We start from the raw sequence: 72,089 nt of genomic DNA, 5'->3' as shown, positions 1-72,089 counted from the left end.
TATAGTATATGAATGTTATAGAATAGTATTGTTTTATAAGAAATGATCAACAAGGGGCAGCTAGGTGGTATAGTGGTTAGAGCACCAGCCCTAAAGTCAGGAGGACCTGAGTTCAAATCTGGCCTCAGACACTTAACACCTCCTAGCTGTGTGACCCTGGGCAAGTCACTTAACCCCAATTGCCTCAGCAAAAAAAAAGAAAGAAAGAAAGAGAGAAAGAAAGAAATTATTAGCAAGATGATTTCAGAAAGGCTTAGAGAGACTTAGATGAATTGATATTAAATGGAATAGAACCAAAAGAATATTATACACAGCAACAAGAAGATTATACGATGATTAATTCTGATGGATATGGCTCTTTTCAACAGCGAGGTGATTTAGACCAATTCTAATAGATTTGTGATAGAGAGAGCCATCTGCACCCAGAGAGAAAGGACTGTGGGAACTGAGTGGGAATCACAAAATAGTATTTTTACATTTTTTGGTTGTTTGCTTGAATTTAGTTTTCTTTCTCATTTTTTTCCTTTTTGATCTGATTTTTTCTTGTGCAGCATGATAATTGTAGAATTATGTATAGAAGAATGACACATGTTTAACATATATTGGATTACTTTCCTCTAGGGGGAAGGATAGGATGAGAGGAAAGGAGGGAGAAAAAAATTTTGGAACACAAGGTTTTGCAAGGGTCAATGTTGAAAAATATGTATATGTTTTGAAAACAAAAAGCTTTATTTAAAAAAAATTCCTTCCATTACTAAGCAATATAATGCTTGATATTCATCATCTTGCCTCAGTACATCTTCAGCATTACAGAAATTATCTACTCCTTCAAATAATGGAAGCAATTTCACTTAATCAGTAGGGAAATTAGAAGGGGCACTGAGCATGAGTAAGTAGAGTTTTTTCCATTCCCTCCAACCAAAAAGCTCAGGTCTTATTTTCCAGGTCCAATTGATCTATTATACAAATAACTAGCATATAGTTTTCAACCCTCAGTTTCACATTAACTCCTCCAAATTCTAATCCAGAATATTCAAAAATTCAAAAGTGAATGATTTCAAAACTATTTCACCAGGGCAAGGTAATTTTATACTTAGGAATCAAGGTTTTTTTTTCCCCCCCAGGGCTGATGACCCTGCAAGCAAAATAGTTTCAAAGAAGTTGTCAAGTTTATAAATTAGAGGAAGGGATTCCAGAGCAGGGGCTAAATCTGCTTCCTTCTTTCTACCTTTAAAGTTGTTGTGGGCTATATTCTTAGATCACCAATACCCCTTAATAATTATCAATTTTAGGTTTCAGTACTATGACAATAACACTAAATAAATTCAATAATTTCACAATTTTCATAAGTGGTAGCCAGATAGTATTAAAATGCAAATATAACATAATGTATCACAAAAATGGATAGAAATCTCATGTAATTCACAGTCAAATTTCTAATTTTAACATACACCAATTGGAAAAGTTATTTTAAAATAAACTAATATGTTAGTTTGTGAGATTCCCTAAATTCTAATTAGATGTTCCATTTAAACTCAATTACCTTTAGCTGTTTTCCAGTTCACACAAATCTTTTCTCTCTTTTTGTGAGCCAAGAAGAAACCAAGTGTCTGTTTTTACCTCAAGATATAGGCCTTTTCACTTTGAAATTTTTACCAACATAGCCCCACAAATCTGACTCCTGTTAATTTCAATATAAAGTTCTTATTGCTTTTTTAATCTTGTCTTTTATAATCTGCTTTTATAATCAACCTGTCTTATCACTTAAATCAAATAAAATACAGATTTAAATTTCTAGTAGTAATACTGAAGGAGGAGGGAAACTGTTCCCTTTACTGAAACTGTGTTCCCTTTAAGATTATCATTCTGAAACTGTATTCCCTTTTGATCTGATCCCTTTTGGAGTCTCAGCCCCTCCTGGGGAAGGCATATCCCCCCAGATAAGTTATCTTTCAGATAGAACCTTGGATCCAATCAGAAATCTGGTCAAAAGGTACCCTTTTGAAGTGTTATTAATTTCAATAGGAGATCTGGGCTACTGATAAGCATCTAGGCCTGGGAACCTTGGCTTCATGAAGCCTCAAGACTCTTTTAAAGAGTAGTTTCTAAACTTACTCTTTGCAGAGGCCCAAGCAGCTTGCTAGGAGCCAGCCTACTGAGAAAGCATTCTCTTCTCAGTGCCAGATTCCATTTCCCTAATAGGACTTTGCCACTATAGAAGTCAATCTCTTAGCAAACTGGTTTCTATCCAACAATAAACTTTCATTTTTGCCATTAATATTTTGGGATAAGTGAATTCTTTCATTTTGAACCTGCAGACTGACCAAAAGGGGATTTTAAAAACTCTCTTATTGCCACTAACCTCATTACCACCAGGAATCGAGGGTATATAAACTTCATCAATACTTCAATAATAATGCACACATATTTCTAAAATCTTATTTCCAAATACATGTATTGAAAGTAATTCTAATCATATACAATTGAAATTTAAGTACAGAAATTTAGATTATATTTTTGGTAGAAAACCCTTTTTCCCTCTTAAAACTCCACTCTTCTAGATTTCCCAAAATCTTTGAAATGAAAGTATACTATTTAGCTTCCTATTTTCTCCAAGAGCAAATATAAAATACTCTATTTGGCAATCAAACTCCTTCAAAACTTAGCTCCTTTCAACCTTCTAGTCTGACATGTATTCTTCACCTTAGTAACACGCCTCATGGATATTCCAGAAAACAAGGTACTTCATTTTTTGGCTCTGGGCATTCTCTCTGACTTTCTAGCTTCCTTTAAATTCTTACCAAAATCCCACCTTCTATGGGAAGCCTTTCCCATCTGCTCTTAATTTCAGTGCCTTCCCTCTGCGAATTATCTCCTACTTGTCCAAAATAAAATTTATTTAGTATATATTTATTTGCATGTTGTGTCCCCACATTAGACCATAAATTTCTTGAGGACAGTGACTGTTAGTGCTTAGCATATCTGGTACATTATTAGAATTCTTACAAGGTGTCAAGTCAGTGGAATTGATAGAGACAATGGTTGTTTAGCAGGGTGCTTAACAGTTCTCTAGGTGTACTTAGTACTTATTAGAGTTCCACAAGATTCACACCTTTAAGAGAGCATATATAAGGAGGAGCCCACTAATACACAAGCCCACTCTTGGAGGCAGAGTCAGATTCATTCCATTTTCCACCTTTGTGCTGGCTGGAGGCTGAAGCTGGAAAGCCAAAGGACTAGTGGTAAGAGCTCTCAGAACCAAGGAGAAAGATAGGTCTCTATTAAAGCTAACCGGGCCCCAGGAAGGAGACAAGACTGGAAAGGAAACAATAAAGGATTGGACTTTAACACCTGGCTGAATTTGAGGTGATTATTATACTGAACTAAAACTAAGGTTGCCTCTAGAAGGCCCCCAAGAAACCTACTCCCAGAGAACTTTACATTTTAGAGAAGAGAATACTACAGTACATAGTAGATGCTTTAATAAATATTTATTTATTGATGGATTCATAGGAAGAAGGGGTGAAAGGTTACACAGAAGGAAGTGCTTAGATGAATCTTAAAGGATTCTAAAAGGTAAGAGCTGAAAAAGGTATGCATTTTAGTCATGAAAAAAAAATCAGATGCAAAGATATCATGCAAGAGATATCTTTTGTGGTAAGGATTAGGGGGAAAAAATTGGTCCCACTGCTAAGTGTGTAAAAGAGAATAATATATAATAAGGGCTGGGAAAGTTAGTTGGGGCCAAAATTGTGAAGGGTTTAAAAAACCACAAAGATAAGGTTATAGCTGATCCCAGACACAGTAGGGAACCATGGTTTATTGAGTGACATGATCAGATCTGAACTTAAGGAAAATCACTTTGGTAACTAAATAGAAGTTGGATTGGAAAGGGGAGAGACCTGAACAAGGGACTCAATTAGAATACTTTTGGAATAGAAAAGATGAAAAGTGCTAAAAGTATGGATTAAGGTGGTGACTGTAAAAGAGGAGACAAGGAGGCTTGTGGTAGAGAAGATACTCCTTCCTCTTTGGGTTGGATAATCTTCTCATATATTCCATAGGTAAGAAATGGTACATGCCTTTTATTTCTTTCTAACTATATTCCTCTCCTTCTTCCCTTTGTTTTCTTCTTTTAAAAAACTCAAAGCAACCAATCTTTTCCTATTCCAGGCTATTTTTGTCTTTCATAACATCAAAACAAAACGAAAAACCCTTTTACTAAAGTATAAGGAATTAATCATTCTTTAATCTCTTCCAGATGCTCAAATGTAAAAAAACAAAACAAATAAAAATCTTTCTTGTTTTCTGTTGAAATTTGTGCTTGCATTTCAGAGGCATTGAATACTGCCCCTGGAATCAGGAAGACCTGAATTCAAATCAGACCTCAATTGTTTAATAACTGTGTGACACACTTGTACAAGTCACTTAATTGCTTCCTGCCTCTCAGTTTCATCAACCATAAAACAGAGATAATAACAGAACCTACCTTTCGAGGTTATTGTGATAAGATAATATCTATAAATATTATAATGTTTATATTATATAAATATATATTATAATTATAGCTACATGTATATGTCATATATATACAAATGAATATTAAAATATTTATAAATTCCTTAGCACAATGCCTATAAAATCTGGATATTATGCAAGCACCATGCCAGGAAACTCACTCATTTCCATTTGAATTATCTTAGGGAGACTCTGAACATCACCTGATAGGATAAGATATCAGCCAATGAAGTCCTTTCTCAAACTAAACTGCCAAACGTTTCAACTCTACTGCAGAGAACACAATTCCACTGGGCTTGCCATTATTAGAATGTCAAACATACGCTTACCAAATAGACTATTTTGTGGAGAACTCACATAGGACAAGCACTAATGTGATGGTCAGAAAAAGTGATACAAGGATACTCTGAAGGGCTTTCTCAAGAACTTTAGAATTGATTGCATGACATGGAAAACATCAGCACAGGACCACCCAAGATGGCATTCTCTTATCAAAAATGGTGCTGTGTTCTATGAGCAAAACAGAATTGAAGTAGCTCCAAAAAAACAAGTGAGATGCACAAAGTTAGAGAATTCACCTCAAAAATTCATAAGGATGGTTTGTATCTGACCCGTGGAAGAGAATTCTGAGCTCCTATTGGTTTAATCATCCATAGTTGGACACAATGTACTTTGACACTAACATAGTAGTGCCATTTTGATTTTCTTTGAGAATGAAGGGCAACAACCAAGCAAGCAAGCAAGCACTTAATAAATGCTTATTCCTTTCCCCATTATTTTCCTTTCCTTCTCATATTTTTCCTTTACTTCCAAGTTTTTAATCAACTCTGGCCTTTTTAAAAAAATGTTTGAAAGATCTCTATCTAATAAAAGATTTTTGCCTTTTAAGATTATATTCAGACTTGCACAAGTTAAATTGTTTTGTTTGTTTGCTTGCTTCTGAAAACCTTTCAGAATATCATATTCTAAGTTTTTTCCTCCCTTTTTCAAAGTTGCAACAAAGACTTGTCTGAACCTGACTGTGGTTCCTTAGTTCTTGATTTCTATCTTTCAGGTTGCTTGCAAAAGTTTTTCTTTGACCTGAAAGCTCTGAATATTTATTGTGATAGCCAACATCCCTGGGTGTCTTTAATTTAGGGTTTCAAAAGTGAACAGGGATTTTCATTTTGTCCTCTGGTTATAAGAGATCTGGATAGTTTTCTCTTATGATTTCTTGAAATAGGATATTTAGCATTTTTTTCATGGTTTTCATAGAATCTGATGATTATTCTGTCCTTTTTCCTCGATCTATTTTCCCCTTTTTCCAAATATTTTACTTTTCTTCAATTACATATAAAAAACAATTTTAACATTCATTTTTAATATAATTTTGGGTTCCATATTCTCTTCCTTTCTCATTCCTCTTCTCAATAAGAAGGCAAGCAATTTGATTTAAGTTACATATGTATAGTTATACAAAACATATTTCCATATGGAAAATAGACAAAAAAATCTCCAAGAAAAATTTAAAAAGTAAAAAATAAAACCAATATGTAGTAGCATAGGCTGGTTCAGTACCTGGAAAAATATCAGCATCACTGATAATATCAATTAGAAAACCAACAGAAATCATATAAAAATAATGGCTTTTTATTTTGAAAATACACTCAAAGATAGTTTTTAACATTCACCCTTGCAAAGCCTTATGTTCAAATTTTGTTTCCTTTCTTCCCTCACCAATCTCCCCTAGACAACAAATAATCCAATTTATGGATTGTATATATGTAAACATGTGCAATTCTTCTATACATATTTCCACATTTGTAATGCTGTACAAAAAAATCAAATCAAAAAGGAAAACAGAGAAAGAAAAAAAGCAAGTAAACAATAACAAAATAGGTGAAAATACTATGTCGTGATTCATATTCAGTCTCCATAGTTCTCTTTCTGGATACAGATGGCTCTCTTCATCACAAGAATTGGCCTGAATCACCTCATTGTTGAAAAGAGCCAAGTCCATCACAGCTGATCATCACATAATCTTCTTTGTTGCTGTGTACAATGTTATTTTGGTTCTATTCAATTTACTTAACTTCAGTTCATGTAAGTCTCTCCAGGCCTTTTTGAAATCATCCTGCTGATCGTTTCTTATAGAACAATAATATTCTATAACATTCATATATCATAACTGATGGACTGATGGACATCTCAGTTGCTAGTTCCTCGCCACTACAAAAAGAGCTGCTAAACATTTTTGCACATGTGGGTCCTTTTCTTTTTTTTTTAATGATCTCTTTGGGATACAGATTCAGTAAAGACACTGTTGGATCAAAGGATATGCATAGTTTGATAGCCCTTTGGGCATCAGAAAAATCTTTTGACAAAATATAATACACATTCTACCCATTCCTATTAAAAACATTAGAAAGTAAAGGAATAGAGTTTTTCTTAGAATGATAATTAGAATTATTTTAAAAGCATCAGCAAGCATTATCAATAATGGGGATAAACTAGATGCCTTTCTTAAACCATACCAGATCTCAAAATGAATTATAAAGTGGTAACTATCAAAACAATCTCATCAATCTCAGGGGTGAAGCAAGAATTCCCATTATGACCACTATTATTGCCCTAAAATTGCACTAAAACTTTTAGCTATAAGAAATTGAAGGAATTAAAAAAGACAATGAGAAAACCTACCACTTTGCTGATTATATAATGGCATATTTGGAGAATTTGGAGAATAAAAAACCTAATTGAAATAATTAACAACTTTAGGAAAATTGTAGGGTAAAAGCACACAAATCATCATTATCTCTATATATTACTAACAAAGGCAAACAGTAAGAGAAATTCCTTTTAAAACAACTATAAATAATATAAATACTTCAGAGTCTAGCTGTCAAGACAAAATCAGCAACTACATAAACATAATTACAAAACACTTCTCACACAAATGAAATCAAATCTGAAAAACTGGAAAAATATTCATTGCTCATGGATAGAACAAGCCAATATAATAAAAATGGCAATTCTAACTAAATTAATCTATTTCCTCAGTCATACTTTTCAAAGTATCAAAAAATTATAGAGTTAAAAAAATAAAACAAAATTTGTCTTAAAGAATAAAAGATCAAGAATATCAAGGTAATAAATAAATAAAAAAAAAGTTAAGGAAGGTGACCTCACCATAGCAGATCTCAAAATGAATTATAAAGTAGTAACCATCAAAACAATCTCATACTGAAATAGATTAGGTACATAATATATTGTAGTAAATGATCATAGTAATTTGGTATTTGATAAACCCAAAGATTCAAGCTTTTGGAACAAAAATTCATTATTTGAGAAAAACTGCTGAGAAAACTGGAAAAAAAATAGGGCCACTTACAATATATACCAAGAAAACATGAAAATGTGTACATGATTTAGACATAAAAGGGAAATACCTTAAGTAATTTAGGAGAGCATGGAATAATTTACCTGTCATATCTATGAATAAAGGAAGAATTTATAATCAAATAAGAGATAGGGGGCATTATAAAATGTAAAATAGATAATTTTGATTATATTAAATTGAAAAGCTTTTGCAGGGGACTTCCGGTTAAGATGGCGGAGAGGAGGCTCACAGTTGCATAAGCTCCGCGCTTTCTCTCACTATCCACTTCATTACAAGCCTCTGAATCAATGCTTGACTGAAAAAAACCCACAAATAGTTACCAAGAGAAGCCATCCTTGAGATCCGCCAAGAAAGGTCTGTCTTTACTGGAGGGCTGGGGCGGTTTTAGATCGGGCACAGGCTGAGGCAGCGGCAGTGAGAGCACGGGAGCAGACTGGAGAGGGGTGGAGAGTGATCGTAGCCGTTTCTGCGGGGAGAGCTTCGCTACAGGTTTGGATAATTTCCTCCGCAGCAAGTCAACAGCCCAGCAGAAAAGCTAAAAACACCGGGGCTGAAGAATACAACTGCAAACAGCTGAAGTCTCTCAGGACCTGGCCCCCCCCCCCTTCCCCCCCCTCAGTGACTCAGCACGCTTTGGATCTCAGAGCGCAGGCGCAGCACAGTCCTGCTAGTGCCTCACTGCTGCCACCTGCAGTCTGTAGAGGAAGCTCGATAACACACCCAGCCCCTCCCCAAAGAAAGACTCCAGTTTTTTTCTGTTTTTCTTTGGTAGTTTATCTCTGATTAATAGACAGAATGAGCAAGAAGCTGAAGAGGACTTTAACCCTTGACAGCTTCTATACAGATAGAGAGCAGACTCTAAATCCTGAGGAGACTAAAAACAGGCAGTCCCCAGGTGATTCCCCAAAGGAGGAGATCGGCTGTTCCTCAGCACAGATGAACCTCATAGAAGTGATTAAAAAGGCTCTCACAAGGGAGCTAGAAGAAAAATGGGAAAAGAGTCTGGAGAAAGTTAAAGAGAGAGTGGATAAAGAAGTAAAATCCTTGAAAAATAGGATTAGTGAACTGGAAACAGAAAACAGCTCTCTAAAAAACAAAATTGGCGAAATGGAAAAAAATTCCACAGAACAAAAGAACTCAATTGGACAATTAGAGAAAGATTTTAAAAAAGTGAGTGAAGAGAATACTTCACTGAAAATCAGAATTGAACAAGTGGAATTGAATGACTCGAGGAGACAAGAAGAATCAGTCAAGCAAATCCAAAAAAATCAAACAATGGAGAAAAATGTGAAATACCTTCTGGGGAAGACAACAGACCTGGAAAACAGATCCAGGAGAGACAATCTGAGAATCATTGGACTCCCAGAAAAACATGATGAAAAAAAAAGCCTGGACACTGTCTTCCAGGAAATTATCAAAGAGAACTGCCCAGAAGTCATAGGAACAGAGGAAAAAATAAACATTGAAAGGATTCATCGATCACCCACTGAAAGGGATCCTAAAATCAAAACACCAAGGAATATAGTGGCCAAATGCCAGAACCCTCAGATGAAAGAAAAAATATTGCAAGCGGCTAGAAAAACCCAATTCAAGTATCAAGGAGCCACAATAAGGATCACCCAGGATCTGGCAGCATCCACATTAAAAGATCGAAGGGCCTGGAATATGATATTCCGAAAAGCTAAGGAACTTGGTATGCAACCAAAAATAACTTACCCAGCGAGAATGAGCATCTTTTTCCAGGGAAGAAGATGGACATTCAACGAAGTAAGCGAATTTCATCTATTTCTGATGAAAAAACCAGAACTTAACAAAAAGTTTGATCTACAAATATAGAACTCAAGAGAAATCTAAAAAGGTAAAGATTAATCTTGGGAACTATATTTTGACTATATAGATGTATAAAGAATACATGTATACCTTGTTCTAGAAATTGATGTGGAAAGGACATTGTACCAGAAAAAGGGTAAAGTGGGGGTAGTACATCTCATGAAGAGGCATAGGAAACCTATTATATCTGAGAGAAAGAATGGAGGGGGATGAATATAGTGGGTATCTTACTGCCTTCAGAATTGGCTTTAAGTGAAAAATCTTAAGACATATTCAATCTATGGTGAAACTTCTCCCATCTCATTGAAAAGTGAGAAGGGAAAAGTGGAAAGGGAAGGAATAAGCTAAGGGGAAGGGAATACGGGAACTGGGAGGGAAGGGGTAAGATAGGGGGAGGAACTCTAAGGAGGGGGGAGGGATACTAAAAAGGGAGGGCTGTGAGAAGCAAGGGTGCTCACAAGCTTAATACTTGGAAGGGGGGGAAAGGGGAAAGAAGGGAGGAAAGCATAAACCGGGGTTAACAAGATGGCAAGTAATACAGAATTGGTCATTCTAACCATAAACGTGAACGGGGTAAACTCCCCCATAAAGAGGAAGCGGTTAGCAGAATGGATTAAAAGCCAGAATCCTACAATATGTTGTTTACAGGAAACACACCTGAAGCGGGGAGATACATGCAGGTTAAAGGTAAAAGGTTGGAGCAAAATCTACTATGCTTCAGGTGAAGTCAAAAAAGCAGGGGTAGCCATCCTGATCTCAGATCAAGCTAAAGCAAAAATTGACCTAATTAAAAGAGATAAGGAAGGACACTATATCTTGCTAAAGGGTAGCATGGATAATGAAGCACTATCTATATTAAACATATATGCACCAAGTGGGGTAGCATCTAAATTCTTAAAAGAGAAACTAAGAGAGCTGCAAGAAGAAATAGACAGTAAAACTATAATAGTGGGAGATCTTAACCTTGCACTCTCAGAATTAGATAAATCAAACCAGAAAATAAATAAGAAAGAAGTCAAAGAGGTAAACAGAATACTAGAAAAGCTAGATATGATAGATCTCTGGAGAAAATGTAATGGAGACAGAAAGGAATACACTTTCTTTTCAGCAGTTCATGGAACCTATACAAAAATTGACCATATATTAGGACATAAAAACCTCAAACTCAAATGTAGTAAGGCAGAAATAGTAAATGCATCCTTTTCAGACCACGATGCAATGAAAATTACATTCAACAAAAAAGCAGGGGGAAGTAGACCAAAAAATAATTGGAAACTAAATAATCTCATACTAAAGAATGATTGGGTAAAACAGCAAATCATAGACATAATTAATAACTTCACCCAAGAAAACGATAATAATGAGACATCATACCAAAATGTATGGGATGCAGCCAAAGCGGTAATAAGGGGAAATTTCATATCTCTAGAGGCCTATTTGTATAAAATAGAGAAAGAGAAGGTCAATGAATTGGGTTTGCAATTAAAAATGCTAGAAAAGGAACAAATTAAAAACCCCCAGTCAAACACTAAACTTGAAATTCAAAAGTAAAAGGTGAGATCAATAAAATTGAAAGTAAAAAAACTATTGAATTGATTAATAAAACTAAGAGTTGGTTCTATGAAAAAACCAACAAAATAGACAAACCCTTAGTAAATCTGATTAAAAAAAGGAAAGAGGAAAATCAAATTGTTAGTCTTAAAAATGAAAAGGGAGAACTCACCACTAACGAAGAGGAAATTAGAGCAATAATTAGGAGTTACTTTGCCCAACTTTATGCCAATAAATTCGACAACTTAAATGAAATAGAAAAATACCTCCAAAAATATAGCTTGCCCAAACTAACAGAGGAAGAAGTAAATATCCTAAACAGTCCCATCTCAGAAAAAGAAATAGAACAAACTATCAATCAACTCCCTAAGAAAAAATCCCCAGGACCAGATGGATTTACATGTGAATTCTACCAAACATTTAAAGAACAATTAACTCCAATGTTATATAAACTATTTGAAAAAATAGGGATTGAAGGAGTCCTACCAAACTCCTTTTATGACACAGATATGGTACTGATACCTAAACCAGGTAGGCTGAAAACAGAGAAAGAAAATTATAGACCAATCTCCCTAATGAATATTGATGCTAAAATCTTAAATAAAATATTAGCAAAAAGATTACAGAAAATTGTCACCAGGATAATACACTATGACCAAGTAGGATTTATACCAGGAATGCAGGGCTGGTTCAATATTAGGAAAACTATTAACATAATTGACTATATCAATAACCAAACAAACAAAAACCACATGATCATCTCAATAGATGCAGAAAAAGCATTTGATAAAATCCAACATCCATTCCTAATAAAAACACTTGAGAGCATAGGAATAAATGGACTTTTCCTTAAAATAGTCAGGAGCATATATTTAAAACCATCAGTAAGCATCATATGCAATGGGGAAAAACTGGAACCTTTCCCAGTAAGATCTGGAGTGAAGCAAGGTTGCCCACTATCACCATTATTATTTAATATCGTATTAGAAACACTAGCCTCGGCAATAAGAGTCGAGAAAGATATAAAAGGAATTAGAGTAGGCAATGAGGAAACCAAACTATCACTCTTTGCAGATGATATGATGGTATACCTAGAGAACCCCAGAGATTCTACCAAAAAGCTATTGGAAATAATTCATAATTTTAGCAAAGTAGCTGGCTACAAAATAAATCCCCATAAATCCTCAGCATTTTTATACATCACCAACAAAACCCAACAGCAAGAGATACAAAGAGAAATTCCATTCAGAATAACTGTTGATACCATAAAATATTTGGGAATCTATCTACCAAAGGAAAGTCAGGAATTATATGAGCAAAATTATAAAAAAGTCTCCACACAAATAAAGTCAGACTTAAATAATTGGAAAAATATTAAGTGCTCTTGGATCGGCCGAGCGAACATAATAAAGATGACAATACTCCCTAAACTAATCTATTTATTTAGTGCTATACCAATCAGACTTCCAAGAAAATATTTTATTGATCTAGAAAAAATAACAACAAAATTCATATGGAACAATAAAAAGTCGAGAATCTCAAGGGAATTAATGAAAAAAAAATCAAATGAAGGTGGCCTAGCTGTACCTGATCTAAAATTATATTATAAAGCAGCAGTCACCAAAACCATTTGGTATTGGCTAAGAAATAGATTAGTGGATCAGTGGAAAAGGCTAGGTCACAAGACAGAATAGTCAACTATAGCAATCTAGTGTTTGACAAACCCAAAGCCCCTAACTTCTGGGAAAAGAATTCATTATTTGATAAAAACTGCTGGGATAATTGGAAATTAGTATGGCAGAAATTAGGCATGGACCCACACCTAACACCATATACCAAGATAAGATCAAAATGGGTCTATGACCTAGGCATAAAGAACGAGACTATAAATAAATTAGAGGAACATAGAATAGTTTATCTCTCAGACTTGTGGAGGAGAAAGAAATTTGTGACCAAAGATGAACTAGAGACCATTACTGATCACAGAATAGAAAATTTCGATTACATCAAATTAAAAAGCCTTTGTACAAATAAAACTAATGCAAACAAGATTAGAAGGAAGCGACAAACTGGGAAAACATTTTCACAGTTAAAGGTTCTGATAAAGGCCTCATTTCCAAAATATATAGAGAACTGACTCAAATTTATAAGAAATCAAGCCATTCTCCAATTGATAAATGGTCAAAGGATATGAACAGACAATTTTCAGAGGATGAATTGAAACTATTACCACTCATATGAAAGAGTGTTCCAAATCATATTGATCAGAGAAATGCAAATTAAGACAACTCTGAGATACCACTACACACCTGTCAGATTGGCTAAGATGACAGGAAAAAATAATGATGAATGTTGGAGGGGATGCGGGAAAACTGGGACACTAATGCATTGTTGGTGGAGTTGTGAACGAATCCAACCATTCTGGAGAGCAATCTGGAATTATGCCCAAAAAATTATCAAAATGTGCATATCCTTTGATCCAGCAGTGTTTCTATTGGGCTTATATCCCAAAGAAATACTAAAGAAGGGAAAGGGACCTGTATGTGCCAAAATGTTTGTAGCAGCCCTGTTTGTAGTGGCTAGAAACTGGAAAATGAATGGATGCCCATCAATTGGAGAATGGCTGGGTAAATTGTGGTATATGAATGTTATGGAATATTATTGTTCTGTAAGAAATGACCAGCAGGATGAATACAGAGAGGCTTGGAGAGACCTACATGAACTGATGCTAAGTGAAATGAGCAGAACCAGGAGATCATTATACACTTCGACAACGATATTGTATGAGGACATATTTTGATGGAAGTGGATTTCTTTGACAAAGAGACCTGAGTTTCAATTGATAAATGACGGACAAAAGCAGCTACACCCAAAGAAAGAACACTGGGAAACGAATGTGAACTATCTGCATTTTTGTTTCTCTTCCCGGATTATTTATACCTTCTGAATCCAATTCTCCCTATGCAACAAGAGAACTGTTCGGTTCTGCAAACATATATTGTATCTAGGATATACTGCAACATATCCAACATATAAAGGACTGCTTGCCATCTAGGGGAGGGGGTGGAGGGAGGGAGGGGAAAAAAAATCGGAACAGAAATGAGTGTAAATATAATGTAATTATTAAATAAAAAAAATTTAAAAAAAAAAAAAAAAAAAAAAAAAAAGAAGGCTATTGTAAGAAGACCTTAAATAGGGTGATGAGTAAATGAATACAGGGGATGCAAGCGCTGTTGTAAAGTCAGAGATGGCAAGACTGTCATGGATTTAGAAAAAGTAGAAAGCCAGTAAACTAAACTAAGATTACAAAACTGAGGTACTGGAAAAATAATGGTGCCTTCAACATAAATAGGAATCTCGCAAGAAGAGAACATTTTGAGTTTGAGATTCCTTCAGGATTTACCTTTTGAAAGTAAGTTTTTAAACTGAAGCTCAAAGAGACTAGAGCTGAATATATCGATCAACTGAGTTTTCTGCGTAGAAATGATAATGAACCAAGTGAATTAATGATGAGATCACACACACAAAAAGGAGTAAAGAAGACTGTGCTTAAAGCCTTGGGGAATATACACATTGAAGGACTAAAATATGAGCCAAGAGTGCAGCAATTAGGTTAAGGAGGATAAAGACTAAGAAAGATTATCAGATTTGTCCATTTAAGAGATTACTTGTAATTGTGGAGAGAGCAATTACAGTTGAGTAATGGGATTAAAAGTAAATTTACAAAAGTTTGAGAAATGAATGAAGAGAGGAAGTAGAGGCAACTAGTACAAATGGCTTTTTTTGAGATATTGGGTGGAGAAAGAGAAGAAAGATATAAAAGATTACATGTTGAGGGGAGAATAATTGTTTTCAAGTAAAAATTTAAGAATGGAGGGGATGGAGGGAGCTAGATAGATAGAATACCAGCTCTGGAGTCAGGAGGACCTGAATTCAAATCTCAGCTCAGATACTTGACACCAACTACGGGACTCTGACCAAGTCAAAAAAAAAAAAAAAAAAAAAAAGAAAAGCTTTTGCACGAAGATGGTGGAGAGGAAATACACTGCTGTGTAACCTCCGTGTTTTTCTCTCACTATCCATTTCATTTCATGCCTCTGAATTAATGCTCGACTGAAAAAAAACATACAATTACTTACCAAGAGAAACCATCCTTGAGACTCGTCAAGAAAGGTCTGTTTTTGCGCGAGGGCGGGGACGGTATTTAAATCGGAAGCAGTCTGCGGGCAGCAGTTGCAGCGAGAGCACAGATAGCAGCTCAGAGCCGAGTAGAGCGGAGAGGGGGTGGGGCGTGATCGCAGCCGTCTCTGCGGGGAGAGCTTTGCTACAGGATTAGATACTTTGCTCCGGCAGCAAGTCAGCAGCCCAGCAGAGAAGCTAAAAACACCGAGGGTGAAGAATACAACCCCAAACAGCTGGAGTCTCTCGGGACCTGGCCACCCCTCCCCCACAGTGTCTCAGAGCGCAGGCACCATAGCACAGTAGGACCCGTGCCTCACGAATACCCTGCCCCTCCCCCAAAGAAAGCAGCCTCCATTCAAGGGTTTTTTTTCTTCTGTTTCTTTGATAGTTTGTCTTTGATTATTAGACAGAATGAGCAAGAAGCTGAAAAAGAATTTAACCCTTGACAGCTTCTATACAGATAAAGAGCAGACTCCAAATCCTGAGGAGACTAAAAACAAACAGTCCCCAAGTGAATCCCCAAAGGAGATCATATGTTCCTCAGCACAGATGAATCTCATGGAGGAAATTAAAAAGGCTCTCACAAGGGAGCTAGAAGAAAAATGGGAAAAGGAGAGGGAGGCTTGGCAAAAGAGCCTGGAGAAGTCAGTTAAAGAGAGAGTGGATAAAGAAACCAAATCCTTGAAAAATAGGATTGGTGAACTGGAAAACAAAATTGGCAAAATGGAAAAAAATTCCACAGAACAAAAGAACTCAATTGGACAATTAGAAAAAGATCTTAAAAAAGTGAGTGAAGAAAATACCTCACTGAAAATCAGGGTCGAACAATTGGAATTGAATGACTCGAGGAGACAAGAAGAATCAGTCAAGCAAACCCAAAAAAATCAAACAATGGAAAAGAATATGAAATACCTTCTGGGGAAGACAACAGACCTGGAAAACAGATCCAGGAGAGACAACCTGAGAATCATTGGACTTCCAGAAAAGTATGATGAAAAAAAGAGCCTGGACACTATTTTCCAGGAAATTATCAAAGAGAACTGCCCAGAAGTCATAGAAACAGAAGGTAAAATAGACATTGAAAGAATTCATCGATCCCCTACTGAAAGGGATCCTAAAATCAAAACACCAAGGAATATAGTGGCCAAATGCCAGAACCCTCAGGCGAAGGAAAAAATACTGCAAGCAGCTAGAAAAACCCAATTCAAGTATCAAGGAGCCACAATAAGGATCACCCAGGATCTGGCAGCATCCACATTAAAGGATCGAAGGGCCTGGAATATGATATTCCGAAAGGCTAAGGAATTTGGTATGCAACCAAAAATAACTTACCCAGCGAGATTGAGCATCTTTTTCCAGGGAAGTAGATGGACATTCAACAAAATAAGCGAATTTCATCTATTTCTGATGAAAAAGCCAGAACTTAACAAAAAATTTGATCTACAAGCACAGAACTCAAGAGAAATCTAAAAAGGTAAAGATTAATCTTGGGAACTATATTTTGGCTATAAAGATGTATAAAGAATACATGTATACCTTGTTCTAGAAACTAGATGTGGAAAGGACATTGTACCAGAAAAAAAGGAAAGTGGGGGTACTACATTTCATGAAGAGGCAAAGAAAACCTAGTATATCTGAGAGAAAGAATGGAGAGGGATGAATATAGTGAGTATTTTACTGCTTTCAGAATTGGCATTAAGAGAAGAATTTTAGACATATTCAATCTATGGTGAAACTTCTCCCACCTCATTGAAAAGTGAGAAGGGAAAAGTGAAAAAGGAAGGAATAAACTAAGTGGAAGGGAATACGGTAACTGGGAGGGAAAGGGGTAAGTTAGGGGGGGGAACTCTAAGGGGGAAGGGAGGGATACTAAAAAAGGGAGGGCTGTGAGAAGCAAGTGGTGCTCACAAGCTTAATACTGGGAAGGGGGGTAAGGGAGTAAGAAGGGAGAAAAGCATAAACCGGGGTTAACAAGATGGCAAGTAATACAGAATTGGTCATTTTAACCATAAATGTGAACGGGGTAAACTCCTCTATAAAGAGGAAGCGGTTATCAGAATGGATTAAAAGCCAGAATCCTACAATATGTTGTTTACAGGAAACACACCTGAAGCGGGGTGATACATGCAGGTTAAAGGTAAAAGGTTGGAGCAAAACCTACTATGCTTCAGGTGAAGCCAAAAAAGCAGGGGTAGCCATCCTGATCTCAGATCAAGCTAAAGCAAAAATTGATCTAATCAAAAGAGATAAGGAAGGGCACTATATCTTGCTAAAGGGTAGAATGAATAATGAAGAAGTATCCATATTAAACATATATGCACCAAGTAGTGTAGCATCTAAATTCTTAAAAGAGAAATTAAGAGAGCTGCAAGAAGAAATAGACAGTAAAACTATAATAGTGGGAGATCTCAACCTTGCACTCTCAGAATTAGATAAATCAAACCACAAAATAAATAAGAAAGAAGTCAAAGAGATAAATAGAATACTAGAAAAATTAGATATGATAGATCTCTGGAGAAAATGTAATGGGGACAGAAAGGAGTACACCTTCTTTTCAGCAGTTCATGGAACTTATACAAAAATTGACCATATATTAGGACATAAAAACCTCAAACTCAAATGCAGTAAGGCAGAAATAGTGAATGCATCCTTTTCAGACCATGATGCATTGAAAATTACATTCAATAAAAAGCCACAGGAAAGTAGACCAAAAAATAATTGGAAACTAAATAATCTCATACTAAAGAATGATTGGGTGAAACAGCAAATTATAGACATAATTAATAACTTCATCCAAAAAAACGATAATAATGAGACATCATACCAAAATGTATGGGATGCAGCCAAAGCGGTAATAAGGGGAAATCTCATATCTCTAGAGGCCTATTTGTATAAAATAGAGAAAGAGAAGGTCAATGAATTGGGCTTGCAACTAAAAATGCTAGAAAAGGAACAAATTAAAAACCCCCAATCAAACACTAAACTTGAAATTCAAAAAATAAAAGGAGAGATCAATAAAATTGAAAGTAAAAAAACTATTGAATTAATTAATAAAACTAAGAGTTGGTTCTATGAAAAAACCAACAAAATAGACAAACCCTTAGTAAATCTGATTAAAAAAAGGAAAGAGGAAAATCAAATTGTTAGTCTTAAAAATGAAAAGGGAGAACTCACCACTAACGAAGAGGAAATTAGAGCAATAATTAGGAGTTACTTTGCCCAACTTTATGCCAATAAATTCGACAACTTAAATGAAATAGAAGAATACCTTCAAAAATATAACTTGCCTAAACTAACAGAGGAAGAAGTAAATATCCTAAACACTCCTATCTCAGAAAAAGAAATAGAACAAACTATCAATCAACTCCCTAAGAAAAAAACCCCAGGACCAGATGGATTTACATCTGAATTCTATCAAACATTTAAAGATCAATTAACTCCAATGCTAAATAAACTATTTGAAGAAGTAGGGATTGAAGGAGTCCTACCAAACTCCTTTTATGACACAGATATGGTACTGATACCTAAACTAGGTAGGCTGAAAAGAGAGAAAGAAAATTATAGACCAATCTCCCTAATGAATATTGATGCTAAAATCTTAAATAAAATATTAGCAAAAAGATTACAGAAAATCATCCCCAGGATAATACACTATGACCAAGTAGGATTTATACCAGGAATGCAGGGCTGGTTCAATATTAGGAAAACTATTAACATAATTGACTATATCAACAACCAAACAAACAAAAACCATATGATCATCTCAATAGATGCAGAAAAAACATTTGATAAAATCCAACAGCCATTCCTAATAAAAACACTGGAGAGCATAGGAATAAATGGACTTTTCCTTAAAATAATCAGGAGCATATATTTAAAACCATCAGTAAGCATCATATGCAATGGGGAAAAACTGGAACCTTTCCCAGTAAGATCTGGAGTGAAGCAAGGTTGCCCACTATCACCATTATTATTTAATATCGTATTAGAAACACTAGCCTCAGCAATAAGAGTCGAGAAAGAGATTAAAGGAATTAGAGTAGGCAATGAGGAAACCAAACTATCACTCTTTGCAGATGATATGATGGTATACCTAGAAAACCCCAGAGATTCTACTAAAAAGCTATTAGAAATAATTCATAATTTTAGCAAAGTAGCAGGATACAAAATAAATCCCCATAAATCCTCAGCATTCTTATACACCACCAACAAAATCCAAGAGCAAGAGATACAAAGAGAAATTCCATTCAAAATAACTGTTGATAGCATAAAATATTTGGGAATCTACCTACCAAAGGAAAGTCAGGAATTATATGAGCAAAATTACAAAAAAGTTTTCACACAAATAAAGTCAGACTTAAATAATTGGAAAAATATTAAGTGCTCTTGGATAGGCCGAGCGAATATAATAAAGATGACAATACTCCCTAAACTAATCTATTTATTTAGTGCTATACCAATCAGACTTCCAAGAAAATATTTTAATGATTTAGAAAAAATAACAACAAAATTCATATGGAACAATAAAAAGTCGAGAATCTCAAGGGAATTAATGACAAAAAAATCAAATGAAGGTGGTCTAGCTGTACCTGATCTAAAACTATATTATAAAGCAGCAGTCACCAAAACCATTTGGTATTGGCTTAGAAATAGATTAGTTGATCAGTGGAAAAGGTTAGGTTCACAAGACAGAATAGTCAACTATAGCAATCTAGTGTTTGACAAACCCAAAGATTCTAAATTTTGGGATAAGATTTCATTATTTGATAAAAACTGCTGGGATAACTGGAAATTAGTATGGCAGAAATTAGGCAAGGACCCACACTTAACACCACATACCAAGATAAGATCAAAATGGGTCCATGATCTAGGCATAAAGAATGAGATTATAAATAAATTAGAGGAACATAGGATAGTTTATCTCTCAGACTTGTGGAGGAGAAAGAAATTTGTGACCAAAGATGAACTAGAGACCATTACCGATCACAAAATAGAAAATTTTGATTATATCAAATTAAAAAGCCTTTGTACAAACAGAATGAATGCAAACAAGATTAGTAGGGAAGCAACAAACTGGGAAAACATCTTTACAATTAAAGGTTCTGATAAAGGCCTCATTTCCAAAATATATAGAGAACTGACTCAAATTTATAAAAAATCAAGCCATTCTCCAATTGATAAATGGTCAAAGGATATGAACAGACAATTTTCAGATGAAGAAATTGAAACTATTACCACTCACATGAAAGAGTGTTCCAAATCACTATTGATCAGAGAAATGCAAATTAAGACAACTCTGAGATATCACTACACACCTGTCAGATTGGCTAAGATGACAGGAAAAAATAATGATGAATGTTGGAGGGGATGCGGGAAAACGGGGACACTGATGCATTGTTGGTAGAGTTGTGAACGAATCCAGCCATTCTGGAGAGCAATCTGGAATTATGCCCAAAAAGTTATCAAACTGTGCATACCCTTTGATCCAGCAGTGTTTCTATTGGGCTTATACCCCAAAGAGATACTAAAAAAGGGAAAGGGACCTGTATGTGCCAAAATGTTTGTAGCAGCCCTGTTTGTAGTGGCTAGAAACTGGAAAATGAATGGATGCCCATCAATTGGAGAATGGCTGGGTAAATTGTGGTATATGAATGTTATGGAATATTATTGCTCTGTAAGGAATGACCAGCAGGATGAATACAGAGAGGCTTGGAGAGACCTACATGGACTGATGCTAAGTGAGATGAGCAGAACCGGGAGATCATTATACACTTCGACAACGATATTGTATGAGGATGTATTCTGATGGAAGTGGATTTCTCTGACAAAGAGACTTAACTGAGTTTCATTGGATAAATGATGGACAGAAACAGCTACACCCAAAGAAGGAATACTGGGAAATGAATGTGAACTATTTGATTTTTGATTTTCTTCCCGAGTTATTTTTACCTTCTGAATCCAATTCTCCCTGTGCAGCGGGAGAACTGTTCGGTTCTGCAAATATGTATTGTATCTAGGATATACTGCAACATATTTAACATATATAGGACTGCTTGCCATCTTGGGGGGGGGAGGAGGAAGGGAGGGGAAAAAACGAAACATAAGTGATTGCAAGGGATAATGCTGTGTAAAAATTATCCTGGCATGGATTCTGTCAATACAAAGTTATTATTAAATAAAATTTTAAAAAAAGAGATAAAATAAAAAAAAGAAAAAAAAAGAAAAGCTTTTGCACAAACAAAATCAATGCAACCAAAATTAGGAGGAACACAGAAAATTAGAAGTAGGGAGTTGGTAATTTACAGAAAATATCCTTGAAAAAAGCCTTATTTCTCAACTATAAAAAGAACTGAGTCAAATTTATAAGGATACAGGTCATTCTGCAATTGATAAATGGTCAAAGGATATAAATAAGGCAGTTTTTAGAAAGAAATCAAAGCTATCTGTAATCATATAAGAATGCTCTAAATCATTATCGATTAGAGAAATGCAAATTAAGACAATTCTGAGATTCCTATCACACCTATGAGATGGTTAATATGACAGAAAAGGAAAATGATAAATGTTGGGAGAGATGTGGAAAACTGGGATACTAATGTGTTGTTGGTGAAGTTGTAAATTGACTCAGTGTTCTATATAGCAATTTGGAACTATGCCCAAAGCATAGCAGCTCTTTTTGTGGTGGCTAAGAAATGGAAATTGAAGGGAAGTCCATTAAATGGGGAAAGGATGAAGAAATGTGATACATGATTGCAATGGAATGTTATTGTGCTATAAGAACTGATCAGCAGTATGATTTCAGAAAATTCTGGAATCACAGTTATTAATATAGAATGAAGTGAGCAGAACCAGGAGAAATAGCAAATATTGTGCAATATTAGCAATATTGTGCAATGAACCATTACAAATGACTTAATTGTTCCCAGCAATTCAAAGATCCAAGAGAATCCCAAAGGACTCATCTGCCTTTGTAACTCAAAAATGAAGAAAAAAACAATGAATGTTAAAAATTGTTTTTATATGTAATTGAGGAAAAAATAAAATATTTTAAAAAATACTGTTTCTCCCTCCCAATGACTCACCTTCAATAGAACAATGAAAAAAACTCCTAATAATAAAGCTTTAATAAAAGTGTTCAAGGTCTAAAACAGATCCCTAGTATATTCTTCTAGTGATCTGCTATCCAAACAGTTTTTAATTCATCAAATTGTATTGTATTCCAGTCTACATCTCTTTATTTTTTCAACAAGAATTGTATGTGATACTGAAGGGAGAAGGAAATTATTCCCTTTACTGAAGCTGTGTTTTAAGATTATTACTCTGAAATTATATTCTCTTTTGATCTGTGATCACTTTTAGAGTCTCAGCCCCTCCTGGGGGAGGCATATCCCCCGCCCAGATAAATTATCTTTCAGGGATGCCAGAGCCTTTGATTCAATTAGAAATCCTGGTCAAAAGGCACCCCTTTGAAGTGTGTTAATTCCAATAGGAGATCTGGGCTGGATATTGATAAGCATCTAAACCCGGAAACATGAGTCCTGAAGCCTCAAAACTCTTTTTAAAGGGCAGTTCCTGGACTCATTCCTTGCAGAGGCCTAAGTAGTTTGCTAGGATCCTGCCCACTGAGAAGTCATTCTCTTCTCAGTGCCAGATTCCATTTTCCTAATAGGACTTTGCCACTATAGGAGTCAGTCTCTAAGCAAACTAATTTCTATCCAACAATAAACTTTCATTTTTGCCAATTAATGTTTCGGGATTAAGTGAATTTTTTCACTTTGAACCTGTGGACCCATCAAAAGAGGATTCTAACAACTCTTTTTATTGTCACTAACCTCATCACCACTGGGAATTGAGGGATACAAACCTCATCATTTTGGTTCACTGATGACCAGGAAATCCCCAAAAAACCTTTTTTTTTTTTTTTTTTGGTCTATGCTATTGTGGACACTCAAACACCCAAGTGAATTTGAGTCATCAGAGCCCAGGTTCGGGCAGTATTTTCTCAGGGAGAATACCTGCATTCTCCGACAAAAGGCCCCCTTTTGTCACTCTCTATCTCTAGAAATGTTTAGAGACAGATGAGGAGCTATAGAATTGGGGAAAGCTAAGATATTTTTCTGGCAAAAATGAGACAAAACATCCCTGCTTCTAAAAAAAAAATGACCTTCATCCAGCCCCTCTAGAGACAAAGGAGCCTTCCTTTGCATCTCAATGCACTCCTAAATCCCTTTGCCTCTCACCTGAACTAAATCCTGGAATGTAAAGGGCTGAAACTCTTGAGTTGATACACTGAGGTTGGACAACTGAGCACTTAAGGCTAACTACTGATTGGACAATACTCTATTAACATATGCTTGGAAAATGGTCCTTCCCACTATTCTGTGTTGGTACAATCTTTTGCTGTATACAGAGAATTGTGGGAAGGATTAGGGGGTGGAGTAAGACAAGCCAGAGTCACTTTGGGGATAGAAGAGGGAAAAAGGAGGTTGTGGGAATCCTGCGTCCATCCAATTCACTTCTACCCCTAAAGACCAAGAATAAAGACCAAGGACTTTTGCTTATCTTGACTCCAGCTGATTCTAAGGTATCCAGGGTACTAACTCAGTCTTCACACTGGAACTTCCAGCTTTTTGCAAGATTCTGATTTTACGCTCTGCCCTAGGGGAGAAGAACCTAAGACACTCCATGTGGAAGTGCCTCTTTCAAAGCTGAACCCCAGATTGAGGAGAAATCTGGCCATTACTCTGGGGACTCCACCCAACTTTTTTAGGGGTCCAAGGCCAGCACCCTCCTTGATCTGTCCTGGGGAGATAAACGAAGGAACCTGACGAAGCCTATTTTGAGCCCTGAAGTTTCTCTCACTCCACTGTTACATGCAGCTATTGAAGGCTTTAATGACAGGACTCAAGCTTTAGCCAAAGAGAGAGGTCATGAAATTAAAGCAAAGACATGTCTCTACTCTGGCTGTTACCCCTGGGAACTACGGAGGTCCGGGCTTTCCTGAATTTGAGCAGGAAGTGCATTGGAGAGATTGCCTGTCCTTTGGCAGGAGTTTGGGTATTGGTCCAGCTTCCCCTCCCTCCTGGTCTAACACGACATCAACAGCAGAACCCTCTCTATTCCTGGAAGTGGGTAAGAACATTGCATTTCTTTCTCCTTTACTCTCACTCTGCAACTCTGATTTCTCTTCCTCCTCCTCAGATAGAGTGGGGATTACAGAGGAACCCAAGACCTGTCCACGACCTCTCCTCTGCCTTGCTGCTTGGTAACTGTCATTTAAATGCTCCTATCCTGTTCCCTTATTGGGATATGATTTAATGGGGGCTCAATCTCATCTTCTCAAACCTCCAGAAAATTTTTTCATCCACAAACCTTTAATTACACAGTTAAGAGATCTTGACAAGTTTACCTGCCGGCTAGACAAGCAGGGACACGCTCATCCCAGACCCCTTGTCCATCTGTTAAAGGAGCCGGAGCTGCTAGCTCTTTCAGAAAGCATGCTTATCCCGTACATTTTAAAACCAAACTCAGTTTCCCTGATTTGGTCATCCTGCCTTAGAGCAATGACTGTTACAGCCCTTTTTAATTGAAGAAGCCTCAAAACTAATTTTGGGACAGCCATTAGAGGTTTTAACTCTCTACCAGGTCCAGAGCATTTTAAAAGCCAAAGGATATCAGTGGCTTGGTGGGAGACCTAATAGATATCAGGGTCTCCTACCTGACCTGACTTTCTGGTGCATCACACCCTTAATCCTGCTACCCTGTTTCCCTGATTTCACCTAATGAGGAGAAATTAGCTTTCTTGAAAATGGGGATACAAAAGCAAGTTATTCTGTGGTGACTCTCACTGGCAGAGGCTAAACCATTGCCTCCTGGAACTTCTGCTCTAACCAGAGCTTTGGAATTGAGGAAGGGAATGAGAGTGAATACTTTTACTGACTCCAAATATGCTTTTCATATTTTGCATGCTCACAGGGCTGTCTGGGAAAAAAGGGGATTCCAAACTGCTTTAATTTTTTTTTTTGCTAACACTTCTGAAAGCCTCAGGGGACTTGCTAAGCTCTTTGCAGAGAGACAAATAGTCCTGCTTTTACTTCTCAGTTATTTCATAATTTTCCTGTGAATACTCTGGAGAAAGGAGGGTGGAATGGACCTGTGTCCTATCCCTTACTTTCTCCCTCCTACCTAACTTTCTCACTCTAAAGATGAGAACTTTTTGCTCCTAGCATTTTCTCTCCTATTTTTCTTGATTGGCATTCTATGCCCCTGCCAGTAATTACTTCCTTAATTACTTTCTGCTAAGGAGCTCTGTGGGCAGTGGGGTGGGCTATCAGCATTCTTAAGGCATCCCGCAGATGGGACCTGATGCATTTTTTGTAAAAGGTCCCATTCCTAAATGTCACCATCTCAACCCTGGATGACACCACACTATTAATCTACTCCTGAGATCTGTTTCTTCTAGGCTTTAGGCTGTAAATTTCAACTGTCCTCCAGCCTGCAGATTGGGACAGACTGGGACAATACCCCTTAGATGCCCTACTGCTGTCTTCACATCTCCTCTCCTGGCTTGAATCCCTCCAGTGTCTCTACGACCTTGTCAGCTTGAAGTAGTTACAAGAAGTTTGAGATCTTCACTCTTTTCCCCAAATGAATTTGGGTCTTGAAGAGGAGGGAAACTGTTCCCTTAAAAATTAAATTGTGTCTCCTTTTTGATGTAAATGAGATCCCAGGATCTCTCCAAGGAGTCTAGAGAGAGGGCCCATCCTCCCAGAATGAGAGAAGCAATATTATTCATGGGCAAATCAATTCCCCTTGATCTTTTTGAAATTCTAAATTCTCATTCAATTGAAAAATCTTGATCTGATCAGGTTAGGCTGTCCCAACCCCCCACCAAGAGCTACCCATATAACAGATTTCCTTAAACTCACTCCTTGTAGAGGCTCAAACAGTTTTCTAGGACTCTGCCCTCTGAGAAGGCATGCTCTTCTCAGTGCCAGACTCCATTTTCCTAATAGGACTTTGCCATTATAGAAGTCAGTCTCTTAGCAAAGTGGTTTCTATCCAACTATAAACTTTCATTTGTACCAATTAATATTTCGGGATTAAGTGAATTATTTCACTTTGAACCTGTAGGCCAACCAAAAAGGGATTCTAACAACTTTCTTTTTGCCACTAACGTCGTTACCACCAGGAATCAAGGGGATACAAACCTCATCAATACTTTATCAAAAGCTTTGCTAAAATTTAGTGAAATTAAATTTACTACATTCCTCTCATTTACTTAACTAATTGTCAAAAAAAAAAAGGAAATGAGGTTAGTTTGGTATGATGAATCTAAGCTCTCAATAATCACTTCTTTTTCTGTATGTTTGCTAGTCATATCTTTAATGAGTGAGTCACTTTAGAATTTTGCCAAGAATTGAAGTCAATTCTGTTCTCTTCAGTGTTGCCTTCTCCCATCTTCCTTCCTTCTTTTCTTTTTCTTTCTTCCTTCCTTCCTTCCTTCCTTCCTTCCTTCCTTCCTTCCTTCCTTCCTTCCTTCCTTCCTTCCTTCCTTCCTTCCTTCCTTCCTTCCTTCCTTCCTTCCTTCCTTCCTTCCTTCCTTTCTTTCTTTCTTTTTCTTTCTTTCTTTCTTTCTTTCTTTCTTTCTTTCTTTCTTTCTTTCTCTCATTTTCCATGATGGTTCATATATAACTCACAGTGGCTCAATAATCAAATTGCCAGTTCTATCAAAACTTTCAAAACTATTGTAGTTTCTCTGGATCGGGTGACCCAAATTCATCAAGGATATTTAGGTGCTTTCTTACTATCTCTTTAATAATCTTTAATAGCTGCTGTTTCCAAAGTAAAAGTTTATTCTTCTTGGCAGAGAAGAGAGAAACAAAGCAAGAATTAATTAGCTCTGGTTTCTCATTGCTGTCAAGTGTCATCATTTCAGCCATACCAAGTGAAGAATATTCCTTCTGTTTTGAAAACCTAGTGGGAGAAGAGTATCAAGGAGAAGAAAGTGATCAACAATATCTCATGCTATACAGAAGACAAAAATAATGAGATCTGAGAAAACACCATTAAATCTGGCAATTAAATCATTGGTAATTGTGAGGAGAACAGTTTTAGTTAAATGATGATAGAAAGGGAACAAGCATTTATTAAATTCCTACAGTCCCAATATTATTTTAGTTCATCCTCACAGCAACCCTGAAAGATAAATGCTATTATATCTTTATTATATAGCTGAGGACACTGAAGCTGAGCTCTTAGTTTCTAAGGGTTCTAAATTAATTGATTCATCCAAGATTACATAGCTATAAGTATCTGAAGCCAAATTTAAACTCAGGCCTTTTTGACTCCAGACCTAGAATTCTACCTACTGCATCATCTAGCTCTCTCGATAAGATCAGAAGCCAGATTTCAGAGAGTCAAAAAGAGAATGAGAGGAAAGAAAGAGAAGTCATTGATTAGAGCTGGTTTTATCAGGTTTAGCCATAAAATAGAGTAGAGATAAAGAATAATAGATAAAGAGATGAACAGATCGTGTAGTATTTTTTTGAGGCTGGAGGAAATGTGGGAGTGTTTCTAGGCAGCAGGTAAGTAACCAGGAGGCAGGGAGAGTTTGAAAATTAGAGAAAGAGTGGGGATGATAGAAAGTAATCTGCCAAAGAAGATGGGGGGCATGGAATTACTTGTGTGTGTAGAGGATTTTGCCTTTGCAGGGCAAAGTGTCAACTCTTCTTCTGAAACAGGGGTGATGAAAGGGATAAAGGGTCTTACAATCTTTCTCTGTTACCTGAATTTGCTCTTATCTTCTGAATATTTATTTGTAAAATATTTTTTTTGTTTATTTGTAAAACCTAAGTTTCGAGGAGGATACTGGGAAGATGGCAAGTAGATTGATAAATTTCAAGCTTTCCAGATTTCCCCCATAGAAAAATTTCTGCCTCAAGGAGAAATAGACTGGTGAAAAATCAAGAAGACTTAGGGAAGAACAGGGGTCCTCCTGACATAACCCAAATGTTGTGCCACAGTTCTCTTTTAATGTCCTGAACCAGTTTCCCTAATTGTCTTATTTGGTTACTCTGCCTCAGATTATAACCATTCCCTCTTAATGTTTGATGGGATAAAGGTCTTTATTCATTTTAGACATCATTAGAATATCAGGAATCTCTCCAGTATCTCCCATTATGTCATCCTAGGTTACTCCCCCCATTAGGTCATCCCCATCCAGGTACCTCCCCCATTATGTCATTGTTTTTGTTACCCTATAAAAGAATCTTGTATCTGACATTCACTGCTGGATTCTTTGGGATGATAGTCTCATTCAGCCCTGGGACCAAACTATAGATCCATTTGGTCCCAGTAAATCTCTCCATTTAATAAATTATTAAATACTCTCTAATCTCTATCTTGCTCAGTTTCTCTGGCATTACATTTTGGAGCTCCCCAGTGAGATGTTAGAAAATGAGCAGGATTAGAGATAAGAGACTTTCTATTCTCTGCCTTGGGATTCAGGATGGCTGTGGATCTGAATTCTTGAAGAGAGGCTGAGGCCCCCCTGGATTTTTTTTTTCCAGAGCCTCTAGGAAAGAGAGCAGTTTCCAGCCACAACAGCTTAATGGTAGACACCCCCATTTTGGCCACAGGAGAGGAAGCCTGTCTGGGTACCTGTTGGGGTACCATCTGGTTGTCTTAAGACCTGTTCTGTTCTGTCTGTATGCTAGCAATCTGGATTCCCAGAATAATGAAATGCTGACGGACATAAATTCTGGGAGTGGGGTCTTCTGGATGCAGGGGACCCTACCTAGGTGTCTAAGACACATCTGGTTCTGTGTGCCATTTGGCACAACTCTCGGCATTCCAAAGTATAAATCTGGGTGTCTTTTTTAAAGACACTATCTGGCTAAAAAAAAAAAAAAAAAAAAAAACACCTCCATTTGGATTATGGGAGGGAAGACTCTGGAGCCTACAACTTCCCTCAGGACTATTCTTTCCAGATATTGGGTTCTTGGCTAAAAGGAGCAAACTGTAAATATAAGGTTATGGTAAATATCTGTTTAGGATTTATCCAAAACTTTGATTAATGGGATTTGTTACTGAAGGTAAAAGTTCTTGGGTTTGTAGTTAATGTCACTGCATTTTTTCCTCCTTCTGTAATCAGAGCAATGGTCAATAAGAAACTGTTAATGCAATTCAATTATATCATACCTTGCTGTTTTCAATCTGGTTACCTGTAATCATTATACCCTAAATACTTGAGAAAATAAATATTTAGTCTGGTCATCTATCAGTTATTAGATATTGTATCTGGATATTCAAGTGTTTTTTAAGATTTATAACTAAGGAGAGGCCACATCTTGTAGCAGTCCTTGTGGACCAGTCTTTCTATCTCAGACTGTTCTAACTTTTCTTTGTTAGATTTGTTTTTGTTTCTAGATTTGGTCAAATTACAGTTATATTGATTTGCTTCTGGGACCTAGATCCAAACTTTGATTGTCAGCACACCAAACTACACCTATCCCCATCCCTGGACTGAGCATCTCCGCCCATCTTCAGCAGGAAGCAGTTTTTGAGAAAACCATCACTCCTGCTCCTGATGTAATTTGGACTGATATGGGGGAGTGGGAAAGTGGCTGAATTGTTAGAATTTTAACTGCATTACTGTATGTTTAAGACTTGGAATGGAAATTGTTAAACTTGTGTAACTATTGCTGTTATGTTTGAGAGATTTTTAATCTGTTATGTATATGTATATGTATGATTTATATGTGGGATGGTTATTTGATAATTCCTTTCCATGAGAAAAAAAGGGAGGAAGAAATAGGAAATTGGAGAAACTGGTGTATTTTCTTAGGCACTCCTGCCCCATCCCCTGTCTTACTAGTTCAGATTTAATTGGAAGTCCTTTAAACAGTCCTTTTCATTTTTTACTCCTTGCTTAAATTTACTGGACTATGATTTGCTGGTTATGCTTTAAACTTTGAAAACCCTTATTCTGTTGAATTGTCTTGGCAGACTCAGTTTTTGGGATTGTTTTTTAGAAACAATCAGAAATCAGATACCTGTCTTGGGACTGGCAGTCTCTCTGATCTGTTTCTCCACTCCTGTTACCCCAGGTCCTTAATTAGTATTTCAGCATACTTAAAAGGACCTTGCAGTTTGGTATAGGGCCTCTAAAAGTTTGGGGTTGCCTGCCTTGGTCTAACTGCAATCTGCTCAGAAATCTCATCCTTTCTGCAGCCCTGTCTGTTCCTCTGGGTAGGGACAGGTGGAGCTACTCCAAGCCTCACCCTTCTCCCCTGGAGTGCCCTCTGAATGGGCAGCACAACTCTCTTGAGCCCTGTTGCTCTGTAAGTGAGGCTGAGTCATAAATGACCACAGACCTAACTCACAGTGAACTGTCCATATTCTCTCCAACTGCAGAGGACCTGACATTCAATAAGGAGCTTTGTGTATTGCTGATTAACTCTGGGGTTATCAGGGAGAGACTTGTCCTTGCCATAAGTCCTCGCATTGTTCTAGCTTTATTTGGATTTTTATTTAGTCTATTTACTTCATATAGGGTTGGTTAAAATTATGGTGCTAAGACCTTCTATAGAAAGGTAATTCAAAGATTTGAATAGTTAGAAGACAGGGAGTGTGGAATGTTGTGCCATAATTCCCTTTTAATGTCCTGACCCAGTTTCCTTAATTGTACTATTTAGTTACTCTGCCTCAGGATTCCCTCTTAATGTTTGATAGGATAAAGGTCTTATATCTTAGTCCTCAGGCTATACTTATTCCCTCGTAAAGTTTGATGGGATAAAGGTCTTTATTCATTTTAGACATCATTAAAATATCAGGAGCTTCTCCAGTACCTCCCATTATGTCATCGTTCTTGTTACCCTATAAAAGAATCTTGTATCTGACATTCACTGCTGGATTCTTTGGGATGATAGTCTCATTTAGCCCTAGGACCAAACCATGGATCCATTTGGTCCCAGTAAATCTCTCCATTTAATAAATTATTAAATACTTTCTAATCTCTATCTTGCTCAGTTTCTCTGGCATTACACAAGAAGATCTGTAGAAAGACGGTGGACTGAGGATTAGCTAGAGTGGAGTGCAAACACTTTCAGGCTAACTCCACAGAAACATCAAATGGAGAGCCCTGGGGCTAGATGGGTATAGCTGGAACCTCAGCAAGGAAACACAGAAACTTCCACCTCCCAGACAGCATGTGGAGTTGAAGTGGGAGCCCAAGAAGACTGAGTGAACCTTGGCTGATTAGCAACACCACGCCCAGTTGTGCTGCTGAGATGTGGCCCTGGGGGAGAAGGAGCCAGCACATCTGATAGTGTAGAAGCAGTGGGGCATATATGATGCTGGCTGAGGCACTTGCAGGAGAGGGGAGCTTTTTGGTTTGGGAATCCTGGTCAGAGGGGAGAGCTGAAGGGAAGATAGAAACACTCTCATTCCATGATTAGAGATGCTTACATTAATACCACTTATTAAAAAAAAAAATGAGCTGGCAAAGAAGAAAGATTCCAACTAAAGAAATTTTCCATGAGAATAGGAAAGACTGGGGTTTATCTTCAGAGGAGGAAGTAAAAAAAGCTTTTACCCCAAAGAGTAATGTGAAATGGCTCCCTGCTCAGAGAGAATTTATAGAACTCAAAAAATAATTTAAAAATCAAATGAGAGACATTGAGGAAAAACTACAAAAAAAAATCTAAGAAAAACAAGATTTATAAAAAAAAAGTTAACTAGAAAAGAAAATAAAAGTCAAAGATGAAAATAACTCTGAAAATTAGAACTGGGCAAGGGGAAGTCAGTGAAGCTATGAGACAAAAAAAAAATAACAAAACAAAGAATGAAAAACTAGGACAGAATGTGAAACATCTTATAAGAAAAATGACAGATCTGGATAACAGATCAAAAAGAGAAAATATAAGAATAATTAGACTACCTGAAAGTTGTGACCAAAGGGAAAAACATTGACAAAATAGTGTAAGAAATAATTCAAGAAAATTGTCCTAGAGTGATAGAACATGTTAGAAATAGAAAAAAAAAAATCCACCAATCACCATCTCAAAGAGATCATTTGTGGAAAACATACAGGAATATTATTGTCAAATTTTGAAACCTCTAGATCAAAAAGAAAAATCTGCAAGAAATAAGAAAAAACAAACAATTCAAATATGCTGGAGCTACAATTAGACTTGTACAAAACTTAGCAACAGCCACAGTTTCAGGACTGCAGATCTTGAAATCATATCTACCAACAATCAATAGAACTAGGCTTGTGGCCAAAAATATCACATCCAGAAAAATTATCTATAATATTGAATGAAAAAAATGGACATTCAACAAACTTGTGGATTTTCAGAATTTTCTATAAACCAAACCTGAACTTAATAGAAAATTTAACATATAAGAGACAATATCAAAGATGAATTTGAAGGAACTCAACATGGACAAATTGTTTATTTTATTTTTTTTAACATGGGAAATGTATATCATATGTTTAAGATTGATGTCAACAATAGGATAGCTCAAAAGAAAGATTGGGGCAGAGTTAAGGTATAACTAATAATTTTATTACACAAATGAGGTGCAGAGGAAGCATAGCCATAGAGGCATTAGATGGGGAAGGAGGTCTTGTAGTTATGAAAACCTACTCACATTGGAAATAGGTTAAACAGGCAATACTACACATATAACTTGAAGGGTAACTCACCCTCCAAAATCTATAAAGAAAGAGGGATGGGTGGATGGGGAAGCAAAGGGTGAGGGGAGAAGACAAGGGAGGGATCCATAGGTTGGAGTAGGGTTAAGTAATAGCAAGGCAAGTTAAGGAGTAGAATTAAAGCAAAGAGTCAATAGGGATAGGAAAGATATGTGTGCATGTATGTAGGGGAAAGCAGTATGTATGTACATATGTATATGTATATATGTACATGTGTATAAATAAATATATCCTTTTTAAGAATGACCTACTTGGGGCTGAGTTGGGGGGATGTAAGAGGAGAAAAAGAATACATTTAAATAGGTGCATAGCAGAGAACAAAAGAACAATTTACAAATAAGTAAAGAAAAGATGGGCACTCATGAATATAATTTCTTTTAATTATACATATGTATGTATATGTATATATACATACTTTCTTGAACTGGTAATTTGTTGTAATACATTTTGAATCTTGTAGTTACATGAAATATTCTCTTTTATCTTATTTTATTTTGTATTGTATTCCTTTTCTGTTTTTCTTTTTTCTTATTCTATTTTTTTTTTTAAATACAATAACTTTTGAGGGCAGCTAAGTGGCCCAGTGGAAAGAGTACCAACCTTGAAGTCAGGAGGACCTGAGTTCAAATCTGGCCTTAGACATTTAATACTTTGTAGCTGTGTGACCCTGGGCAAATTACTTAACCCCAATTGCCTCAGCAAAATAATAATAATAACAAAATACAATAAGTTAAAAATTTTTTAAAAAACCCACACACCAAAGTTTCTAGGTAGTTCCCTATACATCCATATCAATTTCTTCCAATAAATCCCTAAAGTTCTTTCACAACAACTTCCCTTTGCATCTTCAAAATTTCATTCTTGACCATTTCCCATTTCTCCAGAATTCAGAAATTATTTTCTCTGGATATAACATCCCATTCTTCATTTTTTTTTTCTGTGTTTCACTCCTCCTAAACGAATTTATTATTTGTCCTCATCATAACTCTTCAAACATATCACCCTGATTTCTATTTGGCACATATAATATGAGAGAATGTTAGAAAGACTCTTTTAGTTGAATATGTGCCCAGGATATTCATGCATAAGTACAACAGAATAAGCATAAATTAAGATAATGAAGGCCAAGAGGTTCAACAGTGAACTAATTGGGCCAAAGAAGTTCTTTTTGAAGTGGTCTGATCTCCATTGTCCTCCCAAAGAAGTATAACCCCTTAAACTTAAAAGGGATTACTAGGAATGATTTTAGAATCATTATCTAGAAAGCTATAGAACTTCTGGATATTAATGCCTACCACAGGACTATAAGAGGCATTAAAGATTATGGATCATAAGGGAAGGGAAGGCAGCAAAAAGACATCAGTAGATAGAATCTGCAGTCTTCTGTGGTCCTGGATGGGAGGGTTATTAAACAAGTCAACATAAATTGATTATGAATTTACAAAAAAAAAAAAGATTTTGCTGTAGACTAAGCACTGCATTAAAATTCTGCGGATATAATTAAAAGCAAAAACATGGTCTCTGCCATCTATTTTAATTAAATATTATTATTAACTAATTATAATTATCAGTCCCTGAAGAAATTCTATCAAGCTCTTGATAAGGTAAGCAGTGACAGAAATGCCTTTCACTGGCTTAAAATTATTTAAACCATCTGTAATTGTATTTCTGGATAGCATAGAAACATTGGACTAAAAGGGGAACATTGTGGGAATATGTTTTGGTATTATTTTGATGTAGTGTAACTCTTAAGGAGGCTGTAGCAATAACTCTTAATGCTCTCCTGGCCTTAACCCTAAGACCATTTGGCCTTAGGACTGCTATAGTTCCACAAGCAATGCTGGCTGTCAAATAATAATCTGTTGTCTAGTAATGACAAAGTTTCTGAGACACCTCTAAGATCACTTCTCAATTCTACCTCTAAGCTATAAAATTAGCATATCAATGATGTGAAGCACCTATCTTTTTCTTATAAATTTATCTTCTTGTTACTGGTTCTTTGATAAATTCTTTGGGAATTTAGCCCACATTAACTGGTGTTACAATTATAATAAACTTTTCCCACTTGACTTGGAGATGGATCTGAGCCTGCAAATTCTTTTGAGATACTTTACAATACCAGTCTGGAGCTCCAACCTTTTCCTTGAATCCCAATATTTGGTGGCACTCTATAGAGAGTCTGGTCTCCCCTGCCTTCACTCCATCCTTGTCAAGGTAAGTGTCCCCCCTCCCCATTCTTTTCTTCCTCTATTCTATAGCTGAGACATCCCAAGCACCTAGGAAGGCTTGTCTGGGTCATCAGGATTCATGCTCAAGAAACTTTTCTTGCAGGGATGCCTGATGTTAGGAATTCTTGCAATTCTCAACATAGTTCCCTCTTGACTAAGGAACCTTTTCACCCTCCCTGGGATGCTGGAGGAGGCAAAGAGCTCTAGGAATAAAAATTTTATGACTTTTGGCAAAGATGGGACACTTCTCTTCCATGTCATTTTTGTCTAGTGTCTGTGTCTCTGTGCAGAATGTCTGTGTCATATTTGTTCTATGAGCTAGATTTTGTTACTTGGAAAGATTTAAAATGCAGCCAGCAAGAAAAAATTTCTATGCTGTAGTAAGAACACTAAGACAATGCTGAAAAGAGAAAGCACCCCAGAAGATTTTAAGGGACCCTCTCCACAATTCCAATCATTCAGTACACCCCACTTTCCAGAGTCCTGAGTGTAGTTGTGGTTATTGCTAACAAAATAGATATAACCCATGTCCCTCTGGTTAGCCTGTCTTAGATAAGATTAAGAAAATAGAATGCTGAGGAACTATAGGGAAACTCAAATTCTATCCCACCTGTTGAAAAGACAGAAGCAATAATAGCAGCGGGGACTCTACACCTTGTCCAAGCACCTCCAACCCCACTTGTGGGGATCAGATCCCATGATAAGTATTCCCTGAGCCCTAGCACCTGAAACTCCCATCAAAGTGAGATCCGGCACCAGTCACCCCAGCCTTCAACTGGTTCTGTCCAGCAATTGCCTAGAAAGAATCCAGGTGCCCCTGTCAATACCAAGCATGGCAGTGTGAGGTAAGAAAGCCAGCCAGCCTCTGCATTTGATAAACTCATCATTCTCTGTTTTAATTGCAGAATTCAATTGCAGTAATTTATGGCAAATTATTTTATCTCTTCCCAGTTTTCTCACTTATAAAGAGATGTAATAATGGTTGTTGTTAAGATCACGATTACAAAAGTGCTTAGCATAAAGCAAATGCTATATGAAGGTTAATTGTTTTATTGGATATAATTGTTTTATATTTGATAACTTTATGTGGGTTTTTAGTTGTGACCAACATACAACACTAATGTTAAGATAAATGATGTGTGTGTGTGTGTGTGTGTGTGTGTGTGTGTGTGTGCATAGTGGAGAGTCTCTTTCTCTTTCTTCCCCCTTCCCTCCTTCCTTGACTACAGCAGAGATACATGGATGGAGGGTTGAGAGAAAGAAAAAGAAAATATACTCAGTTTGGTGAAATTTGTTCTACTTTAAAAACTCTGGCAACAAACAGCATGCTTTTGGATTATCAGGAGTCAGACTTCTGGGAGCCCTATCAGTAAAACTGTCACTTAATCCTTTCCTGGCTCAGAAAAGAAAAATGATTTACAAAAATTGGAAAATAACCAAGTGATAATTTGACTGGAACATGTAATGAGAATTTAGGGAATCTCATAAACTAATGTTGTCAATTTACAAATAACTTTTTAAAGTAGTGTGTGTGTGTGTGTTAAAATTGGAAACTTGATTGTAAATTACATTAGACTCCTTTTCATTTTTTACAATATATTCTGTTCTATCTCAATTTTAAGAATTGTCTTGTTTTCTCCCTAAAACAAAAGAGAAACTTTTTTAAGGGAACGAGAGAGGAATCTGGAATCTTCCATTAGAACTTCCAAAGATGTAACAGCTTGGGGACAGAATAAACGTTCACAACTAAAAGAAGATAGAAAGTTTATTTATTTCATCAGCCTTGCTTTTTTTTTTTTTTAATAATCCTTTGTAAATGTAATTTAGGGAATTGAGTACTTCTACCTTTTCTAGGAAATTACAGCTAAGACTATTTGGCTATCACTTATGAAAATTCTAAGATTGTTAACTAAGTTATTTGGAGTTATTATCATCATGTTAAACCTAAAATTGTAATTACTGTGTGTGGAACAAGAGGGATAAGGTGAAAGCTTATTAGTTTGTCTTCAAGTATGAAGGTATGAAGCAGCCTTTTCCCCTTCACAGAGTCGGGAGGGATATCAAACAGCACAGCCTATGGAAACCAATAGTGGGGTGTGCAACAGCAAGCTCAGCCCCTTCTCTGGGGTCTCTGTCAACTCTCCTTAATTTGTAAGCTTGCCAGTTTTCTTTAAACCCACAATGTAGGCAAGTCATCAACCCTGAAAAAATGAGCTTGTTTGGGATGTATAGTTCCCAGACAAGAAATGTGTTTACTAAGAAATCTATAAGCTTTTTAATTACGTGTACAAATTATTCTAAAGATTGGTCCTTGCACCAGAGAAGTTTAAACTCAAGAAGAAAAAACATGTTAAAGATGTTAAACAAAATGTCCTGTGTGTGTGAGTCCTGGTAAACTTTTATTGCTCACTGCAATTTCATGAAAGTAAAAATAATGTATCTAGCCCTAAGCTTTGACTAGTAGAATTTAATATTAGGGATAAATCTCTTAGTGCTGTAATTGATATTCTTTTTGAGTTTTGAATTTGGGTATGATTGTCTGATAGATCATTGTCAATAACCTATCATTCGAGAGAAATGCCATAAGTTATTTAGTAGGATGTCATCCTATATATATTTATTTGGGCAAGAGCTGAGAGGACAATCTTGACCTCTGCTTTTCTTTGTTTCCCATCTGATTATTCCTGAGTCTAGTTAGGAGGTAAAATTACTACCACATAATTGTTTGTCAACTGTGATACTTTATCCTGTTGTATATGTGCTCTCAGATTGAACCTCAGATTGAATCAGATTTTGATGCTATTATAATCATGTCCCTGCTTTTTTCTCTTATAGCAAAATTCTATAATCAGAGCAAATGGTCAGTAGTAACCATGAGCACAATACAAGTATGTAAGATATTGCTGAGTATTAAATGAGTATTTGGCCTAGTCATCTGCCTGTTACTAAATATATATCTGTATGAAATTGAGTCTCTAAATTGTTACACTGTTTATGGGACCTAACTCTTATGCAATTAATTATTGGAACAAAATTTGAAACATCTTCAGTATTGTTTAGAGAAGAGAATTTTAGTGCAATCAGGATGTAACTTAATGAGATATTTTGTGTTATATCAATGAAAAAATTGATTTTATTCAAGTTTGTTCCTAGTGTGGAAATAACATCTGTTTGTACTATCTGTCCTGTGGTACTGACTTAGTTTTTACCCAAGTCTTTTATCCTAGGAACAGAAAGCTTCTACTTGAAAGGATGCTGTTACTCATGTTTCCATGTCAACTACTATTCAACCTTTTCATAAGCTTTGTCTCTTCTAAGCTCCAAGCCATGAACTTTTAAATATTTGTTCACCTGAATACCACTGGTTACCTAATTCTGAGACTCAGCACCCCCTGGATGCTGCTGCTGCCATCTTCAAATCACTGGTCTCCCTCCCCAGTCTGGAATCAGCCAGGCAGGGTCAGCTCTGCACTCTTTCTGGGCTGAAGCAGCTCCAGGAGATGTGACCTTCATTCCTTTGACCCAAATGAATTTAACTTGGAGGCAAATTGAATTTGTGAATTCTTTTCCCATCTCTGTGATACTGACCTGGGGAAGGTAACATTATTGGGGTGTCTTCCACCTCAACATTTTGAATCTAACCCTGCTTGGCTGAGACATGTTGTTTAGAGATCAGCTTCATCTAACACTTAAAGATTCTGGTCCTGTCCTGAGACCAGGCTATGCTAAACAGAAACCCAATCAGATCCAAAGATTAATGCAAGGAATATAAGGAATTTTCTCCATTATATATCTCAATCAATCCACAAGTCTCAACTGGAAACTGCCTCCATGCATTTCAATCAGCTATTACGTTCTTATACCTTTGTTTGACACCTATATAATGTGTCTTTTACAGACACTGAGAAGGAATAGAACACTCACTTTTTAGGCTCTCCTCCTCCTCTGGAGGGTTAATTAACTTATTAAAACTTAATAATCTTTACTTTGTGAGTACTTTATTTTAAAAAGTAATGAACTTATTTATTAACTATTTTAGTTATGATTTTGTTTTCAGTTCACACTGTCTACAGAATACAAATATTGTCAGTGTTCCACGAATTTTAGCCTTCTAGGGCAAAGTCTCACTAGAATCTGCCTTATTAAGGTTTTAATCTAAAATCCCTTCTAACGTTAAATCCTATGATGCACGGTTTTTGTCCAAAGAGAATTAATACTTCTTTCTGCTGGGTGATTAAAAGGGAGAATGTGGTTGAATAAAATGAATTTAAAAAGTATCTAAATGCTGGGAAAACAAAAGGAAAAAAGGTAGTCTGTTCTCAGGAAATCCACATTCTAATTAAAGGATACAACACATATAGAAAGATTCAGCTGTACAGTGGATGGAGAGGCCCAGGAGTTCTTAGGGTACATGATGGTACTTGCCCTGAAGATTAGAGAATCTGGAGGAGATCCACCCCCACCCAGAAGAGAAGAATGGACTCAAAGGTGTGTAAAGTCAGGATTCTAAGAAGTAGGAAGGAGGGAGGGCAACTTTCTAGTAGGAGGGGAAAAGGGGCAAAGAAATATGGGCAGAAAGAATGGGACTGGAGTTTGGGTGATCTTGGCACTAACTTTGACACAATATCTTCAAGCATTAGTGACAACAAACAGTCCAGAACACTATGGATTTAATATATCAAGTGTTGCATCAGGAGGAATTAGGTCTACTCTATCTAGCTCTGATGAGGTTTGGTGAAGGGCAGAGAATTGTGGAAACCCTTCTGGTTGGCGCAGGTCCAATGTGTAAGGGATGTAGAAGACCCTTACCCAAAATAACTACTCCTATTACTCAGTAGAAAGCAGAAAGATTATTTATTAAAACCTCCGGAGGATGAGCCATCCCATCACCATATAAGAATGAGAAAGCTCACGGTAGGAGGGCTAAAGAAATAGTAAAGATACACAGCTTTTATATAAGAAATTACATCACAAGTAAGAGACCATTGAGAAGGGGAGGAGGAGGCATCTAATTGGTTGTTGCTATTTGGAGAGATTGGAATGGAAGGTTTCTGTTTTCCTGAAATCACTTGATTTCTAGGAAACAGAAAATCAACCCTTCAGGCTTAATCAAGCAGATAGTGGTCAAGCTAATAGACTAAATATCGATAAATGTCATCACCTCAGGTTAAGTAAATATGTTTATAGCTGGCCAAGGCTCAAGTAAATATGGACCTGCACATATTATACAGGTCATAGGGGAAACACAGAAATAATGAAAATAAAATACAGAAAAAGAATTCATACATTGCTATAAGTTCTTTACCTTATCTCTCTATTCCACACAAATGTGAAAGAATTTACTAACCCAAAAAGTTAGACTGGCAAAAAGAAGTTTATTGGCACTGGGAAGTCAGCTTTTTGCTAGGAGCTACTTTCCTCAGTGGCAAGATCCTGACAGAGAAATAAAGGTTTAGCAAAGAAATTCTGGCAGAGAGAGAGAGAGATAAAGAGGGGGGTTAACACTGAGAAGAGGGTGTCCTCTCAGCAGGCAGGGTCCCGGCAGGCAGTTATACCAAGGAGAGAGAGAGCTCCTTGACAAGGCATGGTCCTGCTTTTGGGCCTCAGCAAAGAAATGAGCCCCCAAATTGCCCTTTAAATAGGAAATATGAAACTGAAGTTTCAGTTGAATGAAATTTCTTCAATGTTGTCATTGCTCCCAGCCCTAGATTTCTGATTGAATGAGACCACTTACTGGGACTGGCCCAGAGCCAATTTTCAGCTCAACAGAGGTCCATAGAAATATCAAATCTAGATCTCCAGCTAAATGAGACCACTTAAGTTTGAGCTAAGTAGAGAGTGGTCCTGGGCCAATCTTAATGGAACCACTTAACTGCCCTGAAGGGTGGATCCCTGTCAGAATTTTAGGGCTCACCCCAAAGGTCAAGAAGGACAATTTCAAGGAGGATAGTTTTAGGGTTCTCCCATCAGCTCCATGTTTAGAAGAAAAGCAATAGCCCACCCAAAGCTTCTAACAAACTTTATTGTCATTCATGAGGGGAGGAGGAGAATAGTTGCTAAGAGGGATAGTCTCCATGTGTGATCTCCATGCTTTCAGTGGGTAATACACAGTGGGGCAAAGAGATATCTATGGTCTGGTCAAAACTCTAGGAATCTTCAGGACTCAAATTTATATAGAATTTAGACAAAGATCCAGTATGATACCTGTTATGGGCCAGAACTTGAAACAAGGTGCTAAGTCACTGGAATAAATTTCCTGCTAGAAAAAATATTCAAAAAGACAAAGACAAATTCATAGCCTAGATGTTTTTCTAATCTTAAGAAGAGAAGAAAAAAAAATCTTAAAGAGCAAAAATGTTAAATCTTAGAGCAAAAAAATATATATATATGAAAAGCTAGGGGAAAGAAACCTAATATTTCTCATAACTGAAGTATTAGATAAGAGTATACAAACAAGGAGGAAGAGATAGAGAGGACAAACATATAATCATTATTTTTATCTGAACTAGACAATGGAGGATTAAACATACCTACATGAGTTTGAATTAGAAATACAATAATTCAACAGGGAAGAGAAGACAAAGTTTAAAGGGGAATGGTAATGTAGATAGAACAGTCACAACCAAGACATATTTCAACTCTGAAGGATGAATCAAAAATAGAGTATTAAAAGGAGAGAAAGAAAGTATAAAAACTAGTGACTGATGTATGGGCCAAATAAAGAGAGAATGGACAGAGGAAAAGGATCACACTGAAGCAGGTTGTGATCACTTTAAGAAACTGTATTTCCTATTGATCTGTGATCCTTTTCAGATTCTCAGCTCCTCCTGGGAAAGACATATCCCCCTAGATAAGTTATCTTTCCAGGATGCCAGGGCCTTTGATTCAATTAGAAATTAGAAAAAAAAAAGCATCCCTTTGAAGTGTTGTTAATTCCAATAGGAGATCTGGGCTGTTCCAGCCCCCACTAAGACCCAACATAATAGCTTCCTTCATCGAAGGTTTTTTGCAGATGGATCTAGATAGCTCACTCAGCTATCAGAACTGCATTCTCTGTGAAACACTCCATTTTCCCATAGATCTGCCACTATAGAAGTCAGAGAATGAGAATAAAAAAGTATAAAAGGATATGATAGAGGTAAATACATAATTAATAATTGTAACTAAGAATGTGAATGGTATGAACATGTAATGTAATGTAACAAAACAGTTTAGAAAGCAGAGTCTAGCAATATATTGCACACCTGAAATATAATGTTTATACGACAATCTGGTATTTTCATTGGGGATGGCAAATTCATCTCTCCCCTTTACTGGAAGTGTAAGGGAGAAAAGAATATGTTAAGGGAGAGTAGCCAGAAAGGGAAGAGTATCATCATTTCCTCAGCTCTGATCCACCCTCTCTGATCCTCAGTCTCTGATCCGCAATCACTGATCACTTTTAAGACAAAATGCAATCACCAAGAACTAATCAGAAGTTGCTATATCAACTCAGCCGAGGCAGGCCCCTCAGCAAAGACCCAGAGAGCATTCGTTCCAATTATATGGCCAGGTCCGGCAAATAAAGGGTTCTCTTGATTACCCCAATAACATTTGTACATCCCTGAAAGTTCTTGGCATATATCATATAATTGAACCTTACAACAATACTGTGAGGGAGATGCTCTTGGTATTGTTGCCTCCATTTTTCAGAAGAGGAAACTGAAACTCAGAAAAGCTGTGACTTGCTATGGCCACAAAGCTACTAAATGTGTCCCTCTAATCCCAGCTCCAGCACTCTATCCTATAAACCATGTGATAGGACTTTTATTTGCATACCTTTAGGGAAAGAGCAGAGCCTCGGATTTTAGAACTAAGACAGACTGGCAAAGAAGAGTTTTAATGTAACCAATTATAATAACCTCAAATCTTCACTAGCTATCTGTTTCAAAAAGGGAGATATTACTGTTATGAGCATAACAATATAAAAATCAGTCCTCTTGAGTCTTATATTTTAGAGAGAGATTAAAAACAAACTGCTCTTTTGTTCTAGTGGAATCAACAGTTCTCTTTTTAAACTTAGGTATATTCAGAATCAGTCACCATAGAGACAGTAAACAAAGGAGAATTCACTTTTGATTCTCCTTGTCAAGGGGAAAGTGGTACCACAAGTTCACCACAGTGAATTTTTACTCCATGGTCCCCTCTTAGGAAAGAAATTAAAACCATAGCAAATCCCTTAGGTACCATCATAGACACTAAAAGTGGTGCACTTTAGTGCTGTTGCTAACTTTAGTCCCGGATCTCAGGGTCTGGGAAACTTGATTAAAATTGTTACTATGCTTACAACATCCCCACAATCATGGTCTACTCCCAGTTGGCGAATTGAGCCAACATTTTCAACTAGAGTACTCATCGGAAACTGGGGAGAAGAGAGAAGAAAGGTAAGGAGCTAAGTGAAGGTGGGAGACAAAGGTAGGCAGGGTGGTCTTAAGGGGGAGAAAAGGATCATGAGATGAAAAGGTCCTATATATAGTCTGTGAGAAATTCAGGGAATGATTTCTGTGGCCTTAACAAAATACAAAGTGAAAGACATGCTATTCTTGGGGTCAATATATACTTAGGAACTCTGGTATCTGATATAGTTTCCACTGAACTGAATAAAAGTCCTAAGGGCAGGAGAGTCTTACATAGGTTAAAGGCAAAAAAGTTACTTAAGTTGAATAGACTGAGGAAGACTCAGGGACAATGAGGGGAGTGGGCAGAAGGCTGAAACAAGGACTGAACTTTTAAGTGCTTGCTGCATGTTAGTGAGATGGCATAAAGGAGTCTGCCTCAAAACCAGGAAGACTTGTCCTTGGTCCTTCCTCTGGTCTATATTGACTATATAACCCAAAACAGGTCCCCAGTGAAATCACAGGTCCAGTCCCTATTTTTATGTGTAGGATCCTTAATACCAGAAATAAGAGTTTGTGCCTTCACTTGCTATAGAGTGGAGAGCTCATGGGATCAGAATTGTAGGCCTAGAAAGGATCTCAGAGACCACTTAATCCAACTACCCAATTTACAATTGGGGAAACTGAGGCACAAAGAAGTTCATGGGTTTTCTTAAGATCACAAAAGTAATCAGCATCAGAATTCATGTCCTCTGGCTCTAAAGCCAGCATACTTTATACTGCACTATCACCGAAGAGAGTAAGATATATTACATATAGTCTACATAGATGTGAAGGCTATATGGGAGAAGAGATAGACTGGATCAAGGATTAGAAGGATATCACAAAAGTTTGATAAATAGGGAAAAGGGAACTAAATGAGAATAATTGTAATGGAAGTTGAAAAGTGAGGACAAATGTGGGAGGTTGGAAGGCAAAATGATAAGATTTGCCAACTGATGAGTGGAATGAGGGAAAGGGAGTCAAAACTAATTTCAATATCATGAAACTGACGCCCTGGATCATGGAGGTGTTGTTGGTTTCAACAGATGGCAGATAAGTTACAGAGAGGCAAATGTTCTGTGAAAAAAGATAAGAAATAAAATTACGAAAGGTGAAAGAGCTCATTTGAATTAATGCCAAAGTTCTGATAATCTAGATTGCTTTTTACTACAGAGTCACCTGCAGATTACTATGGAATAACTGAGTGTTATGTGAGTTTCACAAGAACCAGGACAAAGGGAAACAGTTGATAGGAAAATGAATATGACCCTTCAAAAGGATGATCAGCAAGTCTTAACAATGGTCAAAGATGCCCCTAGGAAGCCTAAGGTTGGTGCAGGAGAAGAATAAACAAAGTAAAAAGAAAGTTTTCTTTTTTAAAGTAAGAGGACAGAGGAGAAGAAGGAAAAAAAAAACAGATGATGAACCAAACATGTTAGCAACATCTGCTTTGTTTTATATGTCCTTGGACCTCCTGATTTATACCAGTTTAGAACACTGAGGAGCAGGATAAAACCTGGATTCTGGACATGCCACAGAATACTTCTTGTCACAGTAACTTTAGGTGTTGTTTGCTAGAAGGAAGGGAGTACAGATTTTTCAGAGGAAGGACATCACAGATTCTAATGTTCTGGTCTCTTTCAGTTCATCAAAACTTCAAAATCGTTTTTTGAGAGCACCTTCCAAAAGGACTTTGTCTGGTACCCAGAACACAAAGCAGATAGTATAACAAAATGGTATTCTATGAGAAGAAGAGAGGTAAGAAGAATAGCAATTTCACCATTTTCCAGAATTTGGGGCAGTCAAGGGATATAAAATCCAAGCCTAGATCCCTAATGTAGACCAGCAAATATCCACTTCCAAACAATAACTCTTTACATATATTAAGACAAACTAGTATGTTCCCCTAAATCTAGTCTTCTAAATATTATCCATTTCTCTCAAGCAAACCTCATAATGTACTTCTTTTTATAAATATTTCATGAAAAAGAATAAAATGTAAATTTATAGTATATATTTATATTATATATAAATTATGTTATATATTATGTAATATATAAACATATAAGCCCCTTATAAATATTCAAGGACTATATAAAGTCATTTTTTTCTCAATATCATATGTTTAATTTTGTTGTTGTTTAGTCATCCAACTCTTTGTGATCCCCTTTAGAGTTTTCATGGCAGAGACAGTAAAATAGTTTGCTATCTTCTTTTCCTGCCCATTTTACAGGTGAGGGAGCTAAGGCAGAGTGAAATGACTTGCCCAGGGTCACATAGCTAGTAAGGGTCTGAGGCTGGATTTGAGATCATATAAGTGAATCTTCCTGACTTCAAATCTAGCACTTTATTCACTGAGACACTTTGCTATCCTAGTATTATTTCAAAAAGGATGTTAAGCTAACATCATATAAAGTTTTATATTTCACTTATCATTGGGAAAACCCTAAAATGTTAATATTGTACTATGGCAGATAGTAGGAGCCATTTATTAGAATAAAAGAATTCAGACTGATAAGGGATCTGAAAAATATACTTAATCATAAAATAATATAACAATATAATTTAGAGTTGGATGAAATTCAAATGTTCATCCAGTCTAATTCCCTACTCCATAGAAGGTCTCTTCTACATTTATGTGGCAGATGTTATCATAAAAAAAAGTCACTTAAGTTTAAGTCAGAAAACTTGAGTTTGAATTCTGGCTCTACCATTTACTTACTTATGAGTGATCTTACTTATTAAGTCACCTAAGTGTCTGTTTCCTTGAGTGTAAAATAGGGAATGAAAGAATCCAATTCAACATTTATAGGGTACCAAATATGTTCAAGACCCTACCCAAAAAGCAGGAGATATGAAAATAAAATGCTGAACTCTGGGAATTTATAAGCAGTAAGAGGAGATATTACATATTTACAAATAACTATAATACAAATAAGAATGAGTGGAAAGAAGATGCTTATGTGCGGTCTCTGAAAAATTAAGGAGTGGGAGATCATTTCCAAAATGTTAGGACCTGGGACTCAACCAGGTTCTTAAAGGAAAAGATATATTCAGATGTTTGAAGGGCCCTTATAAAGAAAAGGGATCATATTATTCCATGTAGCTTCAGTAATAGAAGCATGAAATCCCAAGACACAGATCTGGGCTTAACATAATGAAGAACTTTCTCACCATTAAAGCTGTTCAAGAATGGAATGGACTATTTGGGAAATAATGAGTCCCTTAATGTTTAATAGTTTAAGTAGAGACCAGACTTTTTCACAGGGAGATCACTGAAAGGATTCCTCTCTTGAGCAAGAAGATGGGATAGATGTACTCAAAACTGCCTTTCATCTTAAAATGCTGTGATTTGATGACTTGCCCAAAGTCAAATAGCTACTAGGTAGCAACACTAGAAAATAATTTCTCAATAATGTAGATGAGGATATTGAGGCAGTATTTTATGTTATTCCAAGAGAACTGAAATCAAAAAAAGACCTGCATTCAAATGTTGCTTCAGTCGCTTATTAGTTGTGAATTATGTGACCATAGGCAAGCCATTTAACCACTCTGAACTTCAATGTGCCCATTTGTAAAATGAAAATAATATCTTTAGTACTTACCGCCACAGAATTTTATCAACTTTTGTAATCCTTGACAAGAGCACATGAATGTAGTTATTAATTTTACAACCAACATATAATTCCCTTTTTAGTCTTTCAGAAACAACTCTATATGTGGATTATCATTTGAGGAGTTATCTGCACCATGTTTACCATCCCAGGACAGTGTTCTCCTGCCATCCTGAACTTTCAGGATGGTGAAACTTCACACTGTTAAAATACAAACATACTCCATAAGATGCTTACTTGACAAATGTTGTTTTGCTATAATATCATCAATATATTGTAGTAATTCACACTTTTATAGCACTTTAAGGTTTATAAAACATTGGTCACCACTACCCCCAAATGAGAAAGCTGAAACTCAGAAACTGAAGTGATTGTCTCACAGGCATAGAGTTTCTAAGCAGTGGAATCAGGATTGAAACCCACAGTAGCTCATTCAAGAACAGTTCTCTTTCAATTATACCAGAGCCCTTCTCAATAAAGTACACATTAATAATAGGAAATCTCTCTGATATCACTCAGGCTGACAAAGGATTCAGATGGCTAATCAATGGTCATATAAACTCACGACTATAAACAAGTAGCAGTAATAACTCTTGAGCTTCAAAGTCTGCCTACCATCAAAACATGGTTTACTGCAAACATAAACTTCATTACTAGCTTAAACAAGATATCTCATCTCTCAGTTTCAATTTTTTCCTCTGGGAAATGGGTATAATTTCACAGGGTTTTGAGATAGTGCTCTGTAAGATTTAAAGTGGATAAACCTAAATTTTTCAATATAATGTAATAAAGAGGACATTGAATTTGGAAGGTCAGGATCTAGGATTGCCCAGTTCAGCTGCTCCAATCACAGGATCACAGCTGGAAGGAACCTTGGGGCATTTTGTCCAACACCCATACTAAAGCAACAGGAAGTTAAGTATTTTAATCCAATGTCACACAGATGATACACATCAAAGGTAGGCTTTAGCCGTAGGGCCTCTAACTCCAAAGTTGATGCTCTTTTTTCTCTATCAAGTGACTTGGGTAAAGGTTTCCTTTAGACCTGCAGACAGAATTTTCACCCAGAAAAATTTTAAAAAACTAAAAATTAATCATTTAAAAGATAATGAGAATGTATATGAAAGCAACTCATAAATTATATCAAGTGCTATCATTATTAAAAAAAATAAGTTAGCATTTAAGACCATGAGACTGTGTGTTCCAGGAAAGTACCTTTTAGCTGTGTCTTATTTAATTGGGTCCATTTGATGGTTCAGCATCCAGTAAATTTTGTTCTCAGATGAGCAGTCTTCACAAGTCATTCATTAACTAGCAATAAGCATTTATTAAGCATCTTTCTGGGTAGAGTCTGTTGAGGATACAAATAAAAAAATGAAATCAACTTTGCCCTATTCTACAGAATATAAGAAGTATATAGGGGAAAACATGTACATATATGAATAAGTATAAAATAAATCAAAGAAATGGACAAGAGAAGGACTTGCAGTTAGGAGCAAATGAGAGACCTCATGTAAAAGACATTGCTAGAGCTAAGCTCTGGAGGAGGTGAGAAATTCCCAAGATTCAAGGGTGAGGAGGGAGTGCCTTCCATGCATGGGGTAAATCCCATGTCTGTCAAAAAGCAAAGTTGAGAGATGAGATGTTATACATAGTGTCCAGATAAGAAAAGGAAGATTGAGAAGCTGGTGGGTCAGGCCATCAAACACTTAATGACCATAAGTCACAACCAAGAACTCCCTTTCTCTCATTTTAGGTAGCCTGATCCAAGGTCATCAAGGCCCAGTGGTCACACCTGTTTGTGGTAATTTTCTTCTTTTAGAATAATAGTTCTCTCTGGGTGAAGGTGTAGGTTTCTCAAGGAGGTTTTCTGGAGGCAGCCTTAGTATCAGTTCAGATCAATAATTACCCCAAATGCAGCCAGCTGGTAAAAATAAAATGTTTATTTCTCCTTCCAAGTCTTGTCTCTTTCCTTGGGCCCGGATGGCTAGATTCTTACAGGCCTATCTCTCTGCTTGGTTCCAAGAGCTCCCTCCGAATGTCTCCAAATCCAAAGGTTTGTCCTTCAGCTTCTGCCTCTGCTTTCTTCAGCCTCCAGCCAGCTCCACTTTTCATGTAATTCTGGTGAAATCTGTCCGAGAACCTCTGTCTGTTTCTTTTATATGAGAGAGAGGAATTGTGGGATACACGAGAGAGGGATTATGGGTTTTCTCCCATAGGGCTCTCTGGCCCTAAGAGCTTTAAGGGAGGTATGAATTCACAAAGTTACAGTTTACTTTGTGACTCTCACATACTTGTGAACTCCAGTGAGTAAAAGTATAAACACAAGCATTCTACTTAGTACCTTGTTTCAGGTTCTGGCCCAAAACATCTTCTTGTAAGATCAGATCAATAATCTATCAACTCTAATGAGTTAGCACTTTATAAAGATTCCAACATCTGTTGACTCTTCTTTCAGTACTCTAATATATTTCTCCTCTTTTCTAAAAAATACCCAAATGGGTTAGGATACAGGGATCTTTGCCTCAGTCCTCTTGCCAAAACAAAATTCTCACCCATTTACTGGATGACTTCAAAAAGATCATACCTGAAAATGAGACAGATGAGGTAAGCCTTCTAGGATTTTTCTTGCCCTAAAATCCTACAAAGACATATAATTTCACAATTTTGGTAGATAAGTCAACGAAGAGGAAGTAACTGTTAAAGAAAAACAAACTTCAAAAGGGTGACAGAAAAATAGGGACAGGAAAAAGAAACAGACGATGCTTTTGATATTATAAAATTAGTTTCATCTTAATATTTAGAACTGGCAGGTATCTTAGTGAGGATTATGTCTAACTCCCTCAGATTAGAGATGAGGAAACTAAGACCTTGAGAGCAGTGAAGTCACTTACTCATAGTCTAAGGCAAGCATAAGGTTTAAATGTATGTCGTTTAACTCTCAAACTAGAATTTCACTCCATGTCAGCTGAATTGTCATCAGAAGTGGAGTCACCCATCTGAGCATGGTATTCCATTGCCTACATCACTTGTCTCCAGCCCAGTGTCTAGTCTTCTCTGAGAACAGCAGTATCATTTTCCATTCTTGATGTTTTCTCACACTTGGGTCCTTTATAATGTAGGATCAACTTCAATCTCCCGCTATAACATAATCTCCTGCTGAATGTCCAAACTTCAAAACAAAGAGGAGTGAAACAAGATTTCCCATCTCACTATAGTCTTCAGTCTCTTCTATTTTTTATGCTTGTCTCTTCTTTGTCTCTTGATCTTCCAATGGCTCTGGGAAGAAGAGGGGTGCCTTTTACTCATTGATGAGCATCCTCATACCTGGCAGACATTTTCAGCTTTTAGCAATTGTTGAAATTTGCCCCTGACACACCCTCTCTGAACAATGGCAGAAGTGGGTCACCTGATATCATTATCATCATCACCGCTATTATCTATAGCTAGCATTTACAAAGCACTTACTATCGATCAGGCACTGAGCTAAGTGCTTTTTTACAAGTATTATCTCACTAATATAGAAATATGTTCGGAAGAATTGCACATGTTTAGCCTATACTGGATTGCTTGCTGTATAGGAGAGGGAAGGAAAAAAATTTGGAACACAAGATTTTGCAGAAGTGAATGTTGAAAGCTACCTTTGCATATATTAGGGAAAATAAGTTTTAAAAATAATTATTTTTTAAAAAGGAAAAATATTATCTCAGTTGATCTTATAACAACTCTTGGAGGTAGGTGCTATTTTCCTCATTTTACAGTTGAGGAACTGAGGCAAACAGAAGTGAAATGATTTGCTCAAAGTCAGAGAGCTAATGTCTGAGGTTAGATTTGAACCCAGGGTTTCCTGATTCCCAGCCCATCAGTAGAATGGTGTATAGGAAGTATGCACTGCCCCCACATCTCACAAGTTTCCCATTTCACACCTTGAATCATCTCCCAACTTGACTCTATCTTACTCCACACACCCTTATATATTTCACTTTATGTCTGGATCACCCATTTCCAAGGGGGTATGCACTTGCATATTACTTTTCAAATGTCTTCTCCTTTTAATCTATCAAAACAATCTATGGATCCCCCATATGAATGCCTCAAAAAGCATAAACCCAAGTCACCATTTTTTACTTACTCCACTCCTTTAGAAACACATATACTTAATATGTTAGAAGGGAAAATGTTTCTAAAATTGAAAAGCTTTCAAAGAACACCTATTAACATAACATAGAACATCAGAATTCAATGAACTACAATTGGAGAAACACTGCAATACTCATTCCAAAACTAATTGACTATTATTTCAATTATATATTCAAAATAAGTTGAAGGAAAAACTATTAAAAACAGCAAAGCAACTATTCTCTTGAAACCCACTTGAATGCAATTAAAATATATTCAAAATATTCTCTTGTAACTCATACCTTCTTTATTAAGGATCTTCTGTGTGCAGTACACTCTGCTGAGTACTGAGAGAGATATAAAACTTGAGATAAGCCTTTGTCCTTAGTATCATGGAGTTAACTTGGATTTTTTTCTGTAAACATCTCATGTATGTTTTCTTCCAGTCTTTCCCAACCTCATTCCTAGTGCTATCCCTTTGTTAATCATTCTCTATTCATCTTCCATTTAGCTTGTTTGTACCTATTTGTCTCATTAGATTATGAACCCTTTGAGAACAAGGGCTATCTTTTGCCTCTTTTTTTTGTATCGCCTGTTTTTAGCACAGTCCCTGACTTATGGTAGCCATTTAATAAATATTGACTCACTCGGTGAGAGGCATTGGCTTAAAATGAGAGAAAAGAAGAAAGGAGACAATGATAATTAACATCTTAAAGAAGGTAAAGCTGCCCAGTAATTTTGTTTCTACTTTTATCCAAGAAGGATGCCCCTTGAATTAGAATTTTGAAAGAACAAAAAGTTGAAACCCAATCTAAATAAGATATTGGCAGAGAACACTGAAGTGCCCTTGATAAATTCAAGTCATCTGGTCCAGATAATTCCTGCTAGTGTAATGAACACACTCTTGGAATGTGCTTGCTGAGTCTCTAATAGTAATGTAAAAAAGAAAGATTGTAGTGAATAAATGAAAGAGGTAAGATTAGAGAAGGACAAATGTTCTCATCTTCAAATAAAGAGAAGAGGAGGTCTTCAGCCTATATAGTTCAGGGAGTGTGAATGTGATTCCCCCAAAAATTCTAGAATGTATTATTAAAGAGATGCTTAGTGAATTTAGGAAAAGCAGCGATGACAAAGAATCAGCCTGGTTCTGGCAAGACCAAGTCATGTTAATCTAACTCAAAGAGCAAAGAGCTTCACTTTTCTCCCATATAAAGATCAGTCAAGGGAAATGCTGACAAAGAAAAAACTCACAAGTCCTTTGAGTTGTTTTCAATTGCCCAACTGATTTTCATACAGAAAAAACAATAAACATGTTCTGTTTGTCCCCAGAGGGCACAAAGAAGAGGAAAAACAAGAAGCAGCAAGGAGGTGAATTTAGGCTGGATATATTTTTTAAAATGTACCAACAATTAGAGCCATCCCAAAGTGGAATGGGTTGCCATAGGGGGTGATAAGCTGCCCCTCACTGCAAAACCTTCAGGAGGCTGGATGATTTGACATGAATGTTGTAGTATTCTGACTAGATATGGGTCAAGACAAAATAATGATTCTGAGATTTTTTCCTGAACTATTATACCAGCCCCATAATTGGCTCTCTCTGCTTCTGGTCTTTTCTCTTTCCAAGCCAACCTCTGTAAAACTGCCAAACTGTTAAGTCTAATGCACACTTTCCCCAGTATTACCTTCCTTCCAAAGCAGGACTCAGATACCACCTCCTACATGAGACATTTTTTCTTCCTCCTTGAATTATTTTGCATATAATTTGCACATTTGCTCTATTTCTTCTTTCTCTCCTACTCTTCCTAGCAGGTAAGCTTCTGGAGGGCAGACATTATTTTCTTATCTTTGTATTTTTTGGTGCCCTGAATGCCTAAAACATAGTAGGACTTTAATCTTTGTTGAATTGAATTGAGCGAGGCTGAATCTATGGATCTCTCTGACCTTAATCAAAACCTAAATGCACTTAAACCTAGGTGGATTTAAAATTTAGACCTTTTGTTCCCATTAATCTCCCTTCTTTTCCTCCAAGAGTCTCCAAAGTCTCTTGCTTGCTTATTTATCCCAAATATTTCTCTGGGCTCCCACTTAAAACACTACTGATAGAAAGAAATACAAAATCATTAGTAGAAACATCCCTTCCCTTTTTCTTGGAAGAAGACCACTACCATCACCACTACTGCCCTCACTCCCAACCAAGGGGATGGTGAGAATCTTTTTTGACTTTCCCAGTGAGGAAATCTTTTGTTGTTCATATTTCCTTCCCTCCCCATGAGCCTTCTCAGCATAGGTCTAAGATGGACTATTGTGCCTAATCAGTATTTGTTCTCTAATCAATGGGAGAGTCAATAGCTCATTTTCCCTGGCCTTAAAAATGAAGAGTCAGGTGGCACTGAGGATGTAGATCTTGGAAATCCTTGTCTACTTGTTTATCCCCATCACCCCCCTCTCTCTTTAACATTGTACTGGAGACTTATTTATGGAATCACTGTTTGAAATATTGAGCTTAGCTGGCATTTTCAGACCATAGCAAACACAAACTTTACTGTCTTCTCCAGTCATCAGGGAGGGCATGAAAATCAAGATTATCCTCCTGATAAATCAGTCCATTTCTCTGTGACACTTTCCCAGAGATAAAAAGGATTTCTTAGGAAACTCACCAACTTAAGTAAATCTTCCTCTCCAGAGAAGAAAAGAGAATATGGCTTTCTTTTCCCAGTAAATAACTGCTACCAAAGAAAACATTCTCTCAGTTTCCAACTGAGGAAGCCTGTAAAACCTTTGTGGCAGAAGACAATTTATGGAGATCTCTCTGTGTCCTCCCATAGTAACAAGTTGAAAAACATGGTATAAATGTCAGGCTTGATAACTCACTATTTCACCTTTCTAAAGGAAAACCCAGAATATAGCAAAAGGGATATGATTTCAGCTTACAAGGACATGTACTAAGTTAACTCTCTGTCCACTAAACCTGACAGTTCTAATTGTTATTTTAATTATGCATAAATTGCATCCAAACTGAGAATTAACTTGGTATTCATTAGATAGGAGTTCATTCACATGAAAAACAAATCCCGGAAAATCATTTCAGACCATATATTTGAAGGCGAGTCCAGAGAAGAGACATGTCTTTTTTTAACAGACTCAGAGTTTTGAAGCTGCCTAAGAAGTCAGTGACCTCTTAGGTTCATGAAGTTAGTTAGGTATCATCTGTTCTTGCTACCTATAAACATCCTTCTTGTATTTTCAAATTATCAACAATTTATATATGTGTGTATAAATACATATGTGACTCAACTTTCAAAAATGGTTCTAGTCCGTGGATTTTAAAAATTGGCACTTATAACACTAAGTAAAGCTTCATAACCATTTCTACAATCAGATTTAATTTTTAAGACAGAATAACTTTAAAAGCATACACATCATGAGAAAGTATATTTATGCTAGTAAATAAATGAAATAATGAAATCTGATCCTCAAAAATACCAGTAATGTTAGACATACACTGTTTTAGGCTATAAAAGGAAAATCAAAATTTCCTCCAAAGAACATAATGTTTATTAAAGATGGTATTAGCAAGTGCCTAAGCTAAACTTTAGGTAATGAAACCAACTAACCAATTAGATTAATGCATAGTTTTCCTTGGTTTGGAGTCTTAATTAGTCAGAGAAGCTGCAACAGTTTTTTGATACTTAAAGGTAATACCTTCATAATTGTGCTAACTCCATACCCTCTCCTCCTCCCCTTCCAGAATTACTTGTCTGGGATTCCCTAAGGATCCTCCTTGTCCTCTCCTGCCCCCCAAACTGCAGTGATATGTCTGTCCTTCCAGGGACTACCATATAAGAACCTGATGACCCATCATAATGAACCCAAACATCGGCATCTGATCAGCACATATGAAGACCATTTCAACAGGCATGGCTACAACCCTGCCTTGCCACCAATCCGTACCTGGAATGGGCAGAAACAGATGTGGCTGCCAGAGAAGTCGGACTTTCCCCTTCTTGGTACTTTATATAGTTTCCCTTATAATAATATTCAAAGATTCTGGGACAGTATTATGAGGTACGGGGATACCATGCTCCCTTTTTTGCCCTTTCCCCCATTTCACAAGCATTTTGCTGGCTATGCTGAACAGTGCTGAACGGCTGTCTCTAGCTGCTTGGTATTTTGTCATAGCTGGCACAGGGACTGGTCTGTGTTCCTACTCCAACCCCAGGTTCTTTGCCAAACTCCACCCACCTCCAATGCTCTAATCAGAATATAGGGTTCTGTCATATGTCTTCTTTAGAAATGTCTAGTCCTAGGGGAAATAACTTTACACCTACACGAAATTACAGACCCAAAGCAGCTTTCTCCAGCTTTATTTGTTCAGTGAACAAACTGAACATCACCTCTCACTCAGTTAATATGTATTGGGATATACAACTATACAACTATTTACACAGAAATACAAGGAGCTTTCTTTTTCACACTAGCTCCTCCTTCCCAATAAGGGAAGTCACAGCTTAGTGAAAAAGAGAATGAATATATCTCTGGCAAGTGTCAAGGAGTGTACAATTCCTTGCACATGGTAGACCCTTAAATGCTGACTGAATTTGATAGCTAAGGTTATAAATATTTCCTCTCCACCAGGACAGCAGGCTTCCTACCCCCAAGTCCTCGGGCACAAATGCCTGATAATCTCTACGGAACTCTACGGGAATATCAACACAGCCCTCTCTTCCATGACTTTCCTTCCAGTATCTCCCAGACCTCATTCCTTTCTTTTAAATATTCTTAAACTCCAGTCACATTTATCTCAGTCTAAGTTGAGAAAAATACAAGGAAGCATTCATCTCCCTCTCCCTTCCCTCCCTCCTGGGTTGGGGCCTGTTTTTCATTCATGATTTCACCAGCTGATGCTGATTTCTATTGCAGCTCCCCCCACCAACTATGGCCTTTTTGAGAGTCTCTTGAAGAAATGGGAAAAGCCTACTAGGTCTGACCTCATGAACAGCGTTTACAACTTGTCTTATGTAAAACACCCAGTGGTCCGGTGCAATCTGTCCCAGCGTCAGCATTCAAACCCAATTCTTCCTCGCCTACGTGAGTCATCTGCCCCATCCTTTTGACAGCCACTATCTTCTCTGGAGAAGATGAAACAAGACCAAAGAATCTTAACATCTTCAAGTTCAAAGAAAGCAAGAATGATGGCTGCCTCCTTCCCTTACTGGCACATTTGAGTAACTGACATTTGGAGTCTCTCCTCCAAACTGCAGGCTCCTCTTCCCTTATTTTCCACAATTAAATTTTATTGAAAACTATTAAAGTTGATGTTAACAGGAGATACACTGCTTGCTCTCATTGGGCTTCTAGTATAATGGAGCAGTTAAGCACATTCTACAGAAAAATACAGATCAAATTCTTTTTTTTTTTTTAACTCCCCAGAGTGGCCAAATTGTTAGAAATCACATTCCTGAAGCAAAAAGAGCACTAGCTCTGGAGTTGAAAGCCTAGGTTCAAATCTCACATCCAAACCTACTGCCTGTGTGGTCTTGGACAATTTCTTTCACCTCTCTGGTGGTCAGTTTGAAGTTGTTGGACTAAAATAATGTCTGAAATCCTTCCCAGTTCTAACTCTATAATGCTTAATAATCTAAACCCTATGGGGTAAATGAGAGGTGTTGCCTCCCCTCCCCCTGCTTTTTCATCCTCCTAGCTCTGCTTTGCTGGGTGGTGGGGCTCTGTTTATGGTGATGGTCTGAAATTAGAGTCGTCCTCCTCCCAGCACAATTCTGTTCAAAAAAGCTGAACAATTCCCACAATTAGGAAAAACTGAGATTTGTTAAACTACATTCTCAAGTGGGGCACCTGATTCAGACCTGGATGTTGTGTATGCATGCCTTTTGTGTTGGTACAAGGGCATTTGTTTGTGTGTGAAAGGTCATCTGCTCCTCCCTCAGTAAGATTCCAGCATCCTGGTTCCCTAGAGCATTCTCCTATGTGTAATTTATACCTCCATTCAAGCTCACCCATTCCTCAGTGTCTACTATTCTCATTATTCCCATCCTACCACTTAGACACAAGCCTATCTTTATCTATATTCTCATCTTAATCACACTCTATATTCCCTTCTTACCCAAGCCCTCTTGTATATCCATGCTACAAAGTTCTTTCTGTATTGCTAAAAAACTTTTTATTATAAATTTACTTCTGTTTTCTTTTTTTCACCATCACCAAAATGAAACTTAATTCTTTTCTGAACCATAACATAATCAACTGCCCTGTTCAGTGAAGACATCTTCTTCCACTCTAGTTAAACGGGAAAGAGGAATTGGTCTTTTCTTTTTTCTTATTAAAGGTAAATTCAGCTTTTATCTTCCTGCCACCCAAAATACATACAACTATATACTTAAGTTATAAAAAACATGAAGGTTTCATTAAAGGGATCAAAAAGATTTTGTTTTATTGGATTATTAGCAAACAAGAAATTATTATGACTAGATGAGATTGAAAAATGAAATGTTACTATGTCCCAAATTGTGAGATAGGGAAATGCTACAGAACATTATTTTTATAATAAAATTTCACCTGTCTGGGTATGAACAGCCAACTATCATTTATCTGTCTGTGGATTATCCATTTTGTTAATCCTCAATAGCAGGGGATTACCCTATGGACATCCAGAATGGAAACATGTATCAATAATCTAAATTAAGGCTAATTATGAAGGTAAATCAGCTGCTGCAACTAATGAATAATACATAAAAAGATCTCTTATCTCATTGACTCAGAAATAATTCAGGCTGCAACACATTCATGATTGCCCAGCCTGATAAGTTTTTTCCAAGACCTCCCACAAATTCACCCCAATGGTCCACCCATTGAGACTATCCTCAGCATAACAACCCATGAAACAAAAAAGCAAAGATATAAATATATCAATATCTATATAAATTATATATATATAGCATATTTACAAATATATGTGTATATATATATATATATATTTTTTTTGCATTCCAAACTTACAAAATACACATGAATTATCTCCTGGTTTGAATTATCCAAATCCCTGCTCCTTTCCACAAATATGAATAATCAAAACTTGATTGTATAAGTATGTGAATATATTAGAATACATATAGAAATTCAAATAAATTATAATCTGTAGGCAAGTAGAAAGAAGATATACTGGGTCTCATTCGCTTCATGGCTAGGGGTTACTATGACACTGACAATTCTGTAAATTCACTTTTCCCCTCCTTTTCCTTTTGTCTGGATTCCCATATCACACATTGACAGTGAATGCAATCCCCAAAAATTAAATTGTCCTCCAGATTGAAAATTATGTCAATGGCTTTGGGAGTATTCCATAAAGGAACCTGATATTACATTTGCTCAATCCTATAGGGTGTGAAAGCTTTTTTCTTAAATAGTTGACTTACCATATATACTCGAGTATAAGCCAACCCGAATATAAGCCAAGGCCCCTAATTTTAACCCCAAAACCTGGGAAAACTTATTATATCAGTAGGTTTAGGTAGCACACCGGTGCCCGCAGAGGGGGAGAGCGGGTGCTGGTATACGTATGTAGAGCGGTTGCCAGCATTAGTACACAGTCCGGTTACCGACTGTGATACTACAGGAATAGCCGCATCACCGAAGCAACGGCCAGCCCTGTAGTATCATGGCAATCGCGCTGTATACTACACAGCAGAGGGGCATTCAAAGGGATATTTACACGTTTTATCTAGTGACTTGAGTATAAGCCGAGGAGGGGATTTTCTGCCCAAAAATTGGGCAGAAAAACCCGGCTTATACTCGAGTATATACGGTAAAAGGATTTCCTTTTACAGTTCAAACTGTACACAAAAATCTTTATTCCAAATCCTAAGGAAATATCCAATTCCACAAAATCAAAATGTAAACAATAAACTCCAAAGGGAGGATAATTGAAAAAGGTGGATCTGCAATTATTTACTGTAGAGGGGAAGGTTTATTGACATTTAAGTTGTTCAGAATTATACTCAAGTTTGCCAGGAATTCTCAGGACTATTGTTGCCCAATAGCATAACTGTACATCTGTGCCAGTCTTAAGGAAATCCCAGAATTATAGATGTTCTGCATCTAATCACCTGACATCTAACATACTGAAACAACCTGGTCTAGCATGGGCTAGTTGGTGATTTTGTAATCTTGTCTCTAGTAACCAGTCAGAAAAAGGTATTCAGAGATAGAGCCTTATAATTGAACTAACCTGGTAAGAGTTTCACTGGGCCATCCTGGAAAATTAAAGATTGAGGTCATCCTAAGACAGAGGCCTATTATCCTGGGAAGAAGCATAAAGTAGAGCATAGAACATAGAAGAATTTGGATTCAAAATCTGCCTCCAAAACTTATTTGCTAAGTGACCATGAGAAAGTCACTGAAGCACATAGGTTATATCACTTCATCAGGTTACATTTCTTTATGTCTAAAATGGGAATGAGTATATACCATGGCAAGTTGTGAGAATCAAATGAAATATCAGCTACTATTCTTTTGACTGAGGTCAGAGCCTGATGTTTTTCCTCAAGCACTTTAATGGAAATCTAGCTACTGGCTCTCTTTTTCCCTCTGCTTCCCAGATTTTGATATAACAGGAGTGTTTTTTCAGATCTTCTATATTTCTTCACATGCTGACTATGTGACCCTAGACAAATCACTTAGCAATCTTAGTACTCTGAGTAGGTCTAAGACTATAAGTTGCAGAGAAGGTGTCAATTGGCACTGATAAAGTTTCTTCAGATATCACACCAATGAAATCAGTCCAGTCAGTATTCCTTCTTCCAAATTTTTCAGTGTAACAGCCATCTTAAAGTGTCAAGAAACATAAAAGCTATTTTTAAATACTTGCCAGGGTTTCTCAGGAACAGAGAGCAGCCTCATCATGCTTGGCCTTCCAAAGGACAGAATCTGAAGTTGAAAAGAGGTAACTTTAGGCTTAAAAATCTGAAAAAAAAATTTTTTTTTAAGTAGCACTGCATAATACAGTATATACAGCATTTGACTTGGATTTGGGAAGGCCTGGGTTCAAATCCCACCTCAGACTTTTACAAGCCATAAGACTCTGAGGAAAGTTCTTCTGAAGTGGAAGACTCAAAGCTTCTAAGATTTCCCTTCAGCTCTTAGTCTATTGATCTTACAATGTGGAATGGGTCACCTTGGGAAATGATTAGCTCTTCATCAGTAGAGGTCTTCAAGGAAAGGCTGGATGACTGAACTCTTGCTTACTAGAGGTCTTCAAGAGAAGGTTGGATGACTGTGGACTGTTCATCACCAGAGATCTTCAGGGGAAGGCTGGATGACTGACTGTGAGCTGCTCATCTTAGAAGTCTTTAAGGGAAGGCGGGGTGACAGAGCTCTTGCTCACTAGAGAGCTTCATGATCTCTAAATCTAGATCATGACTATGGACTGTTCATCACCAGAGATCTTCAGGGGAGGCTGGATGACTGACAGAGCTGCTCATCTTAGAAGTCTTTAAGGGAAGGCGGGGTGACAGAGCTCTTGCTCACTAGAGAGCTTCATGATCTCTAAATCTAGATCATGACTATGGACTGTTCATCACCAGAGATCTTCAGGGGAGGCTGGATGACTGACAGAGCTGCTCATCTTAGAAGTCTTTAAGGGAAGGCGGGGTGACAGAGCTCTTGCTCACTAGAGAGCTTCATGATCTCTAAATCTAGATCATGACTATGGACTGTTCATCACCAGAGATCTTCAGGGGAGGCTGGATGACTGACAGAGCTGCTCATCTTAGAAGTCTTTAAGGGAAGGCGGGGTGACTGAGCTCTTGCTCACTAGAGAGCTTCATGATCTCTAAATCTAGATCATGACTATGGATTGTTCATCACCAGAGATCTTCAGGGGAGGCTGGATGACTGACAGAGCTGCTCATCTTAGAAGTCTTTAAGGGAAGGCGGGATGACTGAGCTCTTGCTCACTAGAGAGCTTCATGATCTCTAAATCTAGATCATGACTATGGATTGTTCATCACCAGAGATCTTCAGGGGAGGCTGGATGACTGACAGAGCTGCTCATCTTAGAAGTCTTTAAGGGAAGGCGGGATGACTGAGCTCTTGCTCACTAGAGAGCTTCATGATCTCTAGATCTAAATCTAGATCATGACTGTGGGCTGTTCATCACTAGAGGTCTTCAGGGGAGGCTGGATGGCTGATTGTCAGGCTTGGTAGAAAGCAGAATCCTCTTCGGCCGCGGCTCGCCCCTGGGGTCCCTTCCGAGATCCCGGAAGTATCTTGGCTGCTCCCCTCCCCCACCCCCACCTCCTTGAGGATTCAGGGTTCTCCACCCCGCACTGGTCTCTCTGCTGGGAGCAGCCTCTTCGGACCTCAGCCCAGTGTCGGGTCTGGGAGAGCTCCCGCGAGTCATTTTTTACAATTTTCGCTTCTTTTTTCCCAATCCACCGTGGTGACACGGAGCCCGAGAGAACATGTCGTCGTCCCTCCTCAGGGAGTTCGCCAGGATTGCGCCTGCGCACTCGCCCAGCCTAGCCGCCTCGTTTCCAATCCTTATTGTCCCACCTCCCGCTAGGGGGCAGCCTGCTCCTGGGTTTCCTTATTCATAGTCTCTGAAACCCATCACTTAGCGTTGAAAGGACATTCGACTCCACCCTTGAACTTGGAGTGGGGAAGACCTGGAGATCACTTAGCAAAAGTGTCAGCTAGGTGACTTATTAATAAGAGTATTGGATCTGAAGTCAAAAAGTTCAAATCTAGTCTTAAATGCTTAAAAATTGTGTCTGCCTCAGTTTTCCTCTTCTGTAAAATGGAGATGATAACAGCACCTTTCTCCCAGAATCCTTAGGAGGACCGAATGAGATTATATTTTGTATTTAGACCAGTGCCTGGCACATAGCAAGTGCTTGAAAATTGGTGTTTCCTTCTTCATATATGGAAAACTGGAAGAGATTTCTATTCCGATTTTTCATTTTACAAAGGAGATAAATGAGGCAGACTGACTCGGGCAGTCTCCCATGGGCAGTAAGAGACAACTTATAGAATCCTGGCTGACAAGAGTTCTCCACATCTCGCCTGTCCCAAGCCCCGGCACTATCCTCTATCCATTTTAATGTCATGCTGTCTGATTTACCATTCTCCCACCACCACCTTTCTTTTGACCTCTATTCTGGATGCCTCAGCCAAATGTATGCTACTATTCCTGGAAAGTGTCATGGCCACTCCACCATCTCTATGTCTTTCTAAGCTGACACACCACTCCCTCCCCTATAGATTTTGCCTCCTCCGTGAGAATAACAGCTAGCCTTGTAGCCAGCAAAGTATTTTACATGGTTGTAAACTCTTTGAGGTTAGGAATTATCTTGCTTTTTGCATTTGTAACCGTGGCACTTAACCCTCGGTTATACGACTCCCATTCGGGAGAGCTCCCGCGAGTCATCTTTTACAACTTCCCACTTCTTTTCCCCCAATCCACCGAGGTGACACGGAGCCCGAGAGAACAGGTCGTCGTCCCTCCTCAGGGAGTTTGCCCGGATTGCGCCTGCGCACTCGCCCAGCCTAACCGCCTCGTTTCCAATCCTTATTGTCCCACCTGCCGCTAGGGGGCACGGTTATCACGACTTGTATGCGGTTATCATGACTTGTATAAGGTTATCACGACTTGTATGCGGTTATCACGACTTGTATGTGATAAATATTTTTTCATTCATTCTTCATAGACTTAGAGCTGCTTTAATTTTTTTTTATTGGCAGTGGAAAAGGCTTCAGCACTTTATTGAAAGAAAGCAATAAATAATACTGTGATAAAAATAGTTCAAAAGTAGGCTGTACATACTTTGTTACATAATTGGAAAGTTCACAAAAGATTAATAGAAAAACAACAGTAACAATGAATTTTAAAAGTACATTAAAAGCAGAAACGAATAGGAAAAGGACATGCTATATATATGCACATATGTATATATTTATATCTGGATCTGCTTTAATTAATCAATAAACAAAAATTAAATGCTTACAATATCCCATTCACAACTGAGCTTTCGGAATAGAAAGAATTAAACAATCCCTATTCATGATTAGTTTATATTCTATTTAGGGAGAGGGACTTCTGAAGGAGTAAAGTCTGGCCTACTCATTAAACTTGTGAGTTCTAGAGAAATAAGTGACTTGCCCAAAGTCACCCAAGTAATAAATAGCAGATCCAGGATATGAATTCTAACTACAGATTGAATATTCATTCCCCTGTGTCTCATACTAAGGTTGACTTGGTTACCTAAGTGATTCCTATAGCCTTCTACGGAGATACCTTTATGGCCAACTCCTACTGCTCTGATGGCCACTCTGACCATTTCCAGTGGCCTTTGCTACTCACTCTGAATGCTACTGGAACTTCTGACAGGACCTCCTGATTTCCTAAACTCATCACATTTCCTGTGTATTCCCATCTAGGAATACTCATTCACCAAACAGAAGAGAATAAACATAAAAGAAATATATATATATATTTTTTTTCAGCTGCCTTTTCTGCATCCAGTAATTCCATCCAACCTTTCTCAATAGAAGTTATCAAGTAAAGAGATAGCAAATGAAGTATATTTTTTGTATGTACACTTAGTTTTAGGTCAGCAGCCCCTCATCAGTTTTTCTTTCTCCAAAAGCAATTAAGGATCTTAGTCATCAATACAGAACTAGATTGTTGGAGACTACAAACAATTTCCAAAGTTCCACAGTTTGAATAGGAAACTGACAGGGAATATCTGAGAGCGCTGTATGGAACCAATTTTTTTGTTATTCAGTCATTTCAGTCATGTCTGACTCTTCATATCCCATTTGGGATTTTCTCTCTCTTTTTTTAAAAACAAACTTTTTAAAAAACTAAAGCTTTTTATTTACAAAGCATACATATGGGTAATTTTTCCAACATTGACCTTTGACCCTTGCATTACCTTTTGTTGCAAATTTTCCCTTCCTTCCCCCTACCCTCTCCCCTAGCTGGCTGGTAATCCAATACATGTTAAATATGTTGAAATATATGTTAGATACAATATATGTATACATATTTATACAATTGTCTTGTGCAATAAAAATCAGATCAAGAAGGAAGAAAACAACTGAGAAAGAAAACACAATGCAAGCAAAAAACAACAGAGAGAGTGAGAATGCTATTTTGTATTCCACACTCTGTTCCCACGTTTTTTTCCTGGGTGTAGATGGCTCTCTTCATCACAGGATCATTGGAAATAGCCTGAAGCATCTCATTGTTGAAGAGAGCCACGTCCATTTGGAATTTTCTTGACAAAGATATTGGAGTGTTTTTTATTTCCTTCTCTGGTTCATTTTACAGATGAGGAAACTGAGGCAAGCACAGGTAAGTGATATGTCCAGGGTGATATACGTAGTAATTGTCTGAGGCCACATTTAAATTCATGAAGATGAAGCTTCTTGACTCCAGCTGGTGTTCTCTTCATTGTACCACCTTGCTTCCCATGTCACCTATTAGGAAGAGCAAACATTCTACCTCTATTATATTATATATTACATAATTATATAAACTAAGACCCAGAGAGAAAATTTCAAAGGTAACTAGTAGGAATAGGAAGAAGGAAATAAAAATGTATTAAATGCCCACTATGGACTGGATACTGTGCTCAATATTTTGAAAATATTTTCTCATTTGATCACTAATAAGAATCAGAACCTAGCTAGAACCCTGCCAATCGATGGCTGAACAAAGGCTATTTTAATTCTCTCAAGGTAACTCTTTTCACTAAATGCAGTAATTTTTTGCTTAACAAAAAGGCTTATTACTTGGGTATTTTCATTACATAACAAGCTTCTCTGGTGTTTTTAACATCAGGTTTAATTCACTAAAATGTAATTTACAAGATTTTTTCTTCTTCAGGAATGTACCTATTGCTCAAAGTAAAATAGATCTTGCTCCGTTTGGAGCAATTTTGATTGACTTTGGAGGAAGCTCTACTTATTTTCCAGGCTGACAGTCCAGATCCAAAAGAGTCTTGTGGCTGCTTCTTTCACTAACATCTTATTCCTCAATCAATTTATCTTCCTTAAGGAATACAGATTAGCAGACTGTTAACTGACTATACTGCAGTTAGAGGTTGGAGAGATCATCGATTTCTACATGGAAGGACTCTTCAGGTCTCATGGTATAGATTAGGAGACTGGGGTTCAGAAGGATTATGTCACTTGCCCAAAGTCATTATAATATCATAGTTGAGGTTCAAAGTTTAGTCCTCTCTTTAAAAAAATAATTTTTCCGATATTCTTTGTTTTTACATAACTTAAATTTCCTCCTTTGCCCCTTTCTTTTATCTTTCTAGGAAGCTACCCCTACAACAAAGAATATTTTTAAAATAAATTTTCTTGACATCTTTTGTTTTTGTATCACTCAGATTTTTTTCCTCTTATTTCTCCCTTTCTCCCTCCCAAACACAGTTAAGTGTATATATGGACTCTCAAAGAGTCCCATGTAACATTAAAAAAAATGAGGGAAAATAGCATAACTGATCAATACATCAAAAAAAAATCTGAAAATGATGAACTTGTGAACCTCCTACTTCAATAAAGGATGTGGCTTGTGGGGAGGGTAGTATTTTCTCATTTCTTCTTAGTGGGGTTAGGCTTGTTCTCTATAAGGAATGTTTACTTTTGTTTGTTTTGTGATGCTATTTGTTGTTGTGTTCTTGTTGACTCAAGTTCCTTTCATTTAAAAAAAAATTACATTCCCTTGCATGAAGTATTAAAAAGTGAATAGAACCAAGAGACCATTGTGGTAGTCATTATGTGTATGAGCCAGAACTTGAAACAAGGTGTTAACTCAATGGAATTGATAGAAACAATGATTATGTCCTTAAGTTTACACCTTTGAGAGATTCACATGTTAGCTCACACATTAGAGTTCACAAGTCGGGAGATTCACAAAGTTACACCTCCCAAAATCCCACTCTCTCAGAGCAAGAGTCAACCTTTGGGTTCACAACTTTAAGAGATCATATATAAGAAGCTCTTAGAGAGTCAGTCAGTAGAATCAGTCAGTTGAGGGGATTGAGAAGCCAGGAGTCAGAGTTGAGCTAGAGGCAGAAGCTGGCAGAGGCAAAATACTAGCAACGAGAGCTCTTGGAACCAAAGAAAGCTAACTGGGCTATTTTGAAGGAGACAATAAAGGATTTAAATTTTTAACACCTGCCTGCATTTGAGGTGATTATTACTCTGAACTGGAACTAAGGCTGCTTCCAGAAACCTCCCCAAGAAACCTGCTCCCAGAGAGAACCATCATATTTTAGAAAAGAAGAGAACATTACATTTTGGCACCCAAACAGGGACTGACAGGACCTTGATTTCAGTGGAAAAGCTCCGATCCTGATCTCAGTGGAAAAGCCTCTGATCCTGATCCAGTGGAAAAGTCTCCTCAACCCAGAAATTAGGGTGAGTACAACAAAAAAATTTTGTTAAAAGCGTTAAAGTAGAATTTCAGCTGAAATGGGACAGATATTTAGAAAACAGCCTGCTTTTCCAGTTCAAGGAAAATGTTTAGAGAGCATTGTCAAAGTTATAAAAAGCCAAGGTTTGATTATAACTTTGGAGCAGATCACTGAACTTTTAGAAACTGTAAAGTTCCTATGTCCTTCTTTCTCTATGGAAAAAGAATTGGATCTAGAGGAGTGAAAATTAGTAGGAGAGGATGCTTGTCAATTTTACAATAAAAATGGACCTGACTCAATTTCCAAAGACATACTTAATACAAATAATTTAATACAACTGGCTAATAAAAAATTATATAAGTGTTAAAATGAGGAAAAAGAAGAAAGAGCAGTTAGGAGAGGTGCCAACTAAAATAGGTGAAAAGGATGAAGAATCAGATTCACAGCAGGAGAAATTAGATCATTTCTTATTTCATGACCCTCCCCCCTCAATTAACCCTTCATGGGTGAAGGGAGAAGGAGGAGGGGGAGAAGCAATAATGCAATCAGAACCACCTCTTAAGGAGCCTGTGACAAGATTAGAAAAGGCATTAATTTAAGGCAAAAAATGAAGGACAAGATGTGTCTGATTTTATAAATGCATATACTATGATTGAAGAGCTTGACTCTTCAGGTCAAAAAAGGAGAAGATGCACTTCTTTTAATTTGGAAAAAATTAAGGATTTGAAAAAGGGTTGCACTCTTTATGAGGCTACATCATCTTATGTCAAGATGTTACTAGATAGTTTGTTTTATGAAATCTTAACCCTGAGTGATTGGAAATCCATATCTAGGATATGTTTGGAAACCGGGACAAAACTTGTTGTGGCTTTTGGAGTATCATGAATTATGTAGGATTCAAGCCCAACGAAATATGCAAACAGGAGTTAATGTACAAATCACTTTTGACCAACTAGCCAGTGAAAGTCAGTATGGAGAGAATTCAGAACAGATTGATTATCCCATAACAGTGTATGAGCAAATTTCTAAGGCTGCAATAAAAGCTTGGGGTTCCTTCCCAGGACAAAAAGATCGAGTGGAAACCTTCACAAAAATAGAGTAAGGTCCCAATGAACCTTTTGTGGGTTTTGTGGGACGTTTACAAACAGTTGTAACAAGAACCATTGGAGAGAATGCAGCTACAGAAATAATGACCAGACATCTGGCTAAGGAAAATGCCAATGAAATTTGTGAAAGAATTATATGGGGACTAGACAAAGATGCTCCTTTAGAGGAGATTATAAGGCGCTGTGCCACAGTGGGCACAAATGCTTCTTATACCCAAACTATGATAAACATGGGAAGACAAAGTTCCTCTTGGCAATGGTTTGATGTGCTTGAGCCAGAGAGGAAGTTCTAGTCCTAAGCTGCTAGATAGATTAGTAGAGAAGCCTAAAGTACTGATTAAATTATAATACTCCCTGAAGCAAGCAGGAAAGGGCACTGAAGTGATCATCTTGGCTTTATACCTTTTATTCTTAAGTAGGTCTTTTGTTCAAGTGGATTACAGTCCCATCCCCAGTGGAGGTCTTTGGAAACCCCATCTTTTTGTATTCAATGAGAAACCCAAGGTATGATGTCAAACCCCCAAAGTTAAATTTCCCCCTCAAATCTGCCACATGATGTCTTTTTTCTTGTTATAGCTCTTTTAGAGTGCTAAATTCCTTTTAGGGTTAGTCCACCAATCAATGGCATAATTCTCTTCCCCTGCTAACCCTTTTTAGTCTGCTAAATTTCTCTATGGATTTAGTCTGCCAGTCAATGGTATATTCCCACCTCATGGCATATTCTCTTTCTCTTGATTAATTGTGAATTCTATTAGGGAACTTGTCTTTTCTATTGTTGATTGTTAAACCCTTTTACTTGCTAACTATAATATTCTTTTTTATTGCTCTTCTGAAACTATTTCATATTTACCACCCTTTGTCTATTTTATCTCCATTTTGTCTGTAACCTCTTCTCATAAATAAAGGTAACTTTTGGCAAAGAGAACGTCATTGTGAATTTGTCACAAATATCTTGTGTCTTGCACTTCATATTTCAAAGTAGGAATTACTCTCTGACTCCATCACTAGAACTAATGGGTTGAAGAAATAAAATTTAATTCCTTGCAAGAAAAAAAAACTTTCTAAAAATAATCTATGCAAAAGTATAATGTGGGTTGGCAGTGACTAGAGGTCTTTAGGTAAACTTTTGTTGACACTTTTCAGATATATTGTAGAAAGATCTTGTTCACATACAAGTAGAAAGTCTTTTCTCCAAAGTCTTTTCTAACTAATAGTCTATGATTTTGTAAAATGATTTCTCAATTCAGAATGGAAAAGAATGCCATACTATGAATTGAGCAAGTCTGACATCTAGTGGTAGACTTGAAATTAGCATGCTGCCCCATCAGGTTCTAAAATACAATCATAGGATCTTAGTGATTCCATTTGGAAGGAACCTTAGAGACCTAATCTAATCTCTTTTATTCTGGAAATGAGAAAGCTAAGGCATAGATAATCCGAAAGAATAGAAACATAAGCTGTGGAATGAGTCCTGTATTTGGAGTCAGAAGTTAGAATCCATAGGTCTGCTACATGTGACTAGTGTGAGTCAACAAACATTTTATTTATAAAGTATATCCTAAGTGCCAGGTATCAGACAACATGATTTCTAAGCACCTTTATAGCTCTAGATCCTAACATTAAAATTTTTCTATTTTATTATATAATTCACTTTAGAGTTTATGTGGGAATTTCAATTAAATCTCACAAGCATATTCAATTTATATTATTTTTCTTTTCCAAGAGAATGATAGATTTTTTTTTAAAGGAAAGCTGCAGACATCCTTCACTTTATTATTCCCTAGAACAGTCATTCTATGATACTCCTGGCAACCCCTCTAGCCTCCAACAATTCCACGTTGGAATTAGTCACATTGTCTCCCTACCCCTCCACCAACACCCTCACAAATATTCTCCACCAACACCCTCACAAACATTGTCATCCACACATTGTTCTGATACCCTTGGAGGACTCCACTCTGAAACCAGACCTGTAGGGATGATGATAAACTTCAATTCCTTACTTATTAATTCACTTACTTCTACTCTATCATAACTTGGACACCCCAGGGATTAAATCCCATTCTTCACAACCCCATTCTTTTATAGCCATTCCTTCAAATGAACCATTTCTCTCCAGTGTCCCACTCTAAACATTTCAATTCAATCTTTTTTTTTCATATTATTTTGAACTTGTTAAGGACTATGTCTAAGTTTGAAGGGGCAGATCAATTCTCTGAAAGCCCCCACAGCTGTGAATCATAACATACTTGAAGGAACAGCAAAACTTCTTTTACTGACACAGATGTTTCTTGTGAATTGGGAATGAAATAATAAACTGGAGGCAAGAGGGAAGAGGAAAGAGGTTAGAGAATGCACCTACCTCTCAGTCTCCTGTATCATTATCATCCTCTCATATGAAAGGATCTATCTATTCTGTTGGTCAGAATTAAATCCCCAACAGCCACTAGTAGGTGGCTCCATAACATACAGCAGCCACTAGCAGATTGCTCCCATAAGACTTGACTGTCCAGCATATGAACAATTTCCTTGGCTACCTTTCCTAGCACTGATAACATTTTCATTCATATACCTCAACACACTTATTGGTTTTGGAGGGGAAATGAGGATTGCAATATTCCTTACTTCCCATTTCCATATCTGGATTCCCCTTCTAGCATCTTTATTCACCAACATCTCTTCTCTTGAGGTTTATCCAATCTGTATTTATCACTCAATTGAGTTTCTGTTGGATATTGTCTACTAGACCTCCAGGACACACTTCTTCCTTCCTCAATGAGTTCAATACCTGGTTCACACTCTTTCTCTGCTCCCTAATTCTTTTATATATACTAGGGGAATTCAACATATATACTGACTCTCCCTTAAACATGATTTCCTCAACTTAATCATTTCCTACAGCTTCTTCTCTATCCCATGTTAATTACACACAAAGATGGTTCTAACCTTGTTCTTCTTACCATCATCCACATGGTCAACATTCACGTTCATGAATTTCAAAATACCTTTATCTGATTACAATCTTTTTTCATTCCATCTTTCTCTCTCTCTTATGACCTCTAAGGCTATTATTCATCCTATCTCCTCCATTTTCAAAAAGCCCTCAAAAAATTTGATTTGTCAATTCCTGCTAGTTATTGTCCAATATCCCTTCTTACTTTATAGCTAAATTCCTTAGCAAGGACATCTATAATTGATGCTACCACTTCCTTTCTCCTCTTCTTAACTCTTTACTGTCTGACTTCCAACCTCATCATTCAACTGAAACTACTTTCCAAAGTTGCCAGTAATCTTTTAATTGACAGGTCTAATAACCTTTTCACAATCCTAATCCTTTTTGACATCTATATAATCTTTGATGTAGTCCATCTCCTTCTTCTTTTTATATTTTCTTCTCTAGATATTGGAACACTGCTCTATGTTCTCTTCTTATCTATCTGACCATTTCTCTATAATTTTCTTTCTGTTTTCAACCTACCTGGTTTAGATATCAGTACCATGTCTGTGTCATAAAAGGAGTTCGGTAGGACTCCTTCAATCCCTATTTTTTCAAATAGTTTATTTAGCATTGGAGTTAATTGTTCTTTAAATGCTTGATAGAATTCACATGTAAATCCATCTGGTCCTGGGGATTTTTTTTTAGGGAGTTGGTTGATAGTTTGTTCTATTTCTTTTTCTGAGATGGGACTGTTTAGGATATTTTCTTCTTCCTCTGTTAGTTTGGGCAAGCTATATTTTAGGAGGTATTCTTCTATTTCATTTAAGTTGTCGAATTTATTGTCATAAAGTTGGGCAAAGTAACTCCTAATTATTGCTCTAATTTCCTCTTCATTAGTGGTGAGTTCTCCCTTTTCATTTTTAAGACTAACAATTTGATTTTCCTCTTTCCTTTTTTAAATCAGATTTACTAAGGGTTTGTCTATTTTGTTGGTTTTTTAATAGAACCAACTCTTAGTTTTATTAATTAATTCAATAGTTTT

At 37.0% G+C, this 72,089-nt stretch overlaps 1 protein-coding gene across 1 annotated transcript; it reads left to right on the top strand.

Annotated features, from left to right (window-relative positions):
- Window positions 1-43,517: 43,517 nt before the first annotated feature.
- CFAP107 (cilia and flagella associated protein 107) lies at window positions 43,518-56,887 on the top strand. Its single transcript, XM_051988514.1, has 4 exons — window positions 43,518-43,833; window positions 45,472-45,585; window positions 55,390-55,567; window positions 56,481-56,887. Exons 1-4 carry the CDS (start codon window positions 43,729-43,731, stop codon window positions 56,672-56,674), a joined length of 591 nt encoding a protein of 196 aa, XP_051844474.1. The 5' UTR covers window positions 43,518-43,728; the 3' UTR covers window positions 56,675-56,887.
- Window positions 56,888-72,089: the final 15,202 nt, after the last annotated feature.

This window comes from Antechinus flavipes, chromosome 3 (assembly GCF_016432865.1).
Source record: "Antechinus flavipes isolate AdamAnt ecotype Samford, QLD, Australia chromosome 3, AdamAnt_v2, whole genome shotgun sequence".
Taxonomy (NCBI): domain Eukaryota; kingdom Metazoa; phylum Chordata; class Mammalia; order Dasyuromorphia; family Dasyuridae; genus Antechinus; species Antechinus flavipes.
Note: the sequence above shows the minus strand (reverse complement) of the source record. Positions and strands in the feature narration are given on the sequence as shown.

Coding starts and splice junctions, on each gene's coding strand:
- CFAP107 (XM_051988514.1), top strand. CDS start 43,729: ATGCTTACAACATCCCCACAATCATGGTCTACTCCCAGTTGGCGAATT. Junction 43,834..45,471: donor GGGGAGAAGAGAGAAGAAAG/GTAAGGAGCTAA, acceptor GGTCTCTTTCAG/TTCATCAAAACTTCAAAATC. Junction 45,586..55,389: donor ATTCTATGAGAAGAAGAGAG/GTAAGAAGAATA, acceptor CTGTCCTTCCAG/GGACTACCATATAAGAACCT.